Source organism: Argentina anserina, chromosome 4 (assembly GCF_933775445.1).
Source record: "Argentina anserina chromosome 4, drPotAnse1.1, whole genome shotgun sequence".
Lineage (NCBI taxonomy): Eukaryota > Viridiplantae > Streptophyta > Magnoliopsida > Rosales > Rosaceae > Argentina > Argentina anserina.
This window is the reverse complement of record NC_065875.1, coordinates 10,909,519-10,981,607: the sequence shown is the minus strand read 5'-3', so window position 1 is coordinate 10,981,607 and position 72,089 is coordinate 10,909,519. Positions and strand designations below refer to the sequence as shown.

General features: G+C 35.8%; 4 protein-coding genes across 5 annotated transcripts; all 4 read right to left on the bottom strand.

Annotated features, from left to right (window-relative positions):
- Positions 1–25,520: 25,520 nt before the first annotated feature.
- Positions 25,521–26,927, bottom strand: LOC126792162 (galactolipase DONGLE, chloroplastic). Its single transcript, XM_050518643.1, has one exon. The coding sequence runs from the start codon at positions 26,925–26,927 to the stop codon at positions 25,521–25,523; it is 1,407 nt and encodes a 468-aa protein (XP_050374600.1).
- Positions 26,928–51,980: 25,053 nt separating this feature from the next.
- LOC126791877 (uncharacterized) lies at positions 51,981–61,540 on the bottom strand. 2 transcript variants are annotated; one of them, XM_050518372.1, is made up of 14 exons: positions 61,087–61,540; positions 59,622–59,766; positions 57,738–57,957; positions 57,517–57,617; positions 57,211–57,332; positions 57,028–57,119; positions 56,732–56,837; positions 55,866–56,020; positions 55,489–55,595; positions 54,188–54,309; positions 53,471–53,568; positions 53,094–53,356; positions 52,613–52,977; positions 51,981–52,510 (listed from the first exon to the last, which is right to left on the bottom strand). In XM_050518372.1, exons 1-14 carry the CDS (start codon positions 61,387–61,389, stop codon positions 52,421–52,423), a joined length of 2,289 nt encoding a protein of 762 aa, XP_050374329.1. In that variant the 5' UTR covers positions 61,390–61,540; the 3' UTR covers positions 51,981–52,420. The 2 variants fall into 2 exon arrangements, with proteins under 2 accessions (XP_050374329.1, XP_050374330.1); XM_050518373.1 differs by having other exon boundaries at positions 57,517–57,614.
- A 2,702-nt stretch (positions 61,541–64,242) lies between these two features.
- On the bottom strand, positions 64,243–65,286 carry LOC126791878 (protein CURLY FLAG LEAF 1-like). The gene is made up of 2 exons (XM_050518375.1): positions 64,795–65,286; positions 64,243–64,660 (listed from the first exon to the last, which is right to left on the bottom strand). The coding sequence occupies exons 1-2, from the start codon at positions 65,002–65,004 to the stop codon at positions 64,307–64,309; spliced, it is 564 nt and encodes a 187-aa protein (XP_050374332.1). The 5' UTR covers positions 65,005–65,286; the 3' UTR covers positions 64,243–64,306.
- A 1,537-nt stretch (positions 65,287–66,823) lies between these two features.
- LOC126791879 (vesicle transport protein GOT1) lies at positions 66,824–71,764 on the bottom strand. The gene is made up of 6 exons (XM_050518376.1): positions 71,564–71,764; positions 71,389–71,480; positions 71,195–71,275; positions 69,930–70,027; positions 67,280–67,354; positions 66,824–67,121 (listed from the first exon to the last, which is right to left on the bottom strand). Coding segments are annotated over exons 1-6 (375 nt in total). The 5' UTR covers positions 71,592–71,764; the 3' UTR covers positions 66,824–67,120.
- Positions 71,765–72,089: the final 325 nt, after the last annotated feature.

Genomic DNA, 72,089 nt, shown 5'->3' with positions numbered 1-72,089 from the left:
AGCGTTACTTGTTTTACGGTATCCATCTATACCACCATCATTGATGTTACAGTTGTAACGATTCACATGTTAGTGTTTCAATTCTAACAATATGCATGTTTGTTAACGGATTATGTTGACGGTTTACTGTCTACATATTTTATGTGCCAAATTGCGCCTCCAAGCTCATAATGATGAGTTATTTGATGTTGAATTTTTTCTTTGAATAAGAGTTGAACTTACATCTATGTTCGCTTATAAAGACCTTAACAGATGATTTCGTTTAGTCACTTTTGATGAGCTAGTCTCCCCGTCGTTAGAGGGAGAGAAGAACAAGTTTGTTCAAGTTCAATGACTTGGTTTTGTCGTGGTTTGTCCAACTGTGCCTTATCATATTCTTAATAGTCCTACATATGGAAGTGACGAGATTAGAGATACATGATGCAATTATGCATGTAAGGATTGATGTCTGACAAATGGACATGTAGTCACTCTTTGTTGGTGACGTGGTGACTCCACAAATATAGTAGATAGTGTCACTAGGTCGTGGCTCTTACGAAGGTGTAGAGAGACCACTTGGTTCGATAATGCTTGTTGATTGCGAGTTATGTCAAAACTTGATCTATGATCAATGATACTCACTCGTCTATTTTCTTGGAGGATTGTTATCATTAGGGGACGCCTCATTGTCAATACTAATCTAAATAAGAGATCTATAAGAATGATAATGATGAATGAGTTTGAAGTCGAACCATACATACTATGTTGAAGCAAAATTCAACATTGTAGATTGGCCTACATGGAAAGTGCTATCCAACAGTAATTGATGGTGATGATCGACCCATGTCGCCACCACAGTAACCTAGAAAGTTGTAGGATCTAGTTTTAACAAAGAGATAGGTTATACCTTTGTTAGGCGTAGTGAAAAAGAAAAGAGTTTAGACTCACCTTATGGCAGAACTTCTCTAGCAAAACGCTCTGGAATCAAATAAGATACGGCTTGTTCTCATAATACCTTGTCAATTAGGTGGTTTCTAAAACAACTAAATTTGTAGCTTGTAGTCACATATCATCTCTATTGAGACTAAGTTAAGAGACGTAGATAAAGATCCTGCATGGATTTGTTTTAACCTAATTGAAGTGTCTCCAGATCACGGAGTGCGATAACTTGACAAAAGTATGAATATTAAAATGAAGTGTGATAGACTCTTAATGAGTAAGAGCCAAATGCTGTTTTTCAAAGCTCATTGCTCAAAAACTTTTTATTACATAGCCGGAATTGGACATCCCCGTAACTCCATATACGCACATACATGCATCATACATGAGTTTCTGTTAAAAAAATACACATGAGTGTCTGTTTATTACAGTTTATATTAATGATCTCTTGATTCTCTTCTTTGTATTCGATTGAGATTAATTTATGAACGCATGGTCCGTTCTGAGAACAAGAAAAAAACATACGACTCGATCCCGACATGGATTACTTGTAATAAATGGATATATGTTTTACCTGGTGCATGAAGGAAAAAATGACTGATATATAGTTTAGTGTATCTGCATTCCATGTGCGGTAGAATTCTACAGCAGATACTATAATTAACCTGTATGAACATCTAGCCATGCCACCTACATATATGTACACCATCATCGCTTACATTTTGTCTTACATTACTTCCATCCAACTGGTATAAATATAATACAGCTAAACATTATAGATCAGAAAGGCCATCGTATTCAAATGATTTGGTTTCATTTTCTTGACCATCAGATTCGCAGTTGTTAATTAAATCAAGTCCTGGTGTATATATATTTGAATCCGCAACTTTCCTGTTAGATCGTTTACCAGTAAGAGATGTATTTAAAGTTTTCTTTGCGTGGTCATAATCTGATTAGGGAACAAGTCCAATCGTAAGTTTTTATTCGATCCTTTTCAAACTAGCTATGCTGTAGATGACTTAATCCTCCAACCCTTAACATAATTGTTTTGACTTTATGGCTATCTAGCCACCATTTTAACAGTACTCTCTCTCTCTCTCTCTCTCTCTCTCTCTCTCTCTCTCTCTCTCTCTCTCTCTCTCTCTCTCTCTCTCTCAATTATGAAAAGCTTAATTTCTACGTACAGTAGTTCTGCAGACAAAAATGCATGACTGAAGCTGACGTAAAAAACCTAATGAAAAATACTATAATTCACTAGTAACAAGCTATAATAAATTAGTAACTACGGACACACCCGTAAGAAATAAGAGAAATTTATTTTAATACATGGTTTAACTAATAACTTGAATAAATCTAAATCAAATTACAATCTAAACCTATTGTATTAGAACTAAGAAATAATACCTTATAAGCTAACATTAAAAAAATCTATATTCTAAATGAAACTTAAAATCCTAATTAAAACATAAATCTCGAATCTGCTCAAACTTGATTCACGATACAAAATCTTGAGTTTTGCCCGAGTATCTCGATATATTCAAAACAATAATTTGTGATTGATTGCATCATTAAGAAGTCTATTCGAATACCAATTTCCAATATTCAAATAGTTCTTCTTAATGTGACGATACCTCTTTCTTTTCGAAATTGTTTTTTGAGATTGCCTGGAATCACGTCCTACATCAGAGGCCCTGACGTCATAATAGATATAAAGTATATATCATGATGCGGTCTGAGTCAAGGCTACAATTAGAATTCAAATACTATATTACCATGAGTATTTTGTGAGTCGAATTTATAACCTCACATAAAGACATACTACTGCCGATAGACCAAATATTATTGGGCGAGTGAACTTGTAACATCCCTAAATTCAAAACAGTAAAAATTCGAATTTATGGATGTTAACACTCTGATATAATTGATCGGTTCGATTACTCGACATCAATATTAATCATGTAAGCATCGTTAGTAGTATAAAGTAATAGGGTATCGTTCATAAACCGGAGATCCATCCAGGGCAAAGAATCACAAACATTTAACAACGAATTCATAAGAGTTTAAAAGATTTGATATATGATCGGATCAAGAACAGAAAAATAAATCCTAAACTAATATATACATGTGATCAACCAACCAACACATAAACATCACCAAACAAAACGTCACAAGTAGCTTCAAAATCATAATCTCATCCTATGCGAATACCGAGCCTTAGCGGACAAGTATTGAGTGAACAAACAACAACCTAATGCCGAACTAGGTTATTTAGCGCATCCCTAACTTGAAACATGGCCTAATAATTCTATCTTAGCGCTTAGAAATTACAAGGTAACATGTCATTCTCAATCTTACCACTTCATTAATTCATCTCTTATCTAATTACTTAGCGCATCTTAGATAACAAACGGATCATGGTTAATTCCTAGTGATTACTAACAAGTCAAGCATGTCACTTACTTTAACAAGTTAACAAAAACACTCAAGAATCTTATATGCAAAACTAACTTAGCGCCTTAAATCACATATAGTTAACGCAAAAGAAAGAGAATCATTAAATTATTGAATTATAAACCCTTACAGCATCTACATAGAAAACAAAATCAGAACTATTTTATAACATCTTGCAAAATCGTAAACTACATGAGAGTATTCCACAAATTCGGAACTAGCCAAAAACAGAAACACAACATCACACAAAGAATCCAAACCGAAAACATAAGTGAAGAAGTAATGAGTTACACTTTGTAAATCTCCTTAGCGGTATCAAAACAAGGCAGCACGGCTTGAACTTGAATGGAAATCCTAGGTGTAGCGCTTTGGATCAAATGAAATGAAAGGAAGATGGTGTTTTCGGCTTGAATGGCTTTGAGGATGATGAGTAGTGTTTAAGGCAGAGCTTTGGTAAGTATTGTGAGCAAGGTTGATGATATTTTTCTATTTAAATGAGGTGCTATATATAGAGGAAAAAATCTAAGGGCGCTGGTCACAAAGTCCACAAAGTTGAAACCAATTTGGTTTAGGTTTCCTAGATTTTTTTCAATTCGGTAGAGCTGACCTTTGTGTCTTGTTGTCGCCATAACTTTCTCTAGAAAATAGATATTGAGGTGATTTCAAAAAACATTTGAAAATAGACTTCCGTAGCTTTCCATCCATATATTATGCATTGTCTGAATATTTGTGAGCTGTCCAGGAGAGCCCGTCAAAGTTGGATAACCTGCACTGCCAAAATTCTGATTCTGATAAGGATTGGCCATTAATTGCATATCTTTTTCCTCCTTTAATGCTGATTTTTTTTGCACAAATTTCTTCCATTGAATTAGAGAGGCAGCAAAAATCTTAATTGTTGTCGCCTTGTTTGAAATTTCTTACCCCTTCTCATTTATTTGCTGCATGCATTCTTTGACTTTCTTAACTCTTTTTATTTATTTGCTGCATGTCTTCTTTGACATTCTTTGGTGCCAGAATTTATAGTGATTCTGATATAGATTCATGTCTCTATATATAGGAGAAACAAGGTCCCAAGTTTCCTTCTAAGCCCTTAGATCAAAAGAAAATCAATGGCTGAGATAATTCTGCCGAACTCACTGGACTTTAGAGTAATGATTCGGTCATATCTCTTTGTAGGAATAAGATATTGATTTGATTCCAAATCCTACAGAAATTAGACGCACACAACTTTCTATCCATATATGGTACATTTTCTAATTCGATCTGAGCTGTCTAGGGGAGCCCGTCAAAGTTGGACTACGAATCTTGACAGCTTTCTGATTCTTGCATGGATTGGGTTTTTAAGTTCATATCTTATTCTCTTTAATATTTCTGATTTATATGCACAAAAATATCTTCATATACATCTTGGAAATCCATCTCCAACTTGGTTTTAGAATCCAACTCCCAATTGGAAACCATCAATGAAGCACGACCTCTCCTTATTCCTTCTGCAACTAGGATTGCTTTCATTCTCCAACATGAATTTGTATTTCCTAATAAGAATAAGTATGTTAGAAACAAAGAAATAGGAAATGATGAACCTTACTCGAACAATGAATCATATCTCAACAAGGATTATTAATACTTAGCATGATTTCATCATCCATTCATTCATAATCGATATAAGCTCTATCTAGACACTTATTCATATAAAAGAAACTAAAACATACTAAATAAGAGGTAACAAAGAGTACGAATATGGCATAAACGCATTAAGAACGTCACTATTTGTGCTCCTATCAATAACTTCAAAAAATACAATTACGTTACAGCAACTGAATATCTTTTCCAAGTTTAACAAAATAGTTAGATTACAAATTGTAACAACACATAATTGCACGAGTGTAAGTTGTACAGTAGTTAACTCTCACAAGTCCTCACAAAAATAAGAAAATGAACTGAAGCAAAAACAACACCCTGCTATTACGGTGCTCACTCCTTCAGCCACTACTATTGCGATGTATCTGCAGTGCTACCCCCTGCACAAAAAATGGTACACCAGGATTGTAGACACAAAACTGGTCAGCTATAAAGCGGGTATGAGTAAACTAAACAAAATGCTCAAGGATAATGTAACATATTTCTAAACTCAAAAATATATACAAAACAACATTATCATCACAATACTAACAACGTTAACTTGCAACCAATGCCACAGCAACACTACACATGTATAATAACAACTCACAATCACTCGCAACACATGCAAAACATTCTAGGTTAATGCGACCCTCAAGTCGCACCCAGAAGAATGAAAGTAATACTAGAGCTCTAGATGATCATCCCCACAACCGGCCAATGAGTGGTTCTGACATATGCCTACAACACTAAGGCCGCCACAAAGTCAGAATATTGAAATACATTTTGCCACTTGGGCCACCACTAAGGCTAAATTATATTTATTTATTTTCTTTCGCCAAACTGGCCGCCACTAAGGCAGAACAACTTACACAAAATCTTTTGCCTTAAAAAGGCCGCCACAAACACAACACTACAACCCACAAAGTCACACACGCAACAATCATACCGGAAGGTACATTTTCTTCCCTTCTTGGTAACCACATAACAATAATATAACTCAATAATGTCGGAAGGTACATTTTCTTCCCTCCCGGCCAGACAACATAATAACGCCGGAAGGTACATTTTCTTCCATTCCGGCCACACAACATATAAGCACTTCGACTATACAAATATTTCATCCGAAATCCTCCAATTTACCGAGAGGTACACTTTATTCCCCCTCGGTCTCATCCTTTATAATTCAATGAAAACCAACTAAAAATACACAATATATTTCGCAAATATAGTAGCTTTATATACTTAGTGATAAATATATACATACCCTATTACCATTTAGATATACATATATAAATCACTAAATGTATACACATTTATATTTCAATCACACAATAAGTAAAAATATATAAAATGTAAGTTCACATGTTACTTTTGGTATCTAGACAAACGTGAGGTTTACTTACCTTAACTCCGCTTACAATTTCTCATTATGTCACGTGAAATTTACTCGTTTTCTCCTTCAAAGGGAAATATCTAAATTTTAGTTTCCAAATTTCACCCCCATCTATTTATACCTCTTCCAAGTCAGACTCCAAAAAGTAATATCTCACCTATGCGGCTTCTGATTAAAGCGTGCAACGTGTCTACAAACTCATATCGACGAGCTCTACGACTTTCGTGAAGGAAGTTTTTGGAAACGATTGACGGATCAAAAGTCAACTCTTGAGTCGAATGAATTAAATCGTAAAACGACTTAATGATTCTCGAACTGATTTCTACTTCTAATGAATGCTATTTAAAAGACTTAGAATTTTTTATATGAATATAACCAAAATATTATTTCATTAATCTTCTTGAAATTACAAGAAATTAATAACAAAATTCGGGTTATTACAGAACTCTCTTTTATCCTTCCCACCTATTATATTTTCCCCTCCGCCTGAACTGATTCAAGTAAATAATTCGAGATTCAGCTGCATGCGCATGTTTTGTCATGTTTAGGGTTTGTCATGTGAGAATCGTCCAAAGAGATTAACAGCCTCTGTCTTCTCCCATCTTGATTTGGCACTCGATCCAAATATATATTGAACTAGACAATTTTGGCTACATCAAAGGGTCAGCCGGTAACTCTTTGGAAATGAACTAACATGATGGTCGAGTACGTGGCGACCGTCTCGATCACGCAAATAAAATATATATAATTAATGATGTATTTTGATTCATAAAATATATATATATATATATGCCATTCCACAAAGGGATCCCTTTTCTTTGTTTAAAAAGGGATAGCTCACTTGACCAATTTCTTGATCACATTTCAACAATTAGATTATAATGTATAGATCAACTTTGTAAAAATTTCAGACAAAATGGAAGTATTTAAGGTATTCAAAACTAGAAATTAAACTTATAAACATGAATGGTTCAGGTTTGACAGATTTGGTGCTTTCATTGCTTTTCACCAAGTTTGATACATTAGCGATCACTATTTTGACTGAAATTTTACAGAGGTGATTTACACATTAGACTCTAAAAATTGAACGGTGGAGATGTGAAAATATAATCGAAAAGTTGGTGAATGAGATCTCCATTTTTTAAACAAAAAAAAGATCCCTTTGTGGAATGACCCTATATATATTTCGGTTATGAAAATTAAGCAATATATTAATTAAGTAGGCCGGTCTTTATCCCGCTGTCTCCATCATATATAAGGTCTTAATCGATCCACACAGTTAATTAGTAACCACCAAAAAAACATATATGTGTTTGGAGTAGGACGTGTATATATATATATATATATAGTCTTTATCCAGAGTGAACCTTCACTCTGAAATTATAGAGTGAAGTTCTAATTTTGACACACTTTTCGGTCAAATTTTTTCACTATAAGCGATTCAATATTTAGGTATGCTATTCAAGACCATCTCTACAAAATTTCACCTAATTCGGACATCGTTAAGGTATTGAAATTAGATTAAATCAATAGATGAATTAAAATTGTTCAACGTGAACTGTTCGTGTAAATCTTAATTTTGAAAGCTCAAACCATTGTCAAATTGGATGAAATTTTGTAGAGATAATCTTGAATAGCATACCTAAATATTGAATCGCTTATGGTGAAAAAATTTGACCGAAAAATATGCCAAAATTGAAACTTAACTCTGTAATTTCAGAGTGAAAATTCACTCTGGATAAAGACTATATATATATATATATATATATATATATGCTCTTAGGTGATGATTGAAGAGGAAATGGAAAAAGGCGCCAAAATTGGAATTAAGTTGGATATCGAGTTTCACGTGTTAAATAAATGTATATAATTAATTCCAAACTACATGAACTTGTGGTCGGTTATGATTCGGTTGCAAATATATTGACATATCAGACCGAGATCCGCGTATCCTAGCTTCTTCCAATTATTTGGGGCTTCACACTGTTCCAGCAGTCATATTCAGGACGATGTTGATCGATGATCTCGATCGATATCACCATCAATCTCAGATGTTACTTGTTTCACACTGCCGGCCGGAAACTTGATGGTACCGTGTACGTCTCTGTACATACCGTATACACCATTGAATTCTATATATGGATTGACCTGGCCGAAGAACAAGCTACCATAATCAATTATCGATCAGATGCTTCGATTCTAAGCTGAGCTGTTGGATATCTTCTTATTCTGGGACCCTAGCCGGCCTGCAGCTAGGCTATGGCCGGTGAGAACGAAATAGGGACCGAAACTTACAGGACCGCACGTCCACACACACGTACGTACCATACAGACGTACGTACCACACACTCAGGGTAATGTTTCACAGTTTAATGAGTCTTCCACTTATTTGATGGGATGGTTAAGAGATTATCTATGCAAGAATTAATTTGCAGGCATGCAAATGATTAATGCTCACCCTTGGTCGAACGAAATAAACTAGTGGGTCCTCATCTCCATCCCTCAACATAATTATATGATCTGAGTTCACCGTAAATCATACATTTTCTACAATATATTTACTAACAGAATTTAACATTACTTATTATACAACTAACTGAGACTCTGAGAGAGTAGGTGATCGATCAAGATTCATTTTGTACGTACATATATCTGGAAAAGAAATAAAATAGAATACCCAGCTCCTTTCTCTAATCATGCCACCATATTATTATTTTTCCCAACGATTTTTCTTTTCAGTATTTTAGGCATCATTAATTTTCAATGACTACTAGCTAGTCCCGTGACATTCATAGTTAATTGTGAGAGTGTTGAAAATTTGATCTTCTTAGATTGTATGGGTAGCACCGAGCAATTTTTATCAACAGGAATTGATTTCATTAGAGAATCATGTTATTAATTAACTTTTCTGCGTTTAACATGCACTTGTACAAGAAATGTGGAACAAGTACCACACCATCTATCTAAACCAATACTGAACTTAATGAAGTCTAAAGGGACACTCGGTAAGAATTAGCAAGCGTATCTAAGTAAGCCTCGCTTCGGTTTTTTTTTCCTGTAAGGAGCCTCGCTTCGTTAATTGTATACAGATGAGTAACATCTATACATATGCATCTTAGGCAAGCTGATCGATAGAGATTACCCCGTCGACCTAGAGCAGGATTGTAATCAGATATCTAATAGCAATGTTTGAATTTCAATCCCTCTCCATGAATTAATTAAGTTGTGTAGCTGGTTACATGCATGTAATGAAACTAAAAGTGTAGAGGAATAGACATTATTTTGCTACAACAAGCTTGCCGTGAGTTGTACTAAGTCCAAGGGTGTAGTTACACACGGGCTACAGTGGGTTACAACTCATCTTAAATTATTAAAAAAACTTGTCTTTCTAGCTAAATTTTAGTATAAAAACTTAAATTTTAAATATTAGTCCACCTTAAATTTCTATATATAGCCCATAAATAATGGTAATTTTTTTCTAACCTAACCTATTATGAAATCTTAGCTCCGCCCTTATATGAGTCACAACCTCTCATTTATGAAAAAAAGATTTATATTACTAAATCAAATAGTACGTATAAGAACTTTAAATATTAATAATAGCACTTTGAAGGAGTAAGAATATCTGATGTAAGAAGTAAGAGTAAACACACAATGACACAATGACTCGTTTGCGAGATGTTTCTAATTGGAGCTAGGATATGCTCGATCGCAATTATCGCCTGCTACTCTTCTTCCACTGATCCTATATCGTGGTCTTTAGGAAGTTCAAATTCACTATCGACATCAGCAGCACTCAATCTATAGTTGATGCGTACGTAGTTTGCTTTTTCTTGTCAAACTATGTTTTTAAGATCGATATACTAAATGAACGTGCTTATATCTCCTCAGCTTAATTAAGAAAAAGCATCAAGCATGTAATATCCTGAAATTTCTAATTATATTTCAGAGATTATTAAAATGGTGGTGGTCCGATGATATAGTACGAGAGAGAAAACAAAAGTGATTAAGCGATTAATTACTCTAAAACGTTTTTATTCGTCGGGAATCTAAAAAACTTCATTTATGAAACTAGTAGAGCTCGTAGATATGAGTTCGTAGACACGCGGCATGCGCAAGTTGGAGATCGTATGAAGAAGTTATGATCACTAGAGTTTTGGGTTTCAGAAAGTTTTAAGTATAAATAGAAATCATAGTACTAAGGTTTCATTATTTTTGAGACACATTTCTTTCTCCTTTTTCTCTCTTCTGCGCACCACTTCAGAAATGAAGAAGTTGATATGAGCCGACTTGGATTTTTCGGTGAGCTCCGGCGGTTCAAGGTGATGGGACTAGTGCATATCTCTTTGCTTCCTCCATGCGCTCTACCCTATAGTGGTGGCTTACACCAATTCACGTTGAGTTGGGTGAATCGAAGGTCGAAAAATGACCCGACGACGCGTCGGTGACCCGACTACTAATTCCAACGGAGCTCAGCCGCGCCACCAACCCAGAATGAGGCACCTCCTCCTCCCAGTCGTCCCTACTGAGCTTGCTTTCTCCAAAGCAATCAGAGAGTAGCAGATTGGAATATAGAGCTTTGATCCGAATCTACATTTTAGTTTTCAGCGATTCCGGCGACGACCTCGACACAAAAAGAGTTGCCTCTTCCTTCTAGTCCACCTTGTAGAGATTACTACCCTCCAATCCTCACCCATGGCCACAATGTAATGCAGCAAGGTAAGAACAATACAGTTGTTGAGTACACTGTATTTTGTCGACAGTGGAACCCAAAGTTCGGTTTAATGGTGTGAAGAGCTCTACCTCAATTAATTCTTATAAGTTTTCTTGGTCAATTCGAGGTTGGAGCCTCATTGTTGAATTTGGTGAGACGTGAGGTTGTAGCAGTGCCTAGGAGTAGCTTTAGCTTTCGGCTGTGTTGGCTTGATTTACAAGTATAAGTTGTTTACCTGGCCTTGATTAATGTTGGTTAGAGCAGACATTTTTGGAGTATTTTGTACTCTATAATCACGTACTCATAGGTATGAGCGTAAGAATATATAATTTGTGTCATTTGGTAGTCTTTAAGCATGTTAGAGTTTCGTAGGTTAAATGTATTTGGTGGTTGATCCGTGTGGATTTAATATTTCCATCCACTATAGTTACGATATAGCATTATGTTGGATAATTCAAGACTTTAAATAGTCTTAAATAAGGTCATGTCCCGAGTGGCCTTGTTATGGGTTTTAGTTTTTAGTGGGGAAAATAGAATTATTGTTATTATATCTCAAGTGTTAATGAGTTGCAACATTAATATGATTTAGGTATGTGTTGCCTATGTATGGGGTGATAGTGGTAGCGAGGGCTATCCATTTTATGTGTAGAAGACGTAGCGAGAGCTAAGGTGAGTAAATCTCACAACATTGGTGTTACCATTTGGTTATTAATATAATATAGTGATTTTATATATGTGTATTTAATGGTAATTGTAATATACATATATATCTTGTTATATTATATAATGATATTTGTCTCATTAAATATATGTGGAATATAGTGATGTTGATTGTGGTTTAATTGTATATGTTGGCGGATGAGACCGAAAATGAATAAAATGTACCTTCCGGTAAATTAGTTTATTGATTGTGGTTTATTGTGTGGAGGATGACTCCGGAAAGGAAAAAATTACACATTTCAGTAAATTGGTGAATTGTTGTGATGTTGGGCGGGAAGGAAATAAAATGTATCTTCCGATTTAAGTTTTGTTTTTTTATATAATGAATGTATGTTGTTTTGCCTAAGTGGCGTATGCTGAATTTCTGTTTGTTTTGTCTTAGTGACGGCTTAAGTGGCGTTAGGCAAGTGTCGGAACCACACTTTGTTTGATATGGGTTAGAGCTCTAATCTTTATTACCAATCTATTCATGGGGTAACGCTAGGGTTGTTGTAACTCATGAATAGATAAGTGTGTTGAGTGAATCTATTTAATGGGCGATGTAAGGGTTGCTGTAACTTTAAGAATAGAATTTTGTGAGTTAAATGAATATTATTTTCAGCTTGTTATTGTTGGTTCTAGCGTCCATGAGGAACTAGAACCAAGGATTGTGGTTTGTGTTTGAGTTTTTGAAGTTGAGTTGAGTTGATGTTCATTATTTTTGTGAAATTAATTATTATTTTAGTTTACTCATACGAGCTTTTTAAGTTTACCATGTTCGTTACTTAAAACTAAGTGCATCAACACATTGTGTAGAATTTTATGTGCAATTTAGCTTCTTCTTGGTTGTGGTGAGAGAGTTCAGGAAAGAAGTGACCAGGGTAGAACAACTGTAATTGGAAAATTGTCTTGTAATTAGTTCTTTGTAACTTTTGCATAGTCATTTTCCAAATTTGAATTTTCAATATCCAGAATTCGGGCGTGACTGATCGGTTTGATTACTCGACATCAATATTAACCATGTAAGCATTGTTAGTAGTATAAAGAAAGAGAGTATCGTTCACAAACCAGGGATCCAGACAGGGCAAAGAATCACAAACATTTAACAACGAATTCATAAGAGATATAAAGATTAAAAGATAGGTTTCAGATTGGATATAAACAGTAAATAAAACCTAAACTAATATATACATGTGATCAATCAACCAACACATAAGCAATCACTAGACAAATAACATAAGAATAAAAGAAACGAATTATACTCTCAATTAAGTTCATGCCGTAGGGTTCATTAAACATTCTAGAATCAGTTATGTAGCTAAGTTCATTACAAGGTTCCTAACTCAATGACACTTTAACACATTCGAACTCAGCCCCAGTCTCATTCGAAATTTAACATACTAACCCATCATGCAACCCCAGTCACATAAAGAAATTAACATATTTAAAGGCACAAGTCTAATCGAACCTAGGCAATAATCGGTGAATGTGACAAAGAACAAACAATCTTTCAACTCCCAAGTATCAAAATCATTTATAACTTTGGATTATTACACATTTAACGTCAACTTCCGGGTATCAATCACATACATAAGTAAGAACAAACCGAAAATCCCTTAAATAAATAAACAGAAACTCATGGCATAAAACCTAAAATCATTGAATAAAAATCGAAAACCTTAATTCATCATGTCATTCGAAAGTTATAAATATCTCATAGACAAGAATTAAAATAACTTTAACAAAACCGAAACATAAATCATTCAAGAATAAGAATATAAAAACCCGAAAACTAAACATGAAAATCATAGAGTTACACTTTATAATTCTCCTCCCAAGGTTTCTTACAAAGGTAGCACGAAATCTTCAGGGGTATGATATCCTAGGCTTCCAATCTTTGGACATAAAATATGGTGAAGGGTGGTGAATTCGGATTCTAGGGTTCTTGGTGAATGAATGTGTTTGGGCAGAGATTTGGCTAGTCTTGTGAGCAAGGATGATCATCATTTTCTATGGAAATGATGTGGTATATATAGAGGAAAAACCCTAGAGAGGCTGTTCACAAAGTTGAAACCAAATTGGTTTAACTTTCCTAGATTTTCTCAATTCGGCAGAGCTGTCATTTGTGTCTTTTTGTCACCATAACTCTCGCTAGCAAATAGCTATTGTGGTGATTCCAATTGCATTGGAAAATAGACTTCCTTAACTTTTTGTCCATATATCATACATTATCTGAGTCATCGTGAACCGTCCAACGGAGTCCGTCAAAGATGGATGACGTGCAATGGCAGAATTCTGATTCTGATAAGGATTTGACATTAGTAGACTAGCTTAATATCTTCTTCCTCCTTTAATGATGATTTATTTTGCACGAATTGCCTCCTTTGAATTAGGGAGGCAACAATGATCTTATTGGTTGTAGACTTGTTTGATTTTTCTTTCTTCATTCGCTGCAGCCTTCTTTGATTTTCTTACATCTTTTCATTTATTTGTTGCATGACATCATTATCATTGATTTTCTTACATCTTCTCATTTATTTGTTGTATGACTTCTTTGACCTTCTTTGGTGCAAGAATTTATGGTGATTCAGATATAGATTCATGCCTCTATATATAGGAGAAACAAGGCCCTAAGTTTCCCTCACAGCCCTTGGATCAAAAACAAATCAATGGCTGAGGTCATTCTGCCAGCCCACTGGACCTCCGAGTAATAATTCGGTCATAGCTCACTGTAGGAATAAGATATTGATTCGATTACAAATCATACAGAAAATAGACTCGTATAGCTTTCTATCCATATAAAGAACATCTTCTAATTCGATCTGAGCTATCCAGGGGAACCCGTCAAAGTTGGACTACAAATCTTGATAGTTTTTTATATTCTTGCATGGATTGGGCTTCTAAGTGCATATCTTATTCTCCTTGATAATTCTGATTTATATACACGAAAATATCTTCATATACACCTTGAAAATACATCTCAAACTTGGTTTTGATATCCAACTCCCAATAGGAAACCATTTATGCCGCACGGCCTCTCCTTATCTTGCGCAACTAGGAATGCTTTTCTTCTCCAACATGGATTTGTATTTTCTAATAATAATAAGTTATATCTAGACACTTATTCATACAATGAATCATATCTCAACAAGCATTCTTAACACTTAGCATGATTTCATCATCAATTCACTCATAATCGATATAAGCTATATCTAGACACTTATTCCTACAAAAGAAACTAAAACATAATAAATAAGAGGTAACAAATAGTAAGAATATGGCATAAATGCATTAAGAACGTCACACTTTGTGCTCCTATCAACAACCTCACACTTAAACTTTGCTAGTCCCTTAGCAAACACTAGAAATGGAAACCAAAACATAAAACAAAAATCAATACAACTAAACTAACGACTCAACTATAATGCATTTAACATTTTGTCTCAGAGATCTTCAAACTCATAGAATCAAGAATAACACTTAATCAAAATAGATAGAATGAATTCAATGGTTAATAACATGAGATCTCGCATAACAAGTAAGACATGATAGAAACACAGGTGATATTAAGCTTGACATGTTCAAAACACATTCAAAATTCAACTCACAAGGGATATACACTCCGAATCTTTTCTCTGAAGAACATGGCAAATGCTTAAAAGCTTTGTTCACACAAGAGTTATAAACACATAGTGAATTCGAAAACCTCATGAAATATACCAATCATATGCACAAATGAACCCAAACCATATGCTTACTCATGAAAAAAAAACTCAACATATCAATGGCTACTCATTTTAAGAATCATGTGGATCTTTATAAAAGGTAGGCTTAGGCTCGGCAAGGATATCATTTTTTTAAGGAAAAATGAATCACAAATGTCATCCTTAAGACTTAGCAGAGCAAGAATGATCCAGCTTATGTCGCCATAATCCATAAAATAAGGGCAAAATATTATCATGTTGGACCCATCATTCACTTTAAACATTGTGAAATCAGACAAGGCTAAAGTATTTCATTGTTGAGCATTCAACAAATACATCACAACTCCAAATTCACACAAACAACATGCATGCCGTGACTTTTTCTCATTGTTTTGTTCTTTTCATTTTTTTTCTCAATACGTGTATATATATATATATTTTTTCTCATCACATCTTTCATATTTTCATTATTTTCACATGACATACATACATACATAGCATAATCCCACATTTGAATCGAATAATCACTCCATATTAACACCAGAATGGCTTTGCCAAGCCTTAAAGACAAGGTAGATATATTACTATACTAAGCAAGGATATTAACGTGTTGGTAATGAAAGAAAAAGTTTAACGTAGGCTCAAATGGGTTCATACTAAGTTGTGCCAAGGAGGGCTCATAATAAGGATACAACTGTTTGTCATAAAGTGGTGGAAATCCTAAAAAGATTCAACAATCTTTTTCATAATCAGAGTATATTATGATAAAAGTTTTGAAAGTTTCACAAAGTAAGTTCTATGATTCTCTAGTTCATTGCAATTCTATGACATATGAATTGATCAAAATAGATGTAATGAAGTTATATATGCAAGAAACGATAGAATAAAACACTCCAAAGAAATGAACATATATGGCTTGAAACTAACAAATGTTACATGAATTCAAACGAGTAAGGAACATGTTCATTCTGTATCTAAGTTTCAAAATCCTCATCTACTACATGTTCGTACAATTTCTACACATCAATTAACTATGAAATAGCAATTAAGTTCAATTTCCAATCTTGTGATCGTCTATCAACCAATCATTTAAAGATGAACTTATCATAGACAGTCAAATGCACCTAAGACTCAAAATAAAATAAAAAACAAAACAAAAAATTATAAATTTTTTTATTTTTCTGATTTTATGACTCTAACATGTAAACCTTCCCCCACACGTAAATCATGCATTTTCCTCAATGAATGTCAAAAATAAATAATGTAATGAAAGACAAAAGCATAGTGGAAGGAAAAATACACACAAAAACTAAAAACATGAGAAAAAGTTGAGAAAATGATGAGAAAAACTCCCCCATGTTGCGGTCCAACAACCTGCATTCCATACTTCATAACGTTTGAAAATAATCTCCGATCCGTAAGACAATAGTGGGACTAGAAAGCGGATGTTTCTAGCTTTCCAAGCATATAAATTATGTTCGCTAACTTCAAATGAGGAGAAAGTTATGCCTCTGCAAAGTTGTCAGGAAAAACAGGTTCATAGAATCAGAAACTGGAATGACATTGATAGAGCGTTTTGTTAGAACGTCTATAAAATACCCTGAAAAACATCATCGTTAGTATAGAATAAGCAGAGATCGTTCAGTCCGGGGAATCAAAAGGGCCTCAACACTTATCATGTTATTGGGGGATTTGATTTGGATTCTAAAACTACAACTTAAAATAAATCCTAAATTACTTATATACAATTGATCAACCATTCATCACATAACCAAAACACGAATTCTACTCAAGAAACATGTATGACACGTATCGAATAACATATAGACAGCAAATTATTTCGATTCTTTATAAGTCAATTTCAATTCCAATTCTAATTAGAGTCCGAAGCGGTTCATCTAATCAGTAAGACTTCTTAGTTATTTAGAATCAACGAAGCGTTCAATCCTAAACATATGCTAAAAAGAGTTCAACATAACGAAGCGTCTAGTTAAACAACAAAGTAGTACATAAGCACATTAAGTCGAATTGGAGACATGTTACACAAGCATGGCGTCACTCATCTTGATTAAACATGCAAATTCCTAGAACTATCACAGCCCTATATAAGTATCCATAATTGAAACACGAAGCGCATATTCAATCAATGAACACTTTGGTGAATGAAATCGCACCCTTAGGAGAATCATGACCTTGGCTTCCTCAGGCATTGATTTAGATGTACAAATTCAAGGAATTAATTGAAATAAAACCTAAATTAATTTCGAAATCCTACTGCCCATAGATGCTACACACGACATACACACATATTTCATGAGTTCATGCAATCAAAACATAAAACCAAAGAAGTCTGAATTTATGTGCTTCATATATGAAACCGAAAATAACATCCAATGATTCATACAATGAATTCGAAATTTGCAGAAAATAAAAAGAAAGATTACAAACCATGGATGAATCACACATTAGAAACCTTCTAGGATGAAGCAAGGTTGAATTCGAATTGGGGGAGGAGGAAGATGAGCACGGCTTGGTGATGATGGATGAAGGTTTTTGGCTTGAATTTTCTGGATGTATTTAGGCAGCAATTCGGCTTTGTTTGTAAGAGAATGGAGATCCATTTTATGAAGGGAGATCGTGCCTTATATAGAGGAAGGAGGAAGAGAGGGGCTGCTAGGGTTTTTGATGGGCTGATCCTCTATTTCTTTTTTTTCCTTCTTTTCTTCTTCTTTCCTTTTAATTGCCGGATGAACCTTCCTTCCTTTGAGACTGCATACTTCTTCCTTTTCATCTCATTCAGAAACTAAATTACTTCTTTCCTTTTTCTCCTTTTGTTTCCTTCTTCTCCTCTTTCTTTCCTTAATTTCCAAGCCATTATCTCTCATTTAATTCTGAAATAAAGAAAGAAAATAATAAATATAAATCACAAATGTTACAGAAATGTCGAATAATAAAAATCCTAACCCAACTAGGTTTCCTAGTTTGATAAGGAATACTACTCTATGTACTCTCGACAATTTCTGCATTTTACACCCGTTTTAGTACCAAAAGCAACTAACGCCACCAAAGACTCCTAACTCGACTCAATGACTCAACACTACAATAATAAGGGCTAAGTAAAGTACAAATGGAGGTAAAAACATGTTAAGAACGTCGCACAAAGTGCTCGTATCAGACATTTATCTCTTTATATCTGATTTGCGTTGACTTATATAGTCATAATGGAAAAGTGGCTTGAACAAAAGTTGAAAATAACACAACAAGATTTCAATCCATATATGGCACGAATGCCCAGTTAGACCAGAAGTGCCTCATGTTTTACCATTTTCGGACTGCAATTACACGAGTTCTGAATTTCTGACCCGACCTTACTGCCTTCAAATTGCAACTGGGAATGATTTAGACCTCTAAATCTAGTTATGTAAAAAGATACAGAAACTAGACTCGAAAACATTTTTTCCATATAAAGTACACATTCCAACTCCATGTGAGCTGGGAGATACATATGGCCCAAGTCGACGGACTGCTTCTGCCGGATTCTGTTTAACAAAAAGTTTTGGCTCCTCTTAAATATTTTCTCCAAAACTAATTGACGCAAACACAAAACACATCAAAAAGACAAAAACAATAAAAACAATAATCAAAGAAAATAATAAATAGAAAAGAAAATAAATTGGGTTGCCGTCTAACAAGTGCTTAAGTTTAAAGTCTAATAGCTTATACCGAGTTTTCATTTCAATCATTTTGTAGGTGACAGATTATGGGGTTTCTCCTCCGCCATTTTATTGTCCAACCTTGTAGTATATTCTCGAGCTCATTTCTGGTCACTTCCCTATAAATTTGTAGAATCTCAATTAAAATCATTAGTGAAAGTGGGAACCTACCAAACATGACATAGGACACAAGGTCCTTAAGAGACTATGTTCCTCTAGCCATATGATATTCTGTGGAATTTAAAATGCAACATGAATAAGATGCAAAATGAATGCAATGCAGAATGAATGCAATTAGAATGAAATCATTAAGATGCAATGCAAAAGTTAGAAAAGACAGTTAGGAAGTCATTGATATATACAAGTCACAAACATGTCAAAAGTCATTCAAATATAACAAACACATGTTAAGGGGAGAAAAGAAACTGAACTAGCTTAAAAACCAATCTAACATATTGGCAAATTTTATGTTTAAATTCGTTTTAATTTCTCAACTCAAAAATCTAATAAAGTGCACACAATTACAATTACTATATGCTACAACAAAATAAGATAAGCATATACAAATTTACAATATGAACAGTGAATTCAAAAATTAAAAGATTATAGATCCATAAAGATGGATTCCCGGCAACGGCGCCATTTGATCGGTTCGATTACTCGACATCAATATTAACCCTGTAAGCATCGTTAGTAGTATAAAGCAAGTCAATATTACTCGACATCAAGAGGGTATCGTTCACAAACCGGGGATCCAGTCAAGGTAAAGAATCACAAACATTTAATAACGAATTCATAAGAGATATAAAGATTAAAGAGATAGGTTTCAAATTGGATATAAACAGAAAATAAAACCTAAATCAATATATACATGTGATCAACCAACCAACACATAAGCAATCACCAGACAAATAACATAAGAATAAAGGAAACAAAATCTACTCTCAATTAAGTTCATGCCGTAGGGTTCATTATACATCCTAGAATCGGTTATGCAGCTAAGTTCCTCCCAAGGTTCCTAACACAATGACACTTTAACACAATCGAACTCAGCCCCAGCCTCATTCGAAATCTAACATACTAACCCATCATGCAACCCCAGTCACATAAAGAAATTAACATATTCAAAGGCAAAAGTCAAATCGAACCTAGGCAACAATCGGTGAAGGTGATAAAGAATAAACAATCAATCAACTCCCAAGTATCAAAATCATTTATAACTTTAGATTATTACACATGCAACGTCAACTTCCGGGTATCAACACACACATAAGTGATAACACCCCGAAAATCCTTTAAATAAATAAACATAAACTCATGACATAAAACCTAAAATCATTGAATAAAATCGAAAACCTTAATTCATCATGTCATTCGAGAGTTACAAATATCTCATAGACAAGAATTAAAATAACTTTAACAAAACCGAAACATAAATCATTCAAGAACAAGAATATAAAAACCCGAAAACTAAACATGAAAATCATAGAGTTACATTTTATAATTCTCCTCCCAAGGGTCCTTACAAAAGTATTACTAAATCTTCAGGGGTATGATATCCTAGGCTCCCAAGCTTTGGACAGAAAATATGGTGAAATGTGGTGAATTCGGATTCTAGGGTTCTTGGTGAATGAATGTGTTTGGACAGAGCTTTGGCTAGTCTTGTGAGCAAGGTTGATCATCCTTTTTTTGTGGAAATGAGGTGCTATATGTAGAAGAAAAACCCTAGGGAGGCTGGTCACAAAGTCCACAAAGTTGAAACCAAATTGGTTTAGGTTTCTTAGATTGTCTCAATTCAGCAGAGTTGAACTTTGTGCATTGTTGTCACCATAACTCTCGCTAGAAAATATTATTGAGGTTATTCCAATTACATTGGAAAATGGACTTCCGTAGATTTTCATCCATATATCATACGCTGTCTAAATCATCGTGAGCCGTACATGAGAGTCCATCAAAGATAGATGACGTGCACTGGCAAAATTTTGATTCTGATAAGGATTGAACATTAATTGCATATCTTCTTCCTCGTTTAATGCTGATTTTTTCGCACGAATTTCCCTCTTTCGAATTAGGGAGGCAACAAGAATCTTATTGGTTGCAACCTTGTTTGATTTTTGCCTTCTTTGATTTTCTTACCTCTTCTCATTTATTTATTGCATGACATCTTTGATTTTCTTACCTCTTCTCATTTATTTGTTGCAATGACTTCTTTGACATTCTTTGGTGCAAGAATTTATGGTGATTCATATATAGATTCGTGCCTCTACATATAGGAGAAACAAGGCCCCAAGTTCCCCTCACAGCTCTTGGATAAAAAACAAATCAAATAGCTGAGATAATTATGCTAAACCCACTGGACCTCCGAGTAATGATTCGGTCACAGCTCTTTGTAAGAATGAGATATTGATTCGATTCCAAATCCTACATAAAATAGACTCGTATAGCTTGTCATCCATATAAGGAACATTTTATAATTCGATCTGAGCTGTATAAGGGAGCCCGTCAAAGTTGCACTACGAATCCTGACAGTTTTTTTATTCTTGCATGGAATTGGGCTTCTAATTACATATCTTATTCTCTTTGAAAATTCTGATTTATATGCACGAAAATATCTTCATATACACCTTGAAAATCCATCTCCAACTTGGTTTTAAAATCCAACTCCCAATAGGAAACCATTAATACCGGAGGCCTTTCCTTATCTTGCGCAACTAGAATTGTTTTCATTCTCCAACATGAATTTGTCTTTCCTAATAAGAATAGGTATGTTAGAAACAAAGAAATATGAAATGATGAACCTTACTCGAACAATGAATCATATCTCAACAAAGATTATTAACATTTAGCACGATTTCATCATCCATTCATTCATAATGAATATAAGCTCTATCTAGACATTTATTCTACAAAAAAAACTAAAACATACTAAGTAAGAGGTAACAGAGAGTAAGAATATGACATAAACACGTTAAGAACGTCACACTTTGTGCTCCTATTAGTGAAAAAACAAATAGCCACAAATATATATATATATATATATATATATATATATATATAGTAAGAGACTGTGTCAATTGAGGTCTGCATGACTGCATGAATCCATCACGAGCTTCATGTTAAAAATGAATCGAGTTGCAAGTCAACGTAAACTGTTTTTGAAACTTCAGTTTGACCCTACCAAAAATATTTAGCCCCCAAACTAAGTAAGGTGCACTATAACCGCCAAAAACACGGTTTTACTTGTTTTGGACTAAAGTGAATTTCATAGTTTTTACTGACTTGGACTGATTAGTTAATTAGTCTCCAATCAAGAGCTGCTGGTTAATGGTTTCCACCCCTTAAACAGGCAGAGTCCAATTGCCTCGATCGATTTCAAGCTGGTTAATGGTTGATAAAGAATTAGTTGTAAAAAAAAATTACCAAGGATAATTACGTGCTGCTTGATATTCCTTCAGAGTGATAATTTAATTAGCAGGAAAGATTGGTGATGCTTCAGGTGAGGATGGTGATACAACCTCGATCTTAATTCTTTCAGTGCTTTGATTGTGGGAGTAATGATGATGGGGTGAAGGTATATATTCTATGAAATGGAAGATTATGTGAAGTAAATGGATCAGAAAGTGATCAATAGTGATTAGAGATGGACTGAGAGTCTGAGATTATGAAGTGGATGGTGACATGGTGGAGTAATGGAAGGATTAGAAATGGAGTTGGTACTGAACTACTGATACTAATGAGAAAAGCTTAAAATGTAAAGAAATTAGCAATGTACGTAAATGATGTATTGATGACAAACATGTACATTACTGAAATTAGCATTACATTACATATGCTCGCTGATAGTAACATGTCTTTTAATTGTAATTTTCTGAAAAATTATTATATGTACCTGATGTATTGTCTAGGTGTCGTATCCATTTAATATTATTGGTTTATTTTTATAACAAACTACAATAATTTAGTTTACAAATAACTCACTACTTAATTTGATAAAACAAATAAGGACCAAAATTTACAAATAAGGACCAAATAATGGCAAGTTGCCACATGTCATAAGATATTTTATTTTTTTACCGCTCTTTGACTCATAGTGTTTGCTACCATCAATGGAGATGCTATCTACTACTGTCAATTATAAAAACTAACTGCTACTGTCGACTATAAAAACTAACTGCTATTGTCGAGTTAAAAACTAGCTGATACTAACGACTTGAAATACACTTGCTACTGTCGACTTGGAAGGTACATGCTACTGTCGATTATGAATTTAACTGCTACTGTCAACTTGGAAGGTACCTGCTACTGTCGACTATAAATCTAGCTGCTACTGTCGACTCAGAAACTAACTGCTCAGCGGTTTTTGGTGGGTAAAATTCAAAATTTCAAAATTTCTCAAAACATATGCAATCTGGTACTTAAAATGAAAGCCCATGACATAAAGAACAACTATATATATTTGCTCACCTCCAAATTGCCCTGGTTTGGCCGAAAAATTTAAATTTGGAGAGAGAAATTTGTTATATTTAGGAGTGGTATTTGGTAATTTTCACGAAAATAAGAGTATTTTCGATATTTTTGTATTAATTAATTAATCATTTTTGTTCAACTTATTCTTTGAGATTGAATTTATGTTATAATTTGTATAAGAAATATAAAAAGTGAGTTTTCAGTTAATTCAAATGTGGTCTAGTACCATTAAGTAATTTTCTATTATTTTTACTGTGTTTGTTTCTGATTAGATTAGTTATTCATATTTAAATAATCTTTTCTCATTTCACTGCGTGCATGTTTACCACACCATAGAGTAATATGATTGGTTTGGTACACCACATGACACTGTCATATTTACTTAATATTTACTCTCTATTTCCTTATTTTCCGCTAAATTTTCTCTCGTTTCCATTTTTTTTTGTTACCAGTAATCTCAGGATTAAAAAGTCATGGAAAATTTCATTTCTCATATCATGGGAAAGACAAAAGATCAATTAATTTACTTCAATTTACAGAACCAAATGAGGCCTAATTAAGTGTAACCCCAAAGAGAAGACCGTTTGTCATTCCAGCTATGAGGTTGTCAAGAAAGAGACCAGGTTGATCCGAGATCTAATTATAACCAAGTGCCAAGGGACGAGCTTCTTAATTAAATTCCCTAATAGAAGAAATCCGTTTTTTTTATAAGAGAAAAGACGATACAAAATCCAGTTGATATAACTAATTAGATGGATATTATGTTATCAGAGAAGATCTAAAGTAGACGTTCGCACTGCATCAAAAGTCCGAACTTCGGCGATTTCTGCGACCGGCGACGCTAAACAACGGGGTGAATGATGCCGACCGTACTCCCTCCCTCCCGACACTCCTGTCTTTGCCGGCCAAAACTATCGCCGGCCCACGGCGGCCGGAATTTATAAATTTCCCATAAACTTGAAATTTATGCACAATCAAGAGCGTCGGGAGGGGGAAGCATGGCCAACACCATCCGCATTGTCGTTGCGCTTTGCTGGTTGCCAGAATCGCTGACGCATCCGTAGGGACCGTTTGCTCCTGATCCGGCCTCATTATATTATATACTTCCAACTCGTTTACAACCAATGTAGATCTCATGCCAACACATATATGTGATACCAGATTGAGTCATAGAAGAAAGATAAACATGCATGGATAAGATGCGACTTGTATATCATTGTAATTTTTACGTAAAGTCCTATATTATTCCCATATGCTTGGTAATTGTACTGTATGGTTATATGCAGTCCTCATTATATGTGTAATGGTCTAGTTTCAAATTTTATTCCGAGTGTGCATAAGTGGTGCTACTTTCCGCATTATTAGATCGATCTAATTTGAGCAAGAACACTAAATCTCTCATATATATTTTCCTTGATTAGAAATGGTATTCGCATACCTGTCGTACCAAATATGGTGGGGAAAGAAAACATACAAATCCAAAATCGATCTCAGAAACTCAATTAGTTGCATACTTATTTATGTACATGAAAGATCCAAAGAGGACGTACCATAATAAGGTTGTTATGTATCTCTATCATTAGAAAGAAAGAAAGGAAGCTAGAAGAAAGAAATACATGATCGATCAGGCCATATTTACGAGATTGCTTACTAAAATTTAAATATCGAATTGGTCTTAAGAGGTTACAGAATATACTACAGTACACTAACCCTAGCTAGAATGCGAGATCATACTACCCCTTTTCCTAAAAACATTTACAAGGCTGGGGAGTTGATCGATACATTCTTAAAATTTGGACAGATATATAAATTATGTTCTCTGTGATTGAACCTACAGATTAACTATATATATTGCTTTCGGTAGTGGTATTACTACTTCTCCATGGGATCGATAGCTGCAGGTTCAAATTTTGCAGACTTATCATATTTGCGAGCAATTCTTTTGCCTTATTGACAAACTCCCCACCTTGAGTATCTCTTTGAATCTCCATTGATGATCTCCTGGGGCATTTGAGCAAGCTGATATAAGTCCCCAGGTCATGAACACAGGATGGGTTTTTCATGTTGAAGAAATCAAGCACCAATTCAACACCGACATGCGCGTAACAGGAGCAACTCCAAGGAAACTCAAATGACAATCGCTCACTTCCCAAAACCCTAAAATTCTCGAGATTGAACACCATTCCAGGAATCTTCGTGATCGGATCATTCACGTTTACTATCCTCAATACTTTGACACCCAACTCCTCACATCGTCTCTTGAATCCGGAATTCCCAACTCTAGGGCCTCCAAAGGAAAACACGGTGACGGGTGTTTTCGTGCTCCAATTGACACGATTTAACCCCAGCTCTGTGATATCATAAGCAAGAAGAAGAGCCAGAGAACTTCCCATGCTGTGTCCAGCTAAGGTTATGCTCAACTCTTCGCCTTTGTACTTTTTCAGTAGCCTCGACACTTCGGAAAGAAGCTGCTCCCGGCAACTTCCTAATCCGAACCTACTGTCGCTCTCATCAGAAGTGTATAAGCTCAGAAAACCAGACTCTACTTTCACATCAGGCCGTTCATTGTAAGGATCAAGCCTTGCAGGAGTGAGGGAGCTCATTAGGTTTGCCACCCACTCGGGGTTTGTAACCGTGCCTCGGAAGCTGATGATAATATCTCTCCTTCCAAGCCGCTTCACCGCTTCATCAGTGGCTAGTGCCACATATCCGATCCACCGTCCGCACGACTCGCCGTTCTGGATCGGAATGTTGATGTCTGGGGTAGCGTAGATGTACTTGGTAACTTCATAGCCGCTGCTCTCCATTCCAACCTCTCTAAGCATGCTTTTCTTGCCGTACTTGCAGTTGAGGTAGCGTTTCGAGTTGGGATCCAGGTCAAAAGCGCAGTAACACGCGTTTACAAAGTCGCCGTACCGGATTATTTCTTGCCGGAGAAGAGGGTGCAATTGGTCGACTAAATTGTTCCAGTTGTCGGAGCCTTGAATCTCTCTCCAGGAATGAGCCAAAGAATTAGCAGTAGTAGTACTGGTTTTTGAACCAGAACTAGCTCTAGCTTCAACTTCAACGGCCACCGGAGATGCGACAACAACCGTTTGTTTGGTAGGAGAAGCTGTTGCTACTTTAGCTCTTTTAGGCAGACAGACCTGCCCGGTACAAACCGACCGCAGCGGGCGAATGGTTTCAGAAAATGCAACATGGTTTAGGTTTTTAGTGCTGAGCATGTGAATGTTCATGGAAGCCATGGATTGCTGGCCAAGCTCTATTCAGAGAGAGAGAGAGAGAGAGAGAGAGAGAGAGAGAGAGAGAGAGCTGAGCAAGCAAGAGGTGATGGAGAAGTGGAAGAGGGTTTAGAGTTGGGGGAGCAGAGAGATAGGGAGAGGTATATATGAAGAAGATGGCGCGTGGGGATTTTGGTCTCATTTCTCTCATGGTATGTGTGTGCGAGACTGCGAGTAAGCAGAGAGCGAGAGAGAGAGAGAGAGAGAGAGAGAGAGAGCGAGAGAGAGAAGTAAAAAGGCATGTTTGGCGAGTATTGACTGGAGATCTTTCAGAATTCCTCTTATTGGAGTGGTCGGTTAGGTTTTGATTAGCAAATGGAGACGTGTATACACCCTCTGATATCTTTTGCGGCTGTATGTTGAGACAAAGACACTTAAACCCTTCTATGCCCTTGATCATGTTGACTTCGAAGTTTGAAACCCGGGTTTTTCGTTCTCATTGTGCTCTATGGCATGGTCAGAAAACTCATGTACAAGGAGTGACAATTTAGTCAAAATCGTGTCATGTTTTTTTTGTGGTTTAGCATGTTTTGGTTTCCAAAAAAGATGAGTGCTAGACTGCCATACTATAGCGCCGTAATCTTACGTGACATGTTATATCATATTGACACATCAATAATTAAAATTATAAAAATGTCATTTTAAATGTAAAGACAATCATATCCTTATTAATCTAACGGTTCTAAATTATTATAAAATTTTTTTTGTTCTTTTTATCATTTCTTCTTTTTCATTACAATAATACTACTAAAATATAATTTAAAATTTTGAAATTTATGAAAATATGATTGTGTGTGCCCACGCGAAATATATATATATATATGCACAAATTATATTTATTTTAAAATTTTAGACGATGTAAGGTAATTATAACATTTATATTTAGATGAAAACTTTTCGTAGGATTCTTTGGTTTTTTTTCTGAAAGGGAATATTTTTTTGTTAGGGTATAATCAATTTAAGGAGTTATGTAAGCTAACAAATGTCATTTTTCCTAGAATTTACATATCTTAATTAATACCATATTTAATACAATTATGTCGATGGTAATATTTCAAGTGATAAATATGTCAAGATTCATGACTTTCTTATTTAATTAATTTACATTTACGATTAATTAATGACTACAATTAATTAACACAATTATCATATATTTCAAGCATACTTTGTATATATCGTACAATTTTTTTATAAGGATATAATTGTCTTTTCATTCAAAAATGACATTTTGTGATTATTGTAATTGCTGACATGGCAAGGTAATGTGACATGCCACGTGGATTGCGGCATCGGATCTAACGTCATAATATGGCGCCAAAACATTTTCCTCCAAAAACAATGGGAGAAAATATATTTGAGCCTGAGAGTATCTCCAATAGCTCTTCTAAAACTCAAATAATATCTATTATAGAGGAAAAACATCAATTTTTACCTCAAACAGCTCTTCTAAATCGTCTTGTATAATAAAGAAAGTGGGAACAGAGAGAAACAAAATTTCTAAATTTGTAGAATTTTCAAAATCTATATAATTTTTAAAACAATCTCTAAATTTTATTTCTTACATAAAAAAATTCACTCTTTATCCTAAAAATAATAATAAAAATCATTCATTCTCTGATCTTGGTATAAATGATGAGATTATGAGATTCAATTTAATTTTCATTTAATTATACACATTTGTATTTAATTTTATACAATAAAATAGATGAGCTGTTGGAGTTGATGTCATTTTGTTTTAGAGATTTGATGTTTTAATCCTTTATAATAGAGAATTTTAAGAAGAGATGTTGGAGATGCTCTAACGTCCTTGATATGATTAAGCTAGCTAGTCTTCAATATGATCATATCAAGATACACATCATCGTTTTTATTACTAGTGTAGTTGTGTTTCATAATGTCATTCGTTTTTGTCACTAGGCCAAAAATTGGGGCTCACAATGGTTTTTGCTCATTGTCTAATATATGGATCTATTGAACAATTGTCTAATATAGGGTTTCGACAATGCACGAAAAATATTGTTTATAAGCAGTTCAGACAACTGACTGGCATTAAACTATCATTGTCTGAATGTTGGTGAAGACAATGTTTTTTCATAAATGTACATTGAATATGATTTATAAAGACAATGGTGCTCTTCTAGTTTGACATTGTTAATGTAACGTAAGACAATGCTTCTTTTTCCAGCGCCTATTGATTAAGGTCACAAAGACAATTGTGATGTTCTAGTTTGACATTGTTCTTGTTTTGTTAGACAATGCTTTCTCTACAGCGCCTACTGACTCAAACTCTTCCAGACAATGGTTTTTCTCAAAAAGGCATTGTATAAGATACAACACATACAATAGTTCTTGTTGTGCTTGCCAATTGTGTATAGCTTTCAGAGACAATTTTTTTCTATCAACTGGGTCAATCGTCTCTCTTATTGAAACTATTGTCTTTTGGCGGGTAAAAACAATGCTTTTTAGCTATCTATTTAGTGAGAAATATTGTGTTTTATGAGTTTCATCTAGTTTTGGCACCTAAATTCCTTACCATACTAGATTCAATCAAAACCAATTCAATCCATCAAATAAAAACATAACTAAGATGACACAAAACCCATCAATTTCAATCCATCACCATAACATAATATTTTATCAGAACATTGAATCCATCATTTCTAGCTAGCTAGATGTTTTGTTACAACATATATACTTGACCATAGTTAGCCAACATACTTGGCCAAAAGTTAGCCTACATCTGCATGTGCCTACAATGCTGCCAATTCACAAAAAGATATTATAGTTTGTTTAGACACATGCAATCCCCAAAATCAGCAAAAATTACCAAGAGAGCTTCAAACCCTAGTCTACGTATTGCCCAACAACTAACTAATATGATACTTCATGAGGTACATAGACCACTCTATCATTACTTCATCAATCTGCTCATGGGTATACTCCTGGGCATGAGTCTTCTTATACCTCCACTGGAATCAAAAGACCAATAAATGGTTATAACATAATCATGACATATATATGCATGCTCCAAAACATCAATTATACCAAAAAATAAACTTTACCATTGAAACAAATTCTAAGTTCTTATCTTCAACAATATCCTTCATGTAGCGCATAATGAAAAACCCACAATCTTTATCCCTGTTTTGCAGGTGATACCCTAAGAACAATACACAAAAGTCAATACTTAGTCTGCTAACTACACCACACAAAATAAAGTTTCAAATATCGAACTAAAGTAGTAGAGTACAAATCGTACCAATAATGGCAGCCATGATAAATTCTTCCGTTTTGGTTTAGCTGACTAATAAGTGTAACTCTTGATAGCACTTCAACAACATAACAAGAAACTTAGGCAAGTTCATATTTAGTGCGTTATCGAAAATGTACACAATAGTTTTAAGCTCTGAAAATGATTACATATCCACAATAGTTGTCCAATCTGTGTCATTAGGTAGTCGATGCTTTAGAGGATCCAAGTAGTAAACAACTTCTTCTTCTGGACTGACCACAGTTAGAGTCCAATGGTTGCTGCAAAAATCAACAGTGTACACTCTAGTCCATATATCTAAGAGTTGTAATGCATTATGGTTTACAACTCTACACAAAGAAATATGACTACCAAATCGTTTTATGTGCAAACCCACTCGTTACTATCAAGAAGCAAATAAATGCTTTATGGTTTTAGCACATAATTCCTACTTCATCATCTCTAATTCCAATCAATAAACTAGGAAGCTAATAAATTGTATCAAAGAATAAAATATAGCAACTAACATATAGTTAATAGATTGCTGCAAACATATGATAAACTATGTGTTAATAATTGTTGTTTATATGTAAACTTATCCAATGTGAAATGGCAATAGAATCAACATCCCATTCTTTCCATTCTTGAACCTATTCGACAAGTTGCACCCTATTTCTTCAATGTCACCACAACCACTAGAACCAATTTGCGCAGGGTCCACAAATCCAACCATGTCCCATGTCTACCATCTTTTGCTCTCTTCAACAATTCATACAAGTAGCTGAAATAAGAACAATCAATATTCAGTGTTTCAAGCTATAGTGCAATTAGAATGTCAATATATATATATATAACTAAGTGAACTTACCACATATACATAATCAGAATGCCGCCCGAAACCAAGCCAATGGTGCACATGGCATACATATAACTTTTGTACAAATATTGCTTCCTATTGAGCCCAAAACCTGGTTCTTTCATCATAAACTCCAAGGTATTTTCATAGCTTAGTGACTTATTTGCCCATTCCCACAAGCACTTTAAAGGTCCAGGGTAATCTTTGGGTAGGTTCTTGAGGTCAATTATGAGTGCAGGGTCTTCTGATCCCCTTTTCCTCTTCATGGTGCCTTTGGCAAGTTGAACTGCTTGTTTAGTTGATAGTTTATATATAAAATTAAAAATAATTATATAGTTAGTTATACACACCTTAGTAAAATAATAATGAATGCTAAATTTAAGTTACCTTAGATTTTCTAGCTTCCCGGGGGGGGGGGGGGGGGGGGTTGGAGATCTTACTATCATATCCCTCGGCCAAGCAATGTAAGTCTTGATGGCTTCTTCAACTGTTGTTATATGGTCACCAATTGGGTATGGAAACTTTGCTTTGGGAACAATTGCACGAACAGCTGTCACCCAACCTTCTGGCATGTGAACTCCATGTAATATAGCATTAGTTTTGTCATCGTCCTGGAGGCCAAGAACCTCCCCGATGGCGACAATGACATCCACTTATCCTAGAGCCAATTTGACCTCTGATTTATTGAGTGACTGCGGTAAGAAAACAATAATTATTAAACTAACACTAGTGCTACGTAATATGAGCAACAATTATGCAAAACACATGTAGTAATAAGAGTTAGAACTAATTACCGGCCGTGTAACTTCCATAGACCTAGCCGGCACGGTGAAGCTGCATGCTTTTTTTCTGGTGCATGAACCTCTTCTTCAGTAGCTTTGTCTGCTTTAGGGGCAGGCTCCTATTGAAGAATAGGTTCCCTTTCCACTGGGATCCCGGTTCTACTAAGTTCCTCTAAATTATCTATATTGTCACCCGACAAGCGTAGACGCTTCTTTTCCCTGGCTACAACTTCCTCATCCACATCCATGGGGGCATTAACGCACACATTCATTGCACTTGCACAGTTTGAGCCAATATCAAGGCTAGAGGCTGCCACAGGGGACTGCGCTGCAATAGGGGACTGAGCCACATTGTTGTTACGAGCACCTAACTCTGCTTTCCACTTCTCCATTCAAAATTCCCTCTCTTTAGCTACAGCTTTTTTGTCTCCTCCTTTATTAACTTCTTGTAGTTTCCTTCAATCCTTTTACTAAGAGTTTTTCTCTTATGCTTTGGTTGGTTGAAATAAATCGAAGGAGTAAGATGGCCTCCAACACCACGTACTCTGCCCTTATGCTCAAGATTACCTAGAGCTCTAGTCAATGCATCATGGGCAATACAAGTGTTGGGGTTAGCCTCATTGTCCTCCTTTTCCAATTCATCCTGGAAACATTTTTACAATTATTATTAATATCTGACCAAGAATTATTAACATCATACTTTTGTTTCAAGTTGTTTAAACACATATTTTGGAGGCTTTACGATTTCCGCTGCCTTCTTTGATGTCTGATTCATCCTTGTATGGGAGGATGTACTTTCGGGTAAGGTTGCTCTTGAACTCCCTCCACTTTTGGGAAGCTGAAACTAGTACCAACTTCTTTGCAGTATGAGGTACCACAAATGCCAGCTAAAAATTTGTAGTTCAATACTTAGTTCAAATACTTCACACTTAATGAATAAAAAAATCAAAACACAACATTTACCTGAACACAGCTCCAAATTTTGTTTTTTTTTTCGCTCTATTGGAACTTGCTTCCATGTAGGTCTCCAAATTGGCGCATTTGTCAGTGCAAGCACTCCGATATATAACTGCATTTTCTTCGATGCCTTGCCATAAGGGGTTCCATTCTTATTAAACAAGACCGTGAGCTTGATTCCCAAGATCTTGCGTCGTACAATCCTATGCATAGTAACTGCTCCACGCTTTAGCAGCTTCAGTCCGAACAGTTCATCAGTGCATGCCCGAGAAAATTTGCGCCCCTACTTGGCCAATGTTCTTCTCTCAATAAGTGACATTGTTCTCCTCGGGGGTTGTATGTGGACTGATCCACTTGAGTTAGTCGCAGGTCCCTCTGTCTCTGCTACAGATCTAGCTCTAACTGCTCTGACTACCCTAGCAATCCTCTCTCTAGCCTTGGACACTTTCCTTTCCAATAACTTAGCCATTACATGCAAGAGATGGCAAATATTTAGAAACAATCATATAAGGTGCGTAATAAACTAAAACTAAAGCAAATATATTACTGCAAGTTCATATAAATATTTGTAAGGCAATAAGCAATCATATAAGGTACGTAAAAAGCTAGTTCTAAAGCAACTATATTACTGCAAGCTCAAATAGATATTAAAAATATAAATATATCATTGCAATTTCACCAAATACACAACTTAAAATCCAAACTTAATTATACATCATCAATATTCAAAAGTCTCACAAGAACTTAAAAAGCTAAAGCAACAAAACAGGACTACGTATAAGATTAACATATCATGACCAAGGAAATAATCCCTTTCGAGACATCTTATAACTACCGACCAACGTTTGTTTAAAGGGTCATCTACATAGCATACTTGTCTCACATTAGTACCTAATACAAAGGGATCATTACAGTGACCTAACGTATTCAACTTGAAAAATGTATAACCTAAGTCATCTATCTTAACGCCTTTGTGAATGTCAACCCAATCACACAAAAATACCGGTATTCTAAAGCTATGATAGTCTAATTCCCAAATCTCTCTAATTACTCCATAGAAAGTCGTGTCATTATTAACATGGTTCTTATCCTTGCCACTAGAGACCAGCATTGTAGTAGCTAACAAGGAAACACCACTGCATAAACTTGACGGACATCGTCTCAATCCTTGGTGCTGAAGTTAACCCCATCGATTTTGTAGCCATCAAAGGATGGTATTTCAGAATCAGGACCATCGACAATCCACCTTATATGTTCTAACACATTATGTTCCTCATCCGCAAGTTGTGTTGCAACCTGCGAATAAACAGGAATACACAACCAGTTTTGATATACTATCGTAGGACAATGTAAATTATATAATTAACTAATAATTGGCATTGCACACACCTTCTATCGTATCCATTAAGAAAAAGTTGAATTTTTCTTCTTCTTTAACCACTTCTCATCATGTGCAAATTCTGAAAAGCGATCCTTCAGAAGCACCATGTGTTCACTACAAATGACATGAACATGTAAATTCTCTGTAACTAAAGCACATGTATATGCAACAAATATTTCAAAAAATATATATTAAACTTAAAACATAACAATACTTACTCAAAGTAGAGCCTTGCTTCATCTGTACTTTGCAACACACACAAGTGTGCTAGCTTCAACTGGTTCGACATTGGCCTGATCATAACTGCACCAGATAAGGGTCTGCATTTATTGTCAACAATCGGTACTCCAACAGTACCTTCATAGCAATAATGTTCTGCCAAAAACTCTACTACTTCTTCAACGATGTACCTCTCAGCAATGCAGCGTTCTAGACAAGCGTAAGTCGCAACATAGCCCTTAAAGGTCTTCATGTACTCTCAAACGGGTACATCCATATAAAACAAATAGGGCCACATAGTTCTACTTATCTTACAAGATGCATAGACAGATGTACCATGATATCGAAGAATGAAGTAGGGAAGAATTTCTCAAGGTCACAAATTGTTTCGACAAGGTCAGCTTGCATTTTTTTAAGTTTGTCACATTTATTACCTTACTGGTAATGGCTTTGAAGAAGAGACAAAATCTGATAATGGCATATCTCACTGGTTTCTCTAATACTGAACGAATTGCAATATGGAGCAAGTGATGGAGCATTATATGGAAATCGTGGGATTTCATACCATTAACCTGTAAGGTTTGCATCAACATTAAACTCTTGATATTAGAACAAAACCTATCAGCTAGCTTCATACTAAAAAGAGAACTACACACAATTTTCATTTAAGTTACAACTGGCCATAGGTAGCTTTCATCTTTTTTTTTTCACCTGTTTCAATAGGCTGCAAACAAGTTCTTATTAGCATAGCAGCCATATCTATACGAGGATTAACGCCATCTTTTTTTTTGCCCTTAATATTGAGCAATGTACCTACCAATGCCTCGGCAATATTCTTCTCTTGATGACATCGAAGGTATGCGGGTTAGGAAGATACATCCATTACTCAAGTTGGAAGAAACAATATTGCTTCTTCCAACAAGGTCTGATAGCATCTGGACCACCCTATGGAAGCCGAGTGCTACCTCGTGAACTTGCTTGACCACCCTTTTTTCGCCTAATTTTTCCCTTCACACCTTTTCCAGCAGCCTTCTTCTTCACATGTTTACCATATGTCACCTTCAAACCTTCTACTCTCTTGAAGACCTCATATCCGCTTAATGGAATAGGTGCAATATCAACTTCTTCAGTATTATCGAAAGCACCTGCTTATTTTCGATATGTGTGGTAACGTGGTAAGAATCTCCGGTGTCGCTGATAAGCACACTTCCCTCCGTGAAAAAGCCTATGTGGTCTAGTATTGTCTAAACAAACAGGGCAAGCATTATAGCCATGTACGATGCTTCTGGACAAATTTCCACATGCAGGGAAGTCATTTATTGTCCAAAATAGTACCCCCTTTAGATTAAAGTACTATTTTATGTAAGAATCATACACCTCTTCAACCCCATTCCACAAGAGTTTCAAATCATCTATTAAAGGCTGCAAGTATACATCAATGTCATTTCCAAGTTGTTTTGGGCCAGAAATTAACAAAGTGAGCATCATATGCTTCCTTTTAAAGCACATACATGGAGGAAGATTGTAGGTTACTACTATCACATGCCAACAAGAATACTTGCTAGAAAGTGAACTAAATGGATTAAAACCATCAGATGAAAGACCTAGCCTTCGATTTCTAGGCTATGTACCAAAATCAGGTCATTTATCGTCGACCAATTTCCAAGTAGTGGAATCAGCCGGATGCCTCATTTTATCATTTTTCACACGCCCATCAGCATGCCATGTCAGGCTTTTAGCTGTACTCATGTCAGGCTTTTAGCTGTACTCACAGACTGGAACATCTTCCTAAATCTCGGTCTAGGTGGAAAGTAAAACAAAACCTTTTTAGGAACATTGACTCTCTCTGCCTCATCTTCCCCTAACTTCCACCTAGACAGAGCATAAATAAGACAGCTATATGCGTCTTTATCATTACATCTATATAAGATACAGTCATTAGGACATGCATGTATCTTTTCATATTCCATCAAGGCAGTTAATGACTTTTTGGCGCTATAGACATAACTAGGGATTTGATTCCCTTCTAGCAGCAATAATTGTATGAGTAACAACATCCTCAAAACAAGCGTCAGTCATCCCATGCCTTGCTTTCAAATTGTACATTTTTACTAGAGTACCTAGCTTTGTAAAATGCTTACAATCAGGGTACAAAGGCTTGTCGCCATCCTTAACAGTTCTTAAAAACTCATTAGGGTCATCTAAGAGATCCTCATCATCAGACTCCACTATATTTTCAGGATTCTGCCCTATGCCAGAAAACCCTTGTTCTACTGATTCAGAATCATTCATCCACCTATTGATTCCCTCTGAATTATCTTCCCCATGCCATATCCACTCTTCATACGTCTCATCTATCCCAAACTCAGTTAAATGGTCCTTAACTATGCTAGCCTTCCAATTCTTACCATGTGCACATCTCAGACAAGGACATGACACATAATTAACATCACAACCACTATCTATTGCAAACACAAGTAACTCTTCAACTCCTAACTCAAACTCCACTGATCTTCTATCGGCATGCATCCAAGACTTATCCATCTAGCAAACAAAAAAATAAAACACCTTATCATACCAACATAGCTTCTACCAATTTATCAACATCCAACACAACAACAAATAATCAATTATTAACCAACACGATCATATCCATCAACACAACAATATCTATCAACAATATCCATAAAAAAAACATATTTCATACTGGCATAGTTCAAAACAGTAACAACTAAAAAATCAACAACCAACATAGCAATATCCATCAACGCAGCAAAATAAAGGCAGAGTTCATACCCTATGCTCCAAAACGTATGCTGCTTAGCTTGCTTGTTTCAAATTATACCAATCGTATGGTTTACCCTAGAAACACAGACATTAGTAAACAAAAAGAGTTTTTTTCACCAACAGTCCCTCAACTCTGGTGTACCTACCAATGTGATACCTCAACTCTTAATCGTACCAATGTGATACCCAGACTTTAGTATTGCTATCATTGAAGTACTTCCGTCAGTTTTTTTCAACTTCTCCGTCATCTTGGTGACGTGACAAGTACGTGAGGCCCACAAAAAGGGTTAAAAGACAAAATTAACCCCATCTGAGAGGAGCAATGTTTTTCCCACCCTTTACCTTGAGAAAGACACCCAACAATTCCAATTTTGGTGCCAATTTTCCCTCTCTACTCCTTAATTTATGTCTCTTATCTAAACTAAAGAACTACCGCCAACCAGTCGACCACAATCTGATAAAACCTAGATCAATCTCATTTTCTATTTTTACCCTAGCACTTGTTAAACTAACAGAATAAATATAGAAATTTATATGGAACATCTCATTTCCACAATCTTATAAGAATATAGAAACGCATAACTTAACGAAATTCAAATACATGTTTAAGTACCATTAGTTCTTACAAGCAAAAATCATGGCAGATCAACATAAAAGGTGGCAACTAATGGTACTTAAACATGTATTTGAATTTCGTTAAGTTATGCGTTTCTATATTCTTATGAGATTGTGGAAATGAGATGTTCTATATAAATTTGTATATTTATTTTGTTAGTTTAACAAGTGCTAGGGTACAAATAGAAAATGAGATTGATCTAGGTTTTATCAAATTGTGGTCGACTGGTTGGCAGTAGTTATTTAGTTTAGATAAGAGACACAAATTAAGGAGTAGAGAGGGAAAATTGGCGCCCAAATTGGAATTGTTGGGTGTCTTTCTCAAGGTAAAGGGCGGGAAAAACATTGCTCCTCTCAGATGGGGTTAATTTTGTCTTTTAACCCTTTTTGTGGGTCTCACGTACTTGCCACGTCACCAAGATGACGGAGAAGTTGAAAAAAACTGACGGAAGTACTTCAATGATAGCAATACTAGAGTCTGGGTATCACATTGGTACGATTAAGAGTTGAGGTATCACATTGGTAGGTACACCAGAGTTGAGGGACTGTTGGTGAAAAAAACTCAAACAAAAATCATACATGTACCCACAGACTATTTCATTCAAGCTCACTGAATATACCCATTTGATGATATGATTCATACAAACTATATTAACAATCAGTAATTAAACACTTCATTAATATCTATATACAAAATGGACTTGGAAACTTGATCAAAATCTAATTAGTAATTAAAGGCTTCTGTTTTCTAAACTCAACTATTCATTCCAACTTGAAGACTTGGGTTGATTTCGACAAGCCTTTTACCATAACTCATTGAAGAATTGAATTAGTAAATGAGTCAATATTAATAAATATTGTTTAATAATTTGAAATGAGTCCATTAATGTGTGTGCCAAATAAGGCAGTTAGGAATGCTGAATTCAAACTGAAACAAATTAGCTAGAGCTACAGTTCTAGTGCAGTCATATGTTAACTTCATGGAAGTAAAGAGAAGGATAAAGGCAATTTCCAGCAACTAACCAAGTTTAGCTAACAATATATTTAGATTACCCAATTTCAAATAATACAAATCCCAAAAACAAAAACCCCAAATGTTGTGATTTGAAACCCAGAAAATCCTCAAATTCCTACATGTGATTCGTACCTCCAATGTCGAAACCCTGAAAACCCTCAAACTCCTAGCTGTGATTCGTACCTCCAATGTCGAAACCCATAAAACCCTCAAACTCCTAGCTGTGATTCATACCTCCAATCTTTGAGTTCCAAACCCAGAACATCCTCAAACCATGTTATCGAGTGAGAGAGCTGAGAGATGCTGAGATTTGAGAGAAACGTGAGAGTTTTTGTGTGGATTGGAGAGAGCTATGAGGTTTTTCCTAACTGGAAAACATGACTAAAATGGAATGATAAGTTGTTTTTTGCGAGAATCGAAATGGAAAGTGTTGAACTAAATGGAAAGTTTTGCCTAAATGACTAAATGACTATGTTAGGGTCGGATAAAATGAGGGGGGAAAATACTAAAGTGAATCATGAATTCCCTCCAATAGCTTGGGTTTCTTCCGCAATGGATTTGTTTTCCAAAACCATTGTTAGTTATCCATTTGAGATAATGTGTAAAGATATCAAAAAAATCCATTGTAAGGATGATACTGTCTGAAAAAGTTCAAACAGTGTTTCCTTAAATACGTAAAACCATTGTCTAGAATTGCAATACAAACAATATTTAGTTAAAAACCATTGTCTTTGCTGTAAATCTGGACAATGTGATTTATGTTAAAATATAAAAACATTGTCTTATAAACATTTGACAATGCCAAAAACAAAAGCATTGTCCGGACCAAAACTTAAGACAATGCTTATTTTGAAACCATTGTCTGAAATCTTAGAAAATGGTTTTTTTTTTTGCCCTTCATTGTTTATCCACCATTGTCTATTCACTATTTTGGCCTAGTGTGTATGTCTAGAGGTTACAATTAATAATGTTTAATTGTTTATCAAAATCCTTAAACCAGATCCTTCATGCCTAAGAATAGAAGAGGCGCTGCTATGGTATTCATCATAATTCGATCTTCATGTTATAAGAAGAAGTAAAATCACAATTTTGTTTTAATATATAGTCGAAAAATACAGATTGAAGACGAGATATCTTAGTTTAGGAAAAGAAAATAACCCGTAGGGCCGGACTTGAGATTTCAAGACCTAAGGCGAGATCCGAAAAAGTGCCCTTTACTAATTTAGTACAAAAAGAAACTATAAATAATCTAGTACTAAACTACTCATTCATTAATCTAAATTCAAAAGCCTTGATAATTGTTTTTGTGTATCAATAATCAATTACAGTAGAGGCCGAAAAGAGTTTCAAATCATTTAAAAAGTTATAAATTTAGAAATTTTGAGGTATATATTACATAGATAGCTATTTAGCTATCTTTTAATTAACTCAGTACATCTGTTAACGTACAAGTGAAATCGTACGTGTAATGAGCTCTAATTTTGCTTATCTATTGAAGTGATAAGCATGTGTGGAGTCTTCTTCTGAGTGTGTGATTTTATTGAGATACAAAGCAACTTAATCACCTGCACCATGATTTACTAATAGATTTTATTTATATAAAAAAAATATGGGCAAGATTTTGGTGCCTGAAGCGGCCGCTGTTGCAGCCTCACCTCAGGTCCGGGCATGATAACCCTTCCACTACAGGCCCTCAGTATGATAAAATCAATGCAGCCTATAAATTAAAACTTAATGGGTGACATTTTCAACTAAGCTTTTACATAGTTCATTAAACAACACAAAGTTCACAGGAAAATCGGCAGACCAATCTCCGCCATTGCTCTCAGATAGAGGAGGTTGCGTATCCCTAGCCTTCCTCATCTTAACTGTTTCTCGTATCTCAAGAATCTCATAACCTTAAGATGGCCTTCAATCTTATGCACTATCGGTTATCTTTTATAAGGAAGGAGAAGCAACTCGATCGTTGGAGAAAACTAAGGCCTAGCATTTCATTAATTGGCGCTTTCATCGAGTGCCAATGACAAGGATATATCCAAGAAGAAAAAACAAGAAAAAGATCTCTTGTAGGTGAGATTCATTCTATAATTTTGGAAATTATATGCATAAGTATCTGTTATAATAAAAGATTTACAAGTGCATGGCAGAGTTGGGATGACATATAAGAAATTTTTTAGTGCTACCGTAGCACCACATGATAATTCTAATTATAATTTGACATGTAAGATTTAATTTAAAAAATTATATTTAAGTTATTTTGTCAAAGACTATTTTGAGTTTGTTTCTAAAACCCTACACTTTATACTCTACTACCCTAAACCTTAAACCCTAAACTCTAAACCCTAAACTCTAAACTCTAAATCTGAAATTTTAGTTTAAAATCATCAATACTCATAAAGGTTATTTCACAAATAATAAAAATATGATAATTATAATTTTGGTATAATAAATCCACGTGTCGAAATATAACAGGTAAGGAGGACCACTAGGCATTGTCATGTGGTACTACAATAAGAAATTTTTCAGTACTACTGTAGCGCACCACGTGACAATGTCTAGTACTCTACCATTCCAATCACAATTTGACATGCAAGATTTAACTAGAAATATAATATTTAAGTTATTTTGTCAAATACTATTTTGAGTTTCTTTCTAAAACCCTACACCCTACACTCTAATACTCTAAACCTTTAAAACCATACACTCTAAACCCTAAACCCTAATCTATAAACTCTAAACCTGAAATCCTAGTTCAAATTCATTAATACCCATGAAGGTTATTTCACAAATAATAAAAATATGTTAAATTATAATTTTAGTGTAATAAATCCACGTGTCAAAATATAATAGATAAGAAGTACCACTAATCATTCTCACGTGATACTACGGTAGCATATAAAAATTTATCATACTACGATAGCATAAAAAAATTTCTCATGCCGTATCATCATCATCGGATACGACCTCAACTAAACAAAACTATATGAAATATATAACACCAAAATCCCGCACTATCTGTATACTAAGTATAAACACAGTACAATCAATCAATGAAAGCAAGATCGATCGCGAGGTCATCTGCGCCACCATCTTATTTGACAAATAAGGTTAAAATAATTGATCAATATTTAGAGAAAGAGAATCAATTATTGAAGACCTAGTGTACGTGGCCAGAAGTAGTTTTGACGAAGGTCGATCTATAAAATCTTCCCTACGTATATAATATATATATATATAGTCTCTATCCAGAGTGATGTTTTAATCTGAAATTACATAGTGAAGTTCTAATTTTGGCACACTTTTCGGTTAAATGTTTTCACCATAAGCGATTCAATATTTAGGTATGCTATTCAAGATCATCTCTACAAAATTTTATCTAATTCGGCAATGGTTTGCGCTTTTAAAATTGAGATTTACATGAACGGTTCGCGTTGAACATTTTAATTCATTCATTGATTTAATCTAATTTCAATACCTTGACGATGTTCGAATTAGATAAAATTTTGTATAGATGATTTTGAATAGCATACCTAAATATTGAATCACTTATGGTGAAAACATTTGACCAAAAAGTGTGCCAAAATTAGAATTTCACTATGTAATTTCATAGTGAAGCTTCACTCTGGATAGGGACTGATATATATATATATATATATATATATATATATATATATATATATATAACGCTAGGCGTTAATCGGGCGGACAATTAAAAACCAGCGCCTAGAGGATTAATCGGGGATTAATCAGATATGTATTTTTGTATATATTTTAAATTTTTAATAACAAATAATTATATAAATACAATTAAAATAAGAATATAATGTATGAAATTAATGTAAAAAAATATATAATGTCTAGAATATTGAAAATACATATGTTCTTAATCCTTAATCCTTAGAAATGTTCAACAATATTGACCTAATGATCTTAGCCTCTTAGGAAAAAAAGAAATACAATTCAACAACAATGAACTTAGGAAAATCAATAATAAGAAACACAATTCACCAACCCTTTGGAAAATAAGAAAATCAATTCAAACAACGGGAATGCATTTTTGCAAGCATAATCCCTCAGAGCTCATCAAATTCTTCTTCTCCATATCATTGAGGTACTTCTTTTGTATCCGAATCAAACTCAAAATCCAAAACTAAAAAAAAAAAAAGCCTAGCCGCCCAAAATCCGCCCAGCCGCCTAGGCGGAAAAAATCGGCCAGCCGCCTAACAACGCCGTTTAGCCGAAAATCGCGGCGGCTAGGGGTCTCCGTGCGCCTAGGCGGCGATTTTTAGAACATTGATATATATATTTTCGGTCATATTTTTTCATCACAAGTGATTCAATATTTAGGTATATTATTCAAGATCATCTCTGTAAAATTTCATTCAATTTGACAATGGTTTGAGCTTTCAAAATTGAGATTTACATGAACGGTTTACGTTGAACAGATTTAATTCGTTCATTGATTTAATCTAATTATAATACCTTAACGATAACCGAATTGGATGAAAATTTTTGCAGAGATGATCTTGAATAACATATCTAAATATTAAATTACTTATGATGAATAAATTTGACCGAAAAGTGTGCGAAAATTTGGAACTTCACTCTTTAATTTCAAAGCGAAGCTTCACTCTCGATATAAAGAGTGAAGTTCTAATTTCTAGCACACTTTTCGGTCATATTTTTTCACCATAAACAATTCAAAGTTTAGATATGTTATTGAAGATCATCTCTACAAAATTTCATCCAATTCGGACATCGTTAAGGTATTGAAATTAGATTAAATCAATAAATGAATTAAAACTGTCTAATATGAACCGTTCGTGTAAATCTCAATTTTAAAATCTCAAACCATTATCGAATTAGATGAAACTTTATAGAGATGATCTGCTCGACATGAAACCATAACAACATGAGTTTGAAAATTGGTTTTCTTGGATTCACAATTGATCAAACTTGAAAAAGACATGAAGAGTGAAATCAGAGAACCGAAGCAGCTCGATCACCATGTCCGGGCGCCGAATATTTTCGACGTAATGACCCGACCCGACTGATAGCTAGGTGTTAGTGTTGCGCACGCGCGCTTTTAGATTTAACGCACGCCTTGCGCGCGCTTCCGGTGCAAAATGGCCCCAAGAATAGTCAACGCGGCGAGTAGTCTCTGTAAGTAGACGTACAGTCGTACTATTAATATCGAGTGGTTTTTGCATCAGAAACCCTACGAGTCTACGACCATCATATCTATTTGGGCGCCCACTTACACTTTATCCATTCAAGGATTGCAAAAAAAAAAAAAAAAATATATATATATATATATATATATATATATACCACCCCAAAGATAAAGGCACCGCATGCCAAGATTATACTATCCATCTAGGTTGGCATTATTTGACTACCCCCAGTCTTTTTTTTTTTTGGAATATATATAGTGAGGCCGAAAACTCGTTAGGTGCTCCTAGGAAGGCTGAAGGTCACGTAGACGGCCTAGAAAACCGCCTCGGCAACTAATTAAACAGCCTAGAACGCCCAGGGCTCAAATTTGCCTATAAGGTCGTGCTAGGCAAGACGTACATGCTAAATAGAACGCCTAGAACGCCTGTCGTAGGGTTAAGAACATTGATATATAGATTTACGTTAATGAGGAAAACAAGACGTACATTTGCTTGAGTAGAACCTCAGAGACCTATAGTATCTATTTGAAAAGAGCCGGCGCCACATTATATAATATTTTATGGCTCGGATTTGAACCTCGGTAACTTAATTAAGCAATATAGTTTTTTTTTTTTCACAAATCATAATTTTTTTTTAAACAAAACCTCTAATACAACTAAGACCTAACTCATCAAACAAGAGAGTATATACATGAAAGGATTTGGTAACTTGAGCAATGTTTTTAGGAGACTAGCTAAATTCTTAACACCGATTTATTTCTTAAATTTTATATGCTTAAGTTTTATCCGGAAGCTAGGCCTCAATTTCAATAATTTCCCTTAGCTCTCCAACATGTACAAGTCCCTCATTGATGACATGGGTTGGTGATAATAGGGACATTTATAAAAGTTTTATGAATGTGTGAGATTTCCCTGGCTCCTCCTGGCTAAAAGAAAGAAAAATATATATATATATATATCAATTATATCCTTTTGCTATGTTTAATCCTTTAAACGATCTTCAGTCACTAAAAATGGCCATATATATGCTAATATGCACACCCCATCAAGATTTGATCAGTACATTTTCTAGTTTTAACTTTCAAGCCGTAGTCTTAATTTAACCCTGGAAGCAGAATTTGAGAATTGTGTTGCACGATGGTCGTTGAGGTCGCAACGTCACTTTAAGTACAACAACTCGGGTCCAGCAGTTGCTGCTCTCACTGAGAAGGAAACCTTTCTGGTGACGGAAAGAGCATAGAAATGGCAATCTCAGCTAACCAGCTTCGATCAGCTTGCGCTGACTCGATTCATTATTCATATGGTCAAATTATAGGGCAGAGATTTAGGTCTTGTTGAGAAAGTAAGGAAAAAGAAAAAGAAACGGAATAAAACTGAATGAGTAGGAATCTTGACCCAGCATATGATCAAGTTACGTATCAACGTATGTCATGCATGAGTGCTAAATTGTTTACGAAGAAATTACTTGTTGGCCAGTTTAATAAACACGTACGTACAATCGTGGATTGCATGATAACAATGAAACTAGTAAAGGCTAGTCTCCAACTGTGGGTGGCAAGGCAAAGACTAGTACTAGTCGTTGGGTTAGTAATCAAATGACATAATACGCCTTCTTTTTTCCCGACAAGGAGAATAGAACTACAAATAGAGTTTGACATTTGACATGTATATACCACGCACGTAGTATAAACTGATCAAATAGAGCTGAGTTTCTCGTCAATATATTTGAACATAAAGTCATCTACGACTTGAAACCTGAGGTACATATATATATATATATATACTCATTACTCTGGTTAATTAGTACAGGCATGGCATGCATTGGGCTTAATTTACGTAGCAAATGACTAATTGTAATGAGAATACATTCGAAGCAGCAATTTTTCGAAAAGTTGAACTGTATTTTTCTCATTTACTAGATTGACAAAGAGATAAGAGTTCAAAGCAAACAATGACTACAACACATACAACATGCCTGGTTCTTGATCTAATATTATTCGATTGAATGTTTTGGCAAGCGTCCATGTCCTCATTCTGTACTTGATGAGAAAACCACGACCATATGGGAATATAATTTTTTTTAAAAAGGATGAATTGCTATCCCTCTGCCTGTCTTGCATATAGAATTCTATTAACGTCCAGTTTTTGTTACTGTGTGGCTTCAGCGGAGAAGAGTTCTTCATAGTTGAAGTTGTTGAAAACTTATAGAAAGACTATAATACCATAGAATCAATTTACAACGAAATGTTTATGAAATGTTTTGATTGAAAGTAACTTTCTGAAAAAACATGATTATGAAATGTTTAATTGGTTTGCTCCCAAAATTGCAAGAAGATTAGAGATAGTCTATAATACCATAGAATCAATTTACAACGAATTGAAATTACCATATTGACAACAGTTTAATTGAACTAGATTATATGACAATAAAAACAAAGTTACACCACTTATTTTACAATTGATAATTATTTTTTCTTTACATATTTACATGAAAACATTTCACCATCGATACCCAAACTCTTGTGGCAAGGTTAATGTAGTACCCATACTCGTTATTCGCTATTAATGAGGAGTCTGATGCCAAATTTCGTCACGACTCCATTTCTGGGTCATGTGTTCAGCATGTGACCATGGTTCTAAAAATCCATGCCTGGGTCTGATCAATCCCCGCCTACGCGCTATGCGATGCCTCACTGTTCCGATTATGGCTAGTCCCCGAAGCTAGGCGCTAGGCTGAAATCAGCCAATTAATCCGCCTATTTGATCGACTAGTCCACCTAATTGATGCCTAGGCGGTCGACAAATTATGCACTACTTCTTTTATGTTTATGTTTTCTAACTTCTAAGTTTAAAGAACTCAATGACTCATTGTTGTTAAGCATTTTAATCATATTTGAGTAAAAATACTCATTTCGAACATTATATAATATCTCTAATATTTTTTAGTGTATATGATTATATGTAATAAATATTAGAAAAAATAAAAGAAATAAAACTGCCTAGTCCCCGCCTAGTCCTTGGCATTCCGCCCGACTAGCTCTTAGTGTTTTTTAGAACTTTGCACGTGACCACTAAAAAATGGGTAAATTGATCATTCCCCCTAAGGAGTGTTGTCGCTGTAATAACAACCCGAATTTTTTTTCTCTATATAAATATATATATATATATATAAATATATATATATATATATATATATATATATATATATCTCTCTCTCTCTCTCATGGATGGATCCACCACCTCTCTCACCACTTTCGGCCACCACCGCCGCCGCCTCCATGCAACTGAGCTACCCCAACTCACTCGAATCCTCCTCCTGAACCTGCAATGCCGACTCTTCCTAGGAGGTCGAGCGTCTCCCTCCGGTCCCTGGAGCCAAGCTCTACCTCATGTGCAGCTATGACGACCACATCATCCCATGGCCGCATGACAAATTGCTCTGCTACATCGGCGGCGAGACTCACACTGTCGCTCCTCTCTTTCCGACCTCTGCTTCCGCCTCTCCCAAACGCTCCTCAACGGTCGGCCGTTCACGCTCAAGTGTCAACTTCTGACAGAGGACCTCGACTCACTCATCCCCATCACCATCGACGAGGATCTCGACAACATGTTGGAGGAGTACGACCGCACCACCTCGTCTGTGTTGTCGCTGAAGCCGTGGATGTTCTGTACGTTCGAACCAGCTCTCCTTGTCCTCGCGATGTAGTTAAGCAAGCTAGTAATACCGATGGCTATGGAGAAACCAATCCAAAAGGTTGAAACATCACACTTGCACAGCGCCCACAACAGTACAACGATGACCGCCGTGGTGAGAACTCCAAGGGCATAGACAAACATCATCTCCTAGATCAAGCTCAGACGACCGTCGCGGTGCACCGGAGATAGCACAGAGTATGGAGAGGGCGAGGCGACCTTTTCATAGCTCTGATCACGACTCTCTAAGACAGAGACAGGAGGAGTGCCGTTGTTTGCTAGCGCCGAAGAGGTGGCCGTACGGTGATCATCAGAGTGATGATGGTCAAGAGAAGCATGAACATGAGAGTTGATGATGGAAGAGTAGCCATGAGAGAGAATCAAGTTTTCAAAACCACAGTAACAATAATTGGAGTGAAAAAAATGGTGGGAAATTTGATTTGAACGCACATATGGTTAATTAAGTAAAAACCTTTTTTTAGTGGTCACGTGCTGGTAACGTGCTGGACACATGACCTAGAAAACGGAGCCGTGACAGAATTTGACGTCAGAACCCTCATCAATAGCGAATAACGAGTTTGGATAATACATTAGTACAACTCAGAGTATGAGTACTACATTGACATTGCCACAATAATTGAAGTACCGATGGTGAAATTTTTTCTATTTACATATAGGCCTGTAAATTGGGCAGGGTAGGGTTGGCCCGGTCCTAGAATATGAAGACCCATATACTACCCGGCCCATGACTTTTTTAGCCCTAGGTGTAAAATGTGCAGGGCAGGGCCGACCCTATCAAAATATGTGAAGCCTAAACCCGTCCTTTGGGCGGATAAAGTTTAGGTTGAAGAAGCCCGCCCATGGTTCGGCTTACATTTGACCCGTGATTTTTAAATAATAAAATATTTTAATTTGCATTTGGAAAAAATTGATTGAGATAGGAGTTGAACTCATGAACCCCTTAATATAAGAATAAGACATTTGCCAATTAAACCTATAGAATTTGCTAGTTATATCAATCAATCATAAATTAATAATAAAATTTGACATCGAGAATGGGCTGGGCTACGGGCCAACCCTATAATATATCATATGGGCATGGATTTAGGTCGGCTCAGGGCTTGAAAAGTGTTGCCCATACCCTACCCATTTCAAAACGGGCCGAGTAAAACCCACCCATTAGCTTGGGTCGAGCCGGCCCGTAGCCCAATTTTTTTGGCTAAGTTTGAGCATGCATGTCGGCCATGAGCTTAATTTACAGGCCTATTTACATATATTAAACACCATTTACCATACTAATAAATAGAAACTTGAAAAATGTTGTAAGTATACTAATTATCTATGACTATATTTTTTGCACGCGCTATGCGCTTGCGATAGGTCCACTCTTGCACTTTGTTCATCTATTTTCCTTATATAACCCCCTCTCTATATATATTTTACATGTTTATCTCGAGTGTGTTTTGATAAAAATCCTACCTAATTATTTTAGATATAGGGATCATATACGCTAATCTAGATATATAGTACAATTCAAAAAGTCTATGACTCAAAGTGAAACTCAAATCTTAGAGCACCACCATCAACAAACAAACTAAAAATTAACATGAAATTGGATTGATCCGAAGAAACTGCTTGCAAAAAATAAAAAATTGTATTCTTCCTCATCTCAAAACCCAATGAAATACATAATCGATGACATGAAAATGTAAATATAATAAGCATACTGAACCAGATAATAAACCTTATGCTTCAATTTCAATCCAAATCTTTTAACTCCTTTTTCGGCTTCTTCTCCTTCAGAGTCAATGAGAACAGTAGAAAGTGAGCGAGTAGTTTTTGGAGACATGAAGAGGAGGGGGAGTTATATGTGCAAATGGGTTTTAATATGCTAATCAACTTATCTTATCGTTTCTTACTGTTTTATCCTCCCTTTATTTGATCATCTTTGGAAGTTTCAAATCAAGAAGGGTAGAAAAAAGAAAAATGAGTTTGGCAATTCCATAAGGGTTGTTTGTTTAATTAATACTGATAAAAGTACAATTACCTAAATATTATGTTTACCACAAATTAAGAAGACAAATTCTTGTCTTGTAATTGTAGGTACCACATATAGGTGGATACCTAACACAATTCTTGAAAAGAGGTGGGTGAATTATGTTTTTTGTTCTGTTGGTGTGCCCTAGTGATACCTAGCAAGTTGTTTTGAGTCATAAGACAGTAACTCTCTTATTATCGACAGTAACTCTCGTATTATAGGGTACGGTTGATTGTTTAATCAATCAAAGAATACATTCTGTTTTGATAGTTTGTATTAGAGTTAAGGGGTTTCTCTCTTTCCCCTTCAATTCTCAGTACCAGCCTTGTAATGCAATTTAATTAAGCGCCCATTCAAGACTTCAAGTTGGCGCAATTGCAATTCTGCAGAAGGTTTCCGTCTAATTATTTGCCGTGATATTGTAAATCTTTCCACAACATGGTGATAATTACGGATTCAGTGATATTTCCCATCCATTATACTGTAGTAGTTTTGCATAAAAGGTAAACGAGAGAAAGGCATGTCATTGTAAATTAAGGCTTCAAGGAATCAAGGTTGTACAGTTCAATTACGGGATACAGTTTGGTCATGATCATTTTTAGGCTTTTAACTTTTGAATTCAGTAGATTAAGGAAACAGAGAGCCACCTTGGCCTAAATTGTTGAAGTATCTTAAGAAGTATCATCTTCTTCACTGCATCTATCCCTCATATCGTTTTCTCTTCTGTGGAAAATGAAACATATCCATTTGTTTGAAGTTGGAATCTTCGATTTTCAACAAGAAACTGGAATTCTTTTGCTGAGCTAACAGCCTAACTGCATGCCTAGCTTTATCTGCTGGATAATTGCTTGGTCCAACATTGAGAAGATTCAGTTTTGTCTCATAAGTTGTATCCTTTCTTTAAAGTTCCTCGTTGTTTCCTTGCTAAATGCTAATCTAACTAGTTAAGGAGCTAGTTCATGCACAGGCTGCCACTGTGGCCATTGACTCATTGGTACGTTTCCAAATTAGTATATAACTCAGTTTCTAAATTGTAATGATAATGGTCTGGTACACGCCTTAATGAAAGGCAAGTTCTGTAAAAGATTGATGGCCTCGCTATAATGCTATGTAGAATTGTAGATGGCAGCCCACATTCTGCTTTTAAAATAAGTTCTTGTTTTCTAGATGAATGAACAAACAAAAAAGTAAAGTTATAACTAAGTATAAATGTGTTACGTTCATAGCGTATCAATGTATTAAATGTATTAAATTGTACAAAATCAAACTCAAATTTAATAATCATGTTGAATATTCTAATTACATTGATTTTGTGATAACCCGCCTAACCCATATTATTAGCTTTCTCAATCTAACATAGATAATGTCACTATTAGTTGTCTTGTGAATTTGTAAGCTAAAAAATTGGTAAGGCCACTTTAGACATTAGAAAGAAAAAAAAAAACACATCCGCAGCGGTTCGCCATTGAAGTTGCCAAGTTGGCTAGTCTATGACTAAACAAGCTTTTCGAAATATGACAAATAGGTTCTCAAAATAGGATAGGAAGTTTTCATGTGAAATGACATTAGCTTCTCTTGGAAATGATGATAACTTTTCTCTCATAATTTTTAGGTTCTGCTAATAATAGCTTTTGGATTCATAGTTGGTTGGTCAGGCTATATACAATTTTACAGTTTGAGTGCGGAAAATTGATCAGGTTGATGTATCTTCCTTCTTATCAATGACATCGGTCCAGTTGCATGCATAATGAATCGCGCTGCCATTTAATGGATTTCGCGGATTTTGTATGTAACCGACCCATATATCAAATATAGTAAAACCTCAATAATTTAATATTCGATAAATTAATAATCTCACTAAAATGACAAAAATTAGGTCCCAAATTAAAAATTTAGGCTAAATCATCTCGATAGATTAATAAACTTGCTTAATTAATAATTTATGCTGGTCCTGGGGCTATTAATTTATAGGAACTTTATGACTTCATTTCGTGTGAGAGGCCTAACCAACCAACTGTTTCATCGTGCAAGTTCAACCTTTTCATTTTCGGGATCCTGTGGGCAGCCCTGGTTCACGGTTTACCCTCCAGGCTCCAGTCACACTCGCGATCCTAAGTGAAATTGTTCAAAGTAGAATGCCCCGAAACCTGAGAATTAGCCTTAATTCTTCAAAAGACAGATATGGGCAACAAAGTTTGCTTGTTTAAGGACATGGTAGAATCTAGAAAGAGATGCTTCAAAAGATGGGGAAAAAGCTTTTGATATTGTCAAGTACTTATAGATATTCCTGGAATCACATTACACAGACGGCCGGACACCATCTGGACTACTAGCAGATCACTTTCTGATAGAAAAAAAAGAGATTTAAATCTGGCGGCATCAATCTGTAATACATGGTTCTTGTAGTAGATATCACACTTCTCTCTTGCTCCAGTGCATTCAGGCTTCTAACAAAACTGCCAAATACATGAGATTTTGTTGATGAAGCCCACCTAACAATATCTGATGAATAAATATACTCTTCTAACTGCCTCTGCCCTCAGTTATCAAACGCTGTATTTCGAATTTCCCAGTTCACATAGACAATTGTGACGAGGCACGTGCAACAGAAGAGCAGTGCTCAAAATATAGCTCCGCCAAAGAAAATGAACTCCCAAGGGCACAAGGAATCTGGGAGGCCTTCACATATATCACACCTTTGGAGGTTCATTAGGAAGAACTTCGGTACTTCGAATCTGGGAGCTCTGAGCTTGCAATAAATTTAGCATGCACTGTGACATCTGAAATTATTTTGTCAAACACGATGTCAAAGAGCAATTTTCATGGCTGAGTCACCTAACCGAATTAAAGAACATTTAAGCAAAAAATAATAATTCTGATACCTCCAAGGAAGATGGTCGAGAAACATTGATGGTGACACAATCATATCTTTGAAGCTTTCTCTGTCTGCAACATAAGCTTTGTGTCCTCTCTTGGACTCTCCATCCTTTCCAAATAGGCAAATTTAAGTTACTATGTTGTGGTACTATATGAATCACAAGGCCTGGCAGATATAACTCATGTGGATCGGTTGGTGACACACTATCAGATCTGCGGACACTTTTCATGAACTCAGACACAGGATCATGATTTGAAATGGAATCATTGGCGAAAGGGTTAGTAAATTGATCGTCATCAGTTCCACAATTTACACAGGTGAACGGAGCATCTTGGAAGGAAATGAAACCCTGATCATGTTCCTTGCATGCTTCAATTTAATGTAATACTCCAGTCAGACCCATGAGTATATGATGCAGAAAGTCGTATATAGGTCCTTTCTAAAAATATTTGTTTAAACATCAGGATTCCAGAACCATTATCTACCTTCTGCATCAAACTGAGATCTGCAGGTTTGGTGGCAAAGCTCTTCAGGAGTGATTGCCCCACAATAGGCATCTGAAGCTCGATCCTTTCCCTCACTCCTATCATGCTGATGTTTGGTTACATGAAGAAAATGACGTGCAAGCCGTAATATCGTAGCCGAATCGGCTTCTGAATCTTGTGACATTGCTGTAATTGCAGCACCTCGAAGCCGCAGGATAGATCTAACTGAAAGGCGTGCTGAAAACTCATTGTTGTATACAATGCTGCAGACGGTGAACCAATTATAATATACATGGGAAAAAATAACATTGAAAAAAGGCTAGGGGTATTAATTCTATTCTAAAATTATAAATGGTACGAGTGATAATCAGATTTACCTTGTAATAAACTCAGAGCATGCATTGGCTACAACTGAGTCCACACATGGAAGGGGGCCATATGTATAGACATGCAAATTTGGATATCGGTGACATAGCTACACACAATTTTGAGAAAAAGATCTACACAATATTCATCAATATGTAAAGACAAAAAGAGATAGGAAACAAGTGAAAGAAAATTACTGGTTGAAATCCTCGAATCACAATATCTTTCTACGTTATATGAGCTTCCATCAAGTTGACTAACAGGATATTTAAACAAATCTAGGTAAGTTTCTCAGGAGATTTCAAAAACATTAATGGCATTCAAATGCCAAGTGGCACTGATAATCTACAGAACTTTATCGTTCATAGCATGCAACTGCTGATCTTGAGTAAACTGTTTATTCACCCTATTTTATTTTTAATAAGAACCCAAGTATATATCTTTGCTTTTCCAAGAGCCAAGATGAGATACTGTGCTGCAAACTAGTTATAATATAATATATGACCAACTAGTTGATTTGCATTCCTTTTATTCACATAAGGAGAAATATGCATAAAAGATAACCGATACCATTAGACTTAAAGAAATGATTTGCATCTTCTGTCAAATTTTCAAGACAAGCATGGCTGCATACGAACTCCGTAATTACTAGTCATTCAGTCACAAACCAGAAATATATGGTAGACATGAAATAGAAAAATCCCATTTTAGGTGAGAAAGTTTCATACTCTGAGTCCTAGCAATGCACCAATCGCACCTCCTAGGGAATGTCCCACAATGCGAATGCTATATCCCTCACACTCGCATTCATCTCCCAATAAAGAAGATAGAAGGCCACTTGAGTCAGAGCCTGCAATAACATCAGCATTGCAATGTGCCACAACTGAGAGTAAGATAAAGCGTATATAAGATAATAAGAAAATGAAAACTTTTCATAAAGAAATATTACAGCATAACCAAATTTCGACAAACAGAATGCAAAAGAGTCATGAAGTCCTGACAGAATCAATAATTCATAAAACCACCCGACCTAACAATGTAAAAACATGTTAGCAGCTGTAGTGTGACTTGGACATAGACATGTAATTATTATTGAGAAATAAAATTATGTTTTTTGGAGAGCATGTGGGAAGACTAAAATCTGCATCCATCCTACACCACAAAATTAAAGACTTAGAAAAGATGACAAGGAATGTACATGGCATGATTTATATCTGGACCTTGGCCAGCTCCTTTGGTTTCTCTTAAACATTTGAAGTTGCTTGTTATTTACTAATGAAGCATATATAAAACTAAAATATTCCTTGAAAGCATCTTATTGTCTCTCTCTAGAACATGTTTTGTATCTCTCACTTAAATTACACCTTCTCTTTCATCTACCATATCAAAACCACAACCTAATCCAAATGATTTCATGTGAAAAAATCTCTTTCCCTCTATTTAATCTTCATCAAAGTAAAAGCTTTTGATTGAAGAGAGGGAGGTGCAATTTGTAACTAAAACTGTATCATTAGTTAAACATTTAAAGATACCCATAAAACAGAACAAAACAACAAGACAAACAACAAAAGCACTGCCATATTTTTCAGAAATGAGAAATTCACGTTTTTTTAATCCTACATTAACCTATAAGAGATGTCTTAAGTCATTATTATATGCCATTTTACCCCAGACAATTTGGCATAAATTTATTGGCAAATTTAAAGTACAAAATTTATCTATGTTTGAGGGTGCGAAAATATAATGTGGTTGTTGTCTCCTGTTTTAATCGAAATTATGTTAATATACATCAAATGAAGTAGTAAGTCAGTCTTTCTTTTCCAGCGGCTTCAATTGAGTTGTGGTAAAAAAAATGGTTTTTCAGAAAAAGTTAGTTGTTCCAAAATTTATAAATCATATTGCAAACATGTGTGAGCCAGGATCAGCATCAAACAGCCCAGTGAGCCTTAGAGAGGCCGGGGTGGGCTCAGCGGTCAGGTTAGCCCTCATTCGAGTATGAAGGGGAAAAGATAGCAAAACGTATATTCACCTTCGATTTGCATGAAAAGATCTCTTGCAGCCTCAACTATACCAGAGTGTGCATAGTGAGGGAAAGACATCAGGCTGTCTTTTATATCACGATGAAGAAGAGTGCTCCTGCAATCAAAAATATGACTAGTAAATAATTATACAGTTCCTCATGGTGTGGGAATAAAGAAGCAAAAAGGTGCCAGTGGTACAAATGGATAAAAAAAAGCTAGAGAGATATTATAAGTTCAATTATTCTGTTCCATCTTTTATCTTTATTTTTTGTTGCAGGTGTTTGTTCCCACGTTTATGGTTACATTTAGACTCTAAGTCTCTAACAAGAACCACATTATCAGAAAAGTACAGAGAGAGAGAGAGAGAGAGAGAGAGAGAGACGACTTTATCAATCCATCCAAGTCTTCTGTCGACAGACGACATTCCCGACATAAGCTGTCAGTAATTAGATCTTCTGGGGTCTCAGTTCCCCGAACAGCAATCACCACCAATTTTAGATGATGCAGCACTATAACAAAGTATGCAGCTTTACACTTACCCTGTAACGTTATGAGAACAGAAATTATACTAAACTGACAGCGAAAGATAATAGTTGACAAGAATTCCACTTTCAAAGAACAAGCAAACAGAAAATTCCAAGATAAGACCACTTAGGCCTCCCATGTTTGACGTCTGATACATATGTGTGACTATCCGGCCACTTGTTCTGTTTTAAAAATAAGTCTTCTGGAGAATATGAAGGGGAGTGTATGATAAATACTCTGGGCCTATCCACATCTCAGCTCTCACGAATCTTTTTTGGTTGAATGCTCTAGCATTAAGACCTCCCACATAATGTTACTCTAGAAACAAATAAAAAAACATATTTATATCTAGGATTACAAAATATTTTCCAGATATTCTTAATTGGCAAGTAGCTGTAGTATAATAATAATAATAATAATAGTGTAACATTGTTTCTATTATTGTTTCTTCCAAAAATTCTAAACCCTAAGCTTTGATATAGTATAAATAGATGAGCTGCTAAGCTTTTAGTTCTTTGAAGCAGACTCATCGTCCGTGTTTTTGGACTTTGCATACTCTTTCATTAAGAAGGTTCTTGCTTGAAATTAAAAAGGAACATAAAAAGTTAAGGGAACCTGTAGATCTGTTATCTAGTGAAACATTAATGCATTCATCCCAGCAAAGGAAATAATAATAAATGAATGTTGGATACGAATGATTAAAAGCATAAACACTGATTAACTCACCTGGTTAACACGCCCTTGTCTAAGTACCGCTGGGGATAACTTAACATATTTTAGAAACGCTGCTGCATGACCTCGCAGCCAATTATCACCATCAAGTTTGGGTAGCCTAAGAGATAGCAAGAACACAATCTTTATAATACAATGATTAACACAAGTCTTTAAACATCAGATATCGAATTGTAAAATCAGATGAGTAATATTAGAATATAGATAAACATATAACTAAAATTATTATATGTAAAAGAATTTCCGTAAGCGTTACACATGTGCACGAGTAAGATACCCGATGAAACGACCTGTTACGAGTCCATGGGATCAAAATCCCTTGCCTATAAAGCCACGCACAAGGAAATACGAAAGGGTTTCTTCCAAAATCAAGTAATGGACCCTGCCATCATACAGTGCTCACATATAAAAAAAAGGAATCACGATGTGCAGAATTAAGAAGAGCTTACAGTAAGGAATTTTTATCATAATACCGTGTAGGCAGCTTCTGCAAATTTATGCAGATCTGCAGCCTCCCTGATCTTTTCTTCAGGTATCTCCATGCACTCATCACAGGACTTTGGTGACTGGCTCTGGTTCCTCATAAGTGCGAGACCTGGACAAGATACAGTACGCAGTCTCACATTTATAACAAAAAAAGTATGATAATTATCTGGGATACGATAAATTTAGCTGTATAATTGTGGTGATACATGGCAGAAAGTAGATGTATGCCTAATCAGAACATGTATAAAGCGCTAACATTTCACAAATTGAAGTTTCCCAAGTTAAAAATGAACCTGCCATAAGTTCTAGATGTCCTCTGCCTGCAGCACGATAAGCAACTAAGTCACCTAGCAGTCGAGCTACTGAAAAAACCTCATCTTCTTCCAATGCACTTCTGTATAAGTTAGATAAAAATACAATAAGTTTTTAAAAAAAAAGCATATATTGATAAGACAAGCATTAATGTTGTGCAAGTGTTTGTATACATCCAGTATGGCTCAACTGTAAGACCTACAAGTATTTGACTCGTCCCATACAGCACAAGGCCTCGCGAATACCATTATCAAAAATCTCCCTGTAATGAGCTTTCCATGCATCATCTTGGGTTGCATAAAAGGATCTCCATTTTAAAACATCAAATCCAGTGAAACATTGTAGCAGTGCGGCCAAACACACAGTGATTAGAAAAAAGATGAGTAGTTGTTGCTTCCACATGATGTTGCTTGAAGTTGCAACTGTTACAAGCAATGCTAAACTTAAGAGTTGTGAAAACATTAGGACATAAACAATTCTTAAGAATTCTAAACGTGAGAAAATTTCTTATTGCTAAATGATAATATAAAAAGGTAATGGCAGTGACTTCTACATAGTTTTGAAGTAATGTTTTTATAATGAAAGATGATAGTCATAATAGTACGTATAATAGGGCTCCATATGACCTTTAAAATACTTACTCTTATCAGTAATGGTTTGAAATGGGTTTTACATAAAACAAAGTGCAGGTTCTTGGTGCAATATCCAGCTTAAGACATAACAAACCCAAGATAAACTGTTAAGTTGCATCATAAATGCAAAAGATACTAAAAAATGACACACAATTAGCTGCCATGACCCAACTGAACCTAGTCCAAAGTGCAAAAAAAAAAAAAAGGAAATGTAAGAATAGGTGTTTCCCACTCTCGGATCCAGCTTTGCACATCACAGACCAATGAGGACAAAGACCAAAAAAAGAATAATATCCCCCTTTGCACCTTATAAAATGATAACCTCCCCATGGGCAATATGTAATCCAAAACCCATATCATAGGAGGTATTTTGGCCTTCCAGGTCACAGAAGGTCAACCGTTTTTGAGTAAGATTTAGAAGGAAAAAAAATTCCCTAAAGACTCTAGTATCCACCTTCTCCTCTGCTGTGGGACCAGAAACGGGAGAGGAATGAAAAAACGATCATTTCAAAAACCAAGAATCTCATTTCATGTGTGTGTCTTGATTTTTAGTGTGCTTCTTCTGTAAAAGAATGGAAATGAATCTACACATTTTTTGGAACGCCATTTATTTGCTAACAGCTCTTATTTGCCTTGCGTAGAGCCTATTCCTTTTCTTACCAAACTTCCCAGCCCCAAACCATCTCTTCCTTGACCTGCATCACCAATTCCCAATTCACTACATAATTTGTACTTTTCCTTAGTCCGTCCCCTCCCATAAGTAGTTTCTCATCCCTCTATCTTCTTTCTCTTCAATATGAGGACAAATGACAGATTTGAAAACTACTTCATACTGATTGAACCAAAAGTAGGAAGGCCTTTTTCCTCCCACATTGTCCACTGCTAAATACAGCCCAAACTATTTCATTGAGATTCATTGGTCATCTTCTAAAGGACTTAAATTACCCTTAAAAGACCCCTTAGATGGTAAAGACATTAGTATTATCTGCAGATTGAAGATCAGATATCCCACTTCTTTTTTTCCCACACTAAGATATTATGTCAAATGCCTCTCCCCAGCAACATATTGAAGTGAATAAGAAAGGAGTCATCGGTTATCTCTACCTTAGCTTTTGAGAAACCCCAAACCTCTCCCAGAACTGTCCGCGATTTAAAAACACAAGCATCCCCTCATTTACTTCGTCCAAAGTATCATAAGCCCCTTCTTCTCCAAATCCAAGTCCACATGATCCTACGTCTTTCATGTGAACTTTGAAAACAAGACCCTTTTTTTTCACGTCATCCAAAGTAAAACCCATCAAGCTGTTATTGTTTGGAAAAAAAGCACTGTAGTATGTTACCAACCAATTATTTTCGAAATGGTACTATAGTATTAGAATTAATATCCTTGTTGTTAAGCAAAAGAACTAGATAGAATTGACCAAAACAATGGTGTAAAACACACTGCTGCTTACCCAAAAGACAATAACTTGATATCTTGCTTCGAGAGTGGATCATGTACTCGATCATATGAAACAGCAGATAAAATGCACCAAAAAATTGTAGAACTAAAATAACAGCTGCAAATCGAGTCCACCAAAGCCATTTTTTGTACCTCACCTGTTCAGTTATAAAATAATATCTCATTGTAATATAAGCATTGTGAAACAAAATAAGGTCAAGAAATAAAATTCTGAAGGATACATGATGAATTCCTGCTATATTTCATCATATGAGATCATAAACTATCAACTCTAATGCTAAATCGGCCACTTAGGAAGAGGACAATTTAAGGAGTCTTTTGATCAAGATACTTGACACATGTACATGAAATAGTTTTTTCGCATGTCCATCTTCCATATTTCAAATGTTCTGCTTGTATGACAATTAAGTTTTCATTGAATCTCCACTAATTCCATCACTACATTCTTCCTACTAAGTCCACCTATTGCAAATTTTAGTTCTACCAGAACATACTGCGTCCAGCAGTATCCCTCGCAGGTTTTTGATAAAACCACACGTATTTTATATCAAAGTTCCTAATCACTGACAAGAAAGTCTGTGTTCAAAGTTGGAAGATATCATTTTTCCACATCTTTCGTGAAGCTAATTTTGTTTCAGATGCCATTAACTTTCTGGGTCACACATCCAACTGTCCGCAGCATTGGATCAATATGCCCCCTTTTTCAGTCCTCAGTGCTTTCAACTTGGATCACTTTAGTTTTGGCTGCCAACTTTCTATGGTTTTTTAATAGTTCCATCTCTGCTCACCGCTTGCTTTTTTTCCCCTGTCGGTAGCTTGCTAAACCTAGGAAGCGGCGTGAACTACATTAAATGACCAGTGAAACAACAAGACCATCTTCCACTGTCAAAATGTCTAGATTCATTTCAATTTTTTTGTACAGGAGAATGCAGCGGACAAAAATTCAAGCCACACACATGAAATGAACTTGCATGCACACCATATTTTCAGGGAATGCAACGGACAGCAGCAAATCATGAGAAGTGTGACTCCAGCATTCATCTAAATTACTATTAATTTTGAAACGAAACATAGTAACACTAAGCTGGTTTATATATTAGACCAAAGCCAGAGAAAAGAAAAGTGTATACATTTCAATCCGGTATAACAATGTTCCTCACTAATGTCAGGATAGTTTATATCTATCTAGCTTAAACTAACCTAATCGATCCCATATGTAATGAAAGAAGCAGGCTTAAGGTAAAAGTTCTCTGCGAGAAAATAGAAAACTAGTGAAATTGCTAAGGATCTTCCTTATTCTATATGTTCACTGTGTTTCATTGACCCAATAAGGGCCTAATCATTTGAAAGTAGCAATAATTTCATCAACCAACTATGGAAATATCAGATTGATCACATAAACAAAATGCTACATTTCAAAACAACAACCAACATTATCTCACTAAAGAAAAGCATACCCTTGTTTCGGGACGAAAGGAATCTTCTCCGATATCAGAGCAATCATGAGGAGATTTCTCAAGAATGGCCTTGGCAGTTGTTTCCTGGGCGAAACCAGTACGGACCATGGTGGCAATTCGGAGAGCAGCCAAGAAAGAAACAGCCACAAGCATTACGCGGAGGCCGCGATCACAAGAAGGGACAGACAAGACCATAAAGTAGGTGCCAAGAATGAGAACCAGGGAATTGGCAGTGCCCAAACCCATGGCGGACAATCTCAGCTTCTTGAGGAGCTTTGAGACCAACATGGCCTTTCTACCCATGTCAATGCTTTTTCCTTCTATTCAATAAAAAAACAGGAGCCTTGAGGAAAGATCGAAACAGATTGAAAGGGTAAGTAGAGCTTGAGATCAACAGATGGAGAATGGATCATCAGAGAAACCTGGGAGGAAGAACGACAAACAGAGACTCGCACCTCCCATGGCCGTATATTGAGCAATGAAAATATGATATATATATATATATATATATATATATCTATTACCTCTAAGCTTCCAATATTACCCCTCGTTTTAATTTATTAAAACAAAATGCAAATATATGGGGTCAAATACACACAGTGTTCATCTAAGTTGTAGGCACAATTAGCTTCCAACCCCGTGAATGCAATGTAACTGCTCATTGTGTTGCTAAGTTTGCTCTAATTGAGCAATTTCTGTTTACCTGTATTGAGGATGGGCCGGAATGGCTTATGGAATCGATTAATAACGATTCCAATGTTTGTAACCTTTCTCATTTATGAATGGTTATATTTTGATCAAAAAAAAAAGTAGCACGGACACGGAAACAAGTATTTGTATTAGACACGATTCGATACGTAGACACGGTATGTAGAAATTTTTTTAGATATGGACACGTGGTGGACACGTTAATTAAATATTATTTTTAATATATATTTATTTAAAAATTATTTTATAAATTTGAAAGTATTTAGAATTTTAGATGTATATATATGTCAAAGTGTGCATTAAAATGATGAAAACATAACTTGTTAGAATGGCTAAGGACTTGACAAATACTTTGGATAACCAAGGTTTGAATCCCACCATAAGCATTCTTATTTTTATCACGAGTTTTTCTCCTTATATATATTAAAGTGTGCATAAATATAACAAAAACTGAATATGTTGCAATGATTGAGGAGTTGTTGAGTGCCTTGGATAACCAAGGTTCGATTCTCACCATATAAGCACTTTCACTTTTATTATGAGTTGGTGCGTGTCCGCGTGTCTAATTCGGATACTCGCGTGTCCGGACCGTGTCCAAAGTCAGTTCACGTGTCCGAGCGTGTCCAAAGTCAGTTCACGTGTCCGAGCGTGTCCACGTGTGTCCGAGCGACACGGACACACAATACAGTGGCATGGGCACGTGTTCGTGCTACTTAGGTGTTCATGCATATGGAAGTTGAATCTAATTCGGCTGTGCTGGTCTATTTGATGAAGAATTCTGATTTGAATCTTCATCCTATTGCCCCGACGAAACATACTCTTGAATAGGCTTGAGCAATGAGAAACTTTCTTATAAGTAAGACGATAGCAGAGGCACTTGCCTTTTATTTACTATCTAATAGAAAAGAATATATAAAACACGAACACAAATTCTTTGGATGTCTCGAATTTCTCTACCGATGCTCTAGCGGACTTAGAATATAGCCTAGGAAATTGCCCATGGGTTGATATAGTACCTAGTGATGCGGTTGATGCCGTAGTATGTTGTAAACATTGGATGTCCTCGTGACGTACACTTCAATATAATTCTCTTTTTTTTTTTTATAAAAATAATCTTTGGTTATCTTTGGATAATTCTCCCATATCATCGATTGTAACTATTGTCTTTTGATTTCAATATGAAATACTAAATTATAAAATAATATAATTTCTCATTATAAATTAGAATAAATGTCACCACTTATTTCTCAATTATAAAAAATGTCATCTCAATTAACTAGAAATTAAAAATAATCAACAAGTTTTGAGCAAAATTAGAAAATAGTTACTTTTAAAATATTTTTCAGACAACTGTTACACCCACTGTCACACTCACTGTCACACTACCTGTCACAGTACCTATCACATTACATCTCACACTCACGGTCACACCCGTTGTCACACCTTCTATCACACCCACTGTAACACTACATGTCACACCCGCTGTCACATTGTTTTATGCGACTGTTGTGAGAAGAAGAAGAAGAAGAAGAAACTGCTATTGGCACCCAGAAATTGCTCTGGGCATCCTTCATCACCATTTTTTCCGATCTAAGCATTTTTGGCGAACCCTGCTTTAACATCAGCCCTTGTCCCACCGTCAATCTCCTCTATGTGTCGTCGTCCTCTCTCAATTCGTTGTTGTCACCACCTCCAGATTGTCACCATCTTCTCTGATTTAGGTTCCTCTCGGCCAGCCTTGCATCAGCAACAACACAATTGTCATCCTCCTTTTCACAACGTCGTGGCGTCCAGGTAGTCACCTCCTCCAGATTGCCTCCATCTAACTTGAAACCTGATTGGATATATCCAAATCTCCTTTCCGGCGAGTCCTGCATCAGCATCAGCTCTTTTTCAGTCGACGGAGCCGCGTGGCGAGGACGACCTTGGCTTTAGATTTGCGTCGTCGTGGTTGGCTGGGGGATAGACCGTCGTCTTCGGCCTCCGATTCATCTCCCTCCACTCTGGCTTTGGATCATTGTCGTCGTCGCCGTGGCCTAGATCAGTTTCTTTTTTTTAGGGTGAGATAGAAAAGAGCAGTGGCATCGTGTAATTTTAACCAACTTCATGGGCAAAGGTTTAAGCATTTTTTAAAACAAAATTGATTAAGAGTAATTATTTTGTGTACCTGCCACACCACGTGATACTGTCATGTGGTGTATTTAGCCAATCATATCACGCTATGATATAATTAACATGCACGTAGTGAAAATGATAAAAATTTATTTACATATAAGTAACCAATCAAAAACAAACACAGTAAAAAATGAACCAATAACATTAAGGGGTACGCCACGTGGGATATGTGGTGGGTATATATAATAATTTGTGATTGATTAACTGACGTAACAAAGAATATGGAGGCTAGGGGCTTCGATCGCATATATTTCCATCATTCATTTGAATATACACAAGAACTCAAATTAATTAACATAGATCATTACAACTATTCCTTAATCTGAGATAGATAGTTCTAGCTCGATCGATCATGTTGAAGGACTCGATTGAGATTTTGGTTGACACTTGGAAGAGGAAAGGAGTGGACATATTTGCAGTTGGGGCAACGAGGAAAAGTCTTGGAGAGTATCACAAGCAGATGGCAATTCAGACAAGCCAAAGCCAGCATCATACTATTACTGCTGCTACCGGTCACCACCTCTTCAGCGGTTCTGCGGCATCTCTGCTCTGAACACCACTTATCAGCTGAAAAAGTGCTCGAGATGTGTAGCTCAAGATCCAGATGTGCCTCGTCCTGCAGCTCCTCCCTTAAAGGCCGCTTCCAACTCTTCTTTGAAGTCTCTCTGTTCAAATAGTACACTTTTCCAGACTGCAAAACCAGAATCAAAAAATACGTTAAGCTCGAGCTAATTGTAGAATATGCACGTACTTGATCGAAAGTTAAGAAATATATGAACAGATAGAAAAATTTTGCAAGCGAGAGAGATATATATATTTAGTTGCCTTAAGATCAAGGCACTGCTCCCAATCCAATGGCAAAGGGTCTTCAAGCTGGAGATCGACGTGACTCGTAGTTGTACGTACTGCTGATGTTTCATTAATTTTCATCAGGAGGTAATCATCTTCAGAAAGCTTCCTCTTCTTCCTGCTACTATTCATGTTCTTGCTTTCTGCAGATACCTTCAGAGCTAAACAAAGCTCTGTAAGTTCCATCGTCCCTCCAGAACAAAAGAAGACCGAACGAGAGAAAAATTTATCCCGAACTTAATACAGAAAAACCAAATGGATTATTCAAGAGTTCCAAAGAAATTGAAGAGCTAGCACTACTGCTGTTGTTAGAATTGGGTTCATCGATCAGATAGAAGCCATGCATTAAAGAAAGGAGGTCAGGCCAAAGCATTTAAGGTGGCAAGTAGATATCACTTTAATGCCTCAAAATCTAACTCTGTAGCTCCATCAAAGCATTTAAGATACCAACATAGACACACCACCTCAGAACTCTCCAACTCTACGCCAACTCAATTAATTTCCCAGCAAATTTTCGTAATTGCATTCACCTCTCCTTTTTTTAGTTAATTACTATCTAGATATACTTAATTAGTCTCAACAAATTAAGCTCACTAGGCTCTTTATTTTCGTTTTGATCGCTCCCCATTTACACATCACTCGAGCATTTTTTTATGCTCTGGTTTTTTTCAATTTACATTCCAAATCATCCTTGATTGGCTTTAATGTTTTTGAATTGATTTGAAACAAGCAAGTGAGAGTTAGTGACTTAGTGAATATACCTTGCAGTATGCATGAGTCTAGCTGACTAGCTGGTTCATAGCTCATGCTCTGGTTTATGCTGCTAGAATCATGATGCCAATCAAGTAGTTTATAGTTGCTGTGTCAATTAATATCTCCAACGTCTACACCTATAATTAAGGAGGTAATACATATATATCATATAGTTTAGGTCAGATTTCACATTAGTCTCTATTGCTCGCTCTCTCTATCACTAATAACATTTTTGTTTGTTAACTTCTAATATTATTAGTTGTTTCAATGTTAGCTAGGTTTGATGTCAACTTTTCTCTTCGATATATAAATGCAATATGGCCTAAATGGAAATGAGTATTAGACGGTGAATGCTCACAAAAGTTTTACATAGGTTCGATTCCCATTGACATGTATATGGGTGCCTGATGATATTATATCGAAAAGGAAAAAAGAAACCAAGTCGGGAGTGAGTTTCTTCTCGTCGGAAATATCGGCTCATCTATGTAAAACAAGGAATAGAGAATACAAAAGCCTCAACCAAGGCAGAAGCAAAACCAATCAGTGAAGACGTGAAGTTAATAATTTTGGTTAACACGAAGAAAGATTAACATGAAGAAAGATTCGTTAATCTCGCTGCCAAAACGGCAGAGCAGCCTTCCTTACCGACTAGTACGATCGATGCTCATTCATTCAAGCATGCTTACTCAATGAGATCAAACGAGAGGTCATGTGCTAATGCACTTAATCGTGGTGCTCTGATTCACGATAACCTTATTTAAAACTACCACATAGATGGTTAGCTGTCGTTTTAGTGTAAATAGAAATTCTTCCTTGACCTTATGTGGAGAGCAGCTAGCATCACATTTAGAAAGCAACTGAGAAGAGTTTTCAGGTTGGATGCAACAAATCTAAATGTACTAAAAGCACCAAAGATGTCCCCAAACAAATATGTACGCGTATTAACAAGAACTGGGTCCATACACATCCCTCAGAGGAATCTGAGAATCGCCCATGCATGGCACATAGACGAAAAGTGCAAGGTGAGGCAGGGATAGCCCGGATACACAAGATGTACTGTACACATGCCTCAGGACACAGCTCGAGCTAGTAACTATAAATTGACTAGAACTACAGGTAATTCGAGTTCAAAGTACAAAGAGCAACATGAGAATCTTAGCAAGAGAACTAGCCGCAATTAATCATATGAATGCAGTGATTTCTTCTGCATGCTCATGTGCTCCACCATAGAAAGAGTATAAAAAAATATGTAAACAAAAAAAAAAAACAGACCAGCTTATATTTTCCATATGAACAGATGACATTAGCTTTCTAGCAAAAAAAAAAATCACAGACCTACTTTTCTGAGAAGCAAAGCATGTTATATGAATACCCTACTGTACGTTCTTCTATACCAATTCTGAGGATACAACTTCTTGCCACAGTATATTCCACAATTACCTAAACCCAATCATACATACCCCAAGAAAAAGTTACATTTTTCTTATGGTAAAAAGTCTTTGCAGTGCAGAGTTTTTATGACAAGACTTGACCGCTGTAGTGATCTTCTTCTGCATAATAACAGCAAAACGAAAATGATATAATTACCAATAAACAAGTCAGCTGTGACCAAGTGAATATATGTAACAATTTATAAATTAGAACAAGTATTGAACATAAGACGGCTTCAAAGCATAGAACATAACAGTATACGTAAAGTTCTACTCACCAGAACAAATATCGTATTACCCATCCCACAAATGGAATTTCACAGAGGAAGACCTTAACAGTTGGCCAAAAACCCCTACAAGAGAAAAAAGGAAAAGATTAGAATCAATACACCAATATACTGACAAGATAAATAACAGGACACAGTTATTTCAAATTCTAGAGGCCAACTTGAATTTCTATCTTCAAAGTAGTAAACTTTCACCACTTATCTAGAGGTCATAATATGAAACTCGCACAACTTATAATACCGTTGGATCACAATGGGCAGGGGAGCGAGAATTTTGGTTTCAAAGGAATTTAAGGAGGAAGAAGTAAGGGTAGTCAGTTAAATTGTCACAGGTCTGAGAGAGGTTTGGTTAATACACCAATAGAGGGCACTGAACATTGGGAGCTGGAGAGGTCCGCAAAATTTTCAGTCCACTGGTATTTCAATTACACATGTGCTCATGTCTAGTGGCTGGACCCAAAACAGTGATAGCATCCACAAGAGGAGACCACACTAACTGTCAATTCAGTGATACATTATGGTACAGCCGTTCATGATATCTGTTATCACGTATATGTGCACCGCGACATATCCAGCTAAAATCATCTGAGGTTAGGTTAGGTATAATAACAATTGTGCTGCATCTGCTATCACGTATATGTGCACCTCCACATATCTTAAGTACGGCTAAAGTTATCTGAGGTTAGGCTAGGTATGATATTCATTGAGCTGCATCAGTTAGTGGAAGGCTGAAGAACACCAAGGTGTAGGAGCTGATATGTGCAAGCAGTTACCTGGGTGATTCGAATATATAACTTTTGAAGACTTCAGGGGTGTTGGTGAGGACAGCCTTTAAGAAAGGGTCAGGATATACTAATAACCATTGTCAGTTTGTCACTTTAAGGATGTCTAACTGTCAGGAATGTCTATAAAATTTGAGGGGTGTGGTGACACAGAAAGCCCCAAAGATTCCAGCCTCCACCTCCTTGAACATAGTCTGGTTAGTACCAAATGAACACCTTCCAAAACACATAGGGAAGCAACTTCTCCACCTCAAAAGTAATTCAGGTGAATCAGGTCAGTCCTGTTCTATCTCAGCTACAGTAACAACATGGTAATCTGAAAGTTCAAACACTGTCTCTGCCAAGATCTCACCCTATGCTTCCACACCACAAATATGTGGCAATCTATAGGGCCAGGATGCTTCTTAGGAATATCATACCAAGGACTTTGACTAGTCCTCTTCATACCACATCGAATCCGAATCAAATTGCCTCTAGCAAGACCACGTCAACATACTAAATCCCACTTGACTCCAGACCATCTCCCAAGAAGCTAGCACTTTCTTGATCAACTTGTAAACCTATAGTCCCCAATCTTCAAAGACTCAACTCTCTTTAAAATGATACAATTGCAAGTGTCATTTGTGACACTGACAGCTTTAGTATGTCATTGCTGTAGGAAGAAAAATCTGAAAAACCAGGATCAAATTCACCTATAACGTGCCCTCATTCATATCACACAGTAAGTACAGCAATCAATCTTTGAAAGCAAACTGATACTGCCCTAAGACATGCCCCTCCTCAAAATCACTTTCTAGCCACCCCACTTGATATTCAGACTGTTAGTTCTTATTTAGCCTGTCAAAATCACCATCAAGATTTTCCTGAACTTGAATCCATATGTGCGTAGAAGCCAAATTACCAGTTATAACACCCTCACCTCCAGTGTTTCAACAAGAATATTCCTCCTTCCCTTCGGAACTCTGAAAGAATTCAGTGTTGCTGTCCTCTTCTCTCAGCAATTACCATACCACTTTTGATTGTTGCCTCCAGAAGCCCTCTCAACTGACTTATTTACCCATTCGGATCCTAAGAGTCTTCTCTCTATCAATGTTTGAGCGCTCATGCCTTCATTCATATCCGGAACTTTTAGTTTTGCAGTAATCTATATTTTTTCTAACTCAATTCCCAAACTCCTCCTTACTCCACTAAAGCCTCAGATTCTACCTCAATGTAATCTCTCATCTTAGAAAAGTCCTAACAATCTAACATCAACATTCCTTTATTTTAGTCAAAGTGGAAGGATGCTACATCCACATGTTTCTAATCTAAAAGGTCCTGTCCCTAGAAACATTAGTAGTTACCTAAAACTGCACATTGGTGAGCCCATTTGATGTGAAAGCTTCCACATATTTATAACTGTTATCTCCCAATGCTGAATTTTTTTTTTTTACTCCAATCACATTCCAGTTAATCTAGCAACCCACATGAAACACTGTCGTAGATCAAAAATGATTTTTTTATAGCTCCTAAAAGCTCCAAATGAATCTCATAACGAAATAACTGAATTAAATTCTATAAGTGGGATAATATTTATGGGCGAGGAAATTTATGAGAGAGAGAGAGAGAGAGAGAGAGAGAGAGCGCATGTGTGTGTGTGTGTTCGTGAGTGCGTGCGTGCTGATTTGTTTCTAATGTCCAAGGGTTAGGCAAAGTTCTCAGCTTGTATTGCTCTGTGAACTGCTAAAGTTTAGATCTCTACTACTAATTAAAAAAAAATTATGATAACTTACCACAAGATTCCTCTTGAGTCTCTAAAGATCCACTATCTTCAGAAGTCTAGAATATATTAAATTACTTAAAGGACAGAAGAAACGAACCCAAAGAGAACAAGACAACCATATAGTTCCAAGATCATGCCAAGGATTGGCCACCGAACAAAAAGGAAAAAGAGACCAATCAGAAAAGATGCAGAACCCTGCAGAAAATAAAGAAATTCAACATTAGTTGTATATCTTTAGAATGCATTACATTATACAACAATGTAGATATTTGTCCAGTATTCTATTACAACAATGCATTACATTAATCAGGTAGCTTAAGAATCTCATTACCGATTTACACTGCAAAGAAACCCTCACATTCTTATCAAGGAGCAGAACCTTGCAAACTTTGTTTGCCTTAATTCTATTACCTTGGCCTAAAATTAGCTACCGAAGACCAACAAATATCAATTGCCTTGATTAACTTTCTCATAATTATATCAGCTCTGCAAATAAATAGATAAATGTCATAACATGAATTAATCAAATACATTCTTTCAGGGTCAACAAAAAAAACCACAATACATGGCTAAAATGTGGGTTAATGGGCAAATAAATAAAAAGCACATTTCTTTTAAACATTATTCAAAATTAATGCACAGATCCTATCCAATAACTTAACTTTCCGGGATAATGCAACCTATGAAAGCTCCCAACTAAAAGATGTCAAGCTCGCTTCCACATCAGTGGAAATTTGTAGACTCAAAAGGCCCAAGTTGTTACAGACCGCACATATAATATTGTACTATTATAGCTCGATATTTTTCGCATCTAACAGAAAATATGTCCAGGCAGATCACGGAAGAAAAAAAATAGATAAATAGATAAAAAAAAGCACTGATTTATTATGTTGATTAGCTATTGCTAAAAATGCTGGCCTATTTACTTCACCTATAGCCAAACCGAAATCGAGTGAACGTCAAAAAACTGGTCAATTGTTCCTGCCCTATCCTATTTTATGCTACTAGATTGTTGGAAATGTAGGCTAAGGAAAACTAGGGTGTCCTAGCAATATCTATTTTCAGAACTCAATAGAAGTAGGGGACTTTTGATGCTCCTGTGTCTCTGATGTCTTTATTGGTCGAGTCCAGCTTATGTCTTGTTATAGAGTAACCTAAATTTGTAAACCTAAATTTATTTTTTTTAATCGTGTGCTTTCGTTCTTGTTAAACAGACAACCACTAATGTTTTACATCCATAACTAGCTCTTTTCGGAGATTGATTCACCATGCATTTACAAGAACATAAGTATCAACAAAAAGAAACAGAATGGACACGAAAAATTCTAATGAGCTGAATCAAAGTAGCTCAATTTCTCATACCTTGACGTTGTGTCTGCTAGTGAAGACATTGACTGTCGAACGCCAACCAAGTAAAAGGGCCACCCCACTTAACCAAAATATCTGTTTTCAAATTTCAACGACACAAACACAAGCAAACTGAAACACATTAACATCCGCATCACAAACTAGCAGCTAAAACTGAGGTTTTTCAGGAAGCAAAGGAAAGTACTTACATTCCCAAGAGCAAGCAAACCTCTGTCGAAGAAAAGTATCACACCCAGAAATGCGAACAAGATGCCAAACCCAAGCAGACCCAAACCAACCTCTGGCAATGTGAACCAAAAACCTTAAGCTTATGAGCCATAGATACATTGGTTTGTGATACGAGAAAACGAAAATAGTGCTTACTTTTTTGTTCGGTCAATTCATAAGCCATCTGGGAAAATTATAGTCGACGATGACTAGCGAAGAGCACAAGCGGCAATATGGGGGGAAAGAAGATCGGAACAAAGTGAAATGACCCAAATTGCATCGAATCGCTCAACGCGGAAGATTGTAAATTGAGTGCGCCAACTGTTTGAAGAGGAAAGAGTTTGAAGGGAGTCGAGATTTTCACCGTTAAAAATTAGTATATGTTACTCCTAAAGAATTATTATTCTACCCATGTTTTAGTCTATTTATATTTTCTGTTAAAGATATATTTACATATTATGACTCTGAATACTATTGAATTGTGGTTATGTAATGCATATATACAGTCCCCCTTATCATTCAATAAAGACATAGTTATTATCTGAATTACTCTCGTATTTATTATATTGCACCACATTATCACGCACTTTGTCTTAAAATTCTGAACTTTTAAACCCTAGAAAAACCACTAGATAAATCCCTATTTTTCTTCTTTTCTTTGTCGACCGCCCTTGTTCTCCGG

Coding starts and splice junctions, on each gene's coding strand:
- LOC126792162 (XM_050518643.1), bottom strand. CDS start 26,927: ATGGCTTCCATGAACATTCACATGCTCAGCACTAAAAACCTAAACCAT.
- LOC126791877 (XM_050518372.1), bottom strand. CDS start 61,389: ATGGGTAGAAAGGCCATGTTGGTCTCAAAGCTCCTCAAGAAGCTGAGA. Junction 57,958..59,621: donor ATCAAGTTATTGTCTTTTGG/GTAAGCAGCAGT, acceptor TGCTTGTAACAG/TTGCAACTTCAAGCAACATC. Junction 56,021..56,731: donor GACAAGGGCGTGTTAACCAG/GTGAGTTAATCA, acceptor ATAACGTTACAG/GGTAAGTGTAAAGCTGCATA.
- LOC126791878 (XM_050518375.1), bottom strand. CDS start 65,004: ATGGAACTTACAGAGCTTTGTTTAGCTCTGAAGGTATCTGCAGAAAGC. Junction 64,661..64,794: donor AGCAGTGCCTTGATCTTAAG/GCAACTAAATAT, acceptor CTGGTTTTGCAG/TCTGGAAAAGTGTACTATTT.
- LOC126791879 (XM_050518376.1), bottom strand. CDS start 71,591: ATGGCTTATGAATTGACCGAACAAAAAA. Junction 71,481..71,563: donor TGAATTGACCGAACAAAAAA/GTAAGCACTATT, acceptor TCACATTGCCAG/AGGTTGGTTTGGGTCTGCTT. Junction 70,028..71,194: donor CTAGCAGACACAACGTCAAG/GTATGAGAAATT, acceptor TATTTTCTGCAG/GGTTCTGCATCTTTTCTGAT.